Below are 72,089 nucleotides of genomic sequence, written 5' to 3'. Positions count from 1 at the left end.
ACCAAATAACGGATATTCTCAGAACTTAGATAACATTTAACGAAGTGTCCAAATCATTTGGACGATGAATGGAGGTGTCCTGTAGTTGAGGAATACTGATTCGGACTTTTCATTTTTAACACACAGTCACGGTAGCTCAGTCGTCAGAGCGCTTGTTCCGTGATTGGAAGGTCGAGGATTCATGCAAACCCCGACACCGACGGACCTAAGTCAATAAAAAAAACCGTTCCTTTGCCAAGCGTTCGGCACCTTGAAGTGAAAGTTCCGGGTCCTGCGGATAAGATCTTAAAAACCGAGCACCCGTGTCAAGACTGGCGTTGGCAGGATAATTGTAAAGATCCCTCACTGGTCTGTGGCCACGAAAGGTCAAAATGTGAAGCCCTTCACCGGTGTATGGTGACATTTCTATATGAATGAAAAATCCTCGAATGGGACGTTAAACAACATACAATCAATAAATAAATCAGTAATTTTCAAACAAAGGGGAAAACTTTGAAAATTAAAGAGAGAGAGAAAACCTGTGTTGTAAGTTCAAAAGATAACAAAAAGTGAATTATCTCATAAAAAAATTAAACAGTACAAATCTGTGAACAGGGCACAAACACGCTAAAGATTATTTCAATCTTTATTTAGAGCAGTTATGTCAATTTAAGAGTTACTGACTTTAAATTTTTTAAATAAAAATCAATTTCATTGAAAATATATTGGTAACGATCCTCTAATATCAATATAAGTGTATTTCACTTACACTCCCAATGACCGTGTTGTGTAGGACGCGTCCCGTGAATTCCGTCGGCATCGAAAGTTATTGACTAGCCTAGATGTCCGAGTGGTCTAACGCGCTGTTCCTGTACTGCTGGGAGACAGATTCCGTAGGTCGATAGTTTAAAATTGAAGAAGGAACAGTTATACTTGGAGGCAAAGTCACAGTCTAAGTCGAAGACAGAGACAAAGGCAAAGGAAAAGAGAAGTTATCTCAGTGGCAGAAAGAATTAACATGGCTTCAGAAAAGAACAAAAAAGTGATAATGACAAAAGTTTCTGGTTGTGTATTGTGTAAATAACAAGAGGACAAATGTTGTTGCATTAGGATCATAAAACATTCAGAAATCAACTTATGTAGGGTATGAAAATCATGTGGATCTCATTATGTTTTCAATCACAAAAGAAGCCAAGAGCAACAACAGCACTCAAAACATATTTAACAGACACAAGACAGATCAACTAGAGATCTCTGTAAAGAAACTCATCCGAGGATAATGTACTTTATAACCAAACACAATCTTCCGTTGACGAGCTTTTAACAGATGCTACACCTGGAGAAACTGAATTTCTGTCCAGATTTCAAAGATTCCAACAAGTTCTACACCAGCCACGATTTACAGTTGGAGATGATAAAGGCAATCAATGACAAAGAAACTGGTGTCCTTACAAATGACCAATCAGCTCATCACTGATGGATATTTTGATGCTTGCTTGACTAGATATTATTGCAGGAGTATCCTGATGGCCTCAAAGAAAAAAAAATCAATAACAAACATAATGTGTACATACATTGTTTGCTACAGCTGATTCTCTTGTTTAATCAATGATTTAGATTTCCAAACAATTTTAAAGTCTCCCATTAGATTTTTTCTGTTTTTCCAGATCACGACAAGGGACACACGGCACACTTCTTACTCCTTTAAAGTGGCCTACATTACAGAACTTACCTAAGGTCAGCAAGAGCAGTATGACAATATCTTTATCTTCAGAACAAAGCTGTTTACATCAACCAACCTAAAAAAGAAAGAAAAATCCCCTGAATCAGTAAAACGCAAGCAGAAACCTGGTGAACACTAGATTATCTGTTATTGCATGATTCACCTATGCATTAGACTTTTATGATTATCAAGTAAATATCGATCAAAAGTATACCCTGTGAATCTTATCTAGATTCAAAATGCGAAGATATAAAACGGTGTTTAATATCATAAATCCCGTAAAAAAAATGTGAAAAGGACAAAAACAGCAGAGGTTGGAAAAAGTTGTCTATATAAGAGTCAACTTTCCTTGTCAACCGGACATACCGTTGAGATTTTAGCATTTATCTTATAAATGGGATAATACAAATTTGCAAAAAAAGGCCTTGCAACTGATATGAAATATCAGTCTAAACGCGACCTAACATGCATTTTCCAAATAAACATAACAACCGTAGAACTTAAAAATGCTTGCTTTCAACCAAACATTTGAAAACTCTGAAACAGTAACTTATGTGTTTCTAGCCTGTCTCTGTCTATCAAGTAATTGTAAACATATAATGCCGTTGCATTCTGAATCAACTGGGAGACGTAAACATTATGTGCAGGTAAAAGCTAGTAGAATATTTCTTTAAAGATAAGAAAACTCATCGATGGAAAAGTTGACGTCATTCAGGCTTTGCATTATACATTTTTCTTATCGGCAGATTCTTTTATTTTGAATTCACTGGAATGTTTCTCGAACTTTACACATTACATAATTATACGAATTATGCCATTTTGGAAAGGTTAGATTATTTTTTTTTAAGATTATATACTATGTAACATTTCCTATGTATATTTAACATATGCCATTTTCTCTTGGAACGGTTTTTACATGTCCTTACAATTATGCATATAAGGCTTTCAGTATTTTTATTATTATTATTATTATTATTATTTTATATATATATATATATATATATATATATATATATATATATATATATATATATATATATATATATATATATAAACTAAATTTAAATAAATATAAAAACAATATAACAAAAATGTTTAAACTTAAGAATTAATGAATATATATTTCTACACTTACATTTTCAAGAAGCAGGTAATCATGTGCTCATTGCTCATTACATTATTACATATGCATTTTTTTCAAATAATATTTCCTTTAAGGGAACCGATTGGGGTTTTATTTTGTGAAAACTGCTATAGAGAAACTCTTTAATTTATACCATATGTAGCTTACAATGATTTCAGTATATCTGCCAAGTTTAGTGAAAATCTACCGTCTGGTTATTTTTAGAGACCATCTCAAAATACAGGTACATTTACTATTAGGATCATATAGGAAAATACTATTTTTTTCGCACTTCGGAGCAAATTATACAAATACTACTATAGACATATTATATTATTAACTCAAATTATATTATTTGATGAGTAATACTATATTGTAAATTTTTTGCAAGAAACACCAAATTCTACTGTCTGGTTTCCAGAGGGGGCATCTCAAAATGTCAAAATTCATGATATTTTCCTGTTTTTAGGGAGTACAACAAAACATGACTGATACCACAGATTTACATAAAAATAATAAAAATGACTGTAAGATTCTCAATTTCCTACGTGTAAAATTTCAAGAGCATCTATTTTATACTTTTTATTTTATGACATAATCAATGACCACTCTTAAAGAACTTCGGTTATTCATAACGTCAAAACGCACTATTATGACGTCTATCTGTCCATCATTTGAAAAATCGTTAAAAAAATTAGTTATTTAAAAACGCAATTAGATTTTTTTAACATGAGATCTTCTAATTATGTTATTTTTTTTTATAAATTATGTAAAACTTATGCTTTCAAAGATTAATTACGCTTTATTTTACTACACTGTGCGAAGTATTGCGCAATGAAAACCCCAGTCGGTCCCCTTAGATTTAAAATACACTGGTTTTGCATTCCACTGACCTCGAACTCAATAGAGCAGTTTGTGATGCATAAAGAGTATTGATCAATACACGTTTGAACAGACGATTTTTATCCTATGCATGGAGAAAATATTTCTGTTCATATACTTATCATATGTGTAGCTTCATTATCAAGTAAGGAATTAAGTGATTAGTTTTATTCCTTATGATATAAAGAGACATAATTTTTTTTTCAAATAGATTGAATTGATTTTTGATGAAATGCATATTCAAAAAAATATAGCTTCTTGCAAATATCGCTTCTTTTCTTTACTTAAAATAAATTGTCTAAGATGCAGAGCTCTGAGTATCTTATTACAAAGAAAAAAATAGAGTCGCGGAGTAAGGAGTTTAATCTTTACGTCGCGGGTTCAAATACCACTGCGGGACGCGTGGAGACCGGTCCTTCGGATGAGACCGCAAAAACCGAGGTCCCGTGTCGCAGTAGGTGTTGGCACGAAAAAGATCCCTCACCGCTCAATGGCCGAAAGTGCCGAGTATAGGACAAAATTTGCAGCTCTCCACCTGCAAATGGTGGCGTCTCCATGTGAGTGAAAAATTAGCTGTTTGACAAAAGCTGTCATACCATATACATTTCTTTGTTTACCGGTAGTTTAAATACGCTCCAATTCTATTCTTTTATTTACATATTTTTCTTTGGAATACAAAATAGTTCCAAATATATTTCTCATTGTAAACTAATTATATCCATGTTTAACACTCTTCATGGCTAGTTTTGTCATGCCTTTTTGCGTGGACCGATGGTTTAGACAATGCAACAAACTGAGGACTACTCTTGTCATCTTCTAGACTACTTGTCACATTCTCAAAGACACCTCGCTCTAGCCATTTGACGTGATCAACTTGAAAAGTTGACAACAATAATTCTGAATACCTTAGATACATGTATATATTTATTAGCGTATACTATCTCCTCTTATACACATGAATCTTATAAGTTAATCATATAAGTTAATAAAATTGCTGATATTTTATAGATCTTCTATAGTTATGTAGTAAAGTAGAAATTAATATTTATGTCAACAAACTAAAATGGGGAAAGTCTGTGATATACGCAAATTAGAGAGGTTGATGCAAGGAAAGAAAAGGGGTGTTCTTTTTTTTTTTTTTTTTTTTTTTTTTTTTTTTTTTTTTTTTTTTTTTGGTAAGAGGGGGGGAGAGGGGCTAGTTGTCCTCATTCAAGAGTTCAACATCAACATACATGTATTATGATACGTGAAATCATGCCCCAGTTCTGAGGTTAATGGCATAGGCTACATTTACAACATTAATATCAATGTCGCGCTATTATTTTTTTTTTTTTATCACAGCTTGATATGTTATCAGACATATTTCTTAATGATGAATTTTTTTAATTAGGGTTTTATTCAGCATTTCCCTTTTTAACCTTTGACAAAACAAGTTAATGCCATTTAATATTGAAATAATAATGACTATTTACATGTACTTTACTTGTATATCGTGCTTTATTATACAATTGAAAAATAAATTAAACTAAAAAAAACTTTTTAATCAACAATGCTTTAAGTTGTGCAGAATGCATTACATTGTATATTGCTAATAATTATTTGCGTGTAAACAAAAAATTAAAGGTAATTAAATTGAGATCAATATAAGACGGGAAAAATGGGATGAAATGGAAGTATATTCAATATTATAACTCCCCCCCCCCAATTTACTCTGTACTAGTCCGACCCAGGAAAGCAATACTTGTCTAAATATGTGTTATGCTTAATCATAATATAAGATAATCTGCTATTTCAAAAAAAAATTTTAAGAGAAGGTTGGCTTAAAACTTCAAAACGAAAGTAAATAGAATTTTTTATACTTACAATATGTTATTGCTTGATCTAACTCTCCATTTGCACTCAGAGAATTTGTTATGGTCATTTTCCATCACTAAAGTTTTTAAACCTTTTATCTATTATGTATGAAGTAAAGAAATAAAGATGCAAAAAATACCTGTTGTGCCCCCTTTCCATGTATTGGTATTGCATAAGTTGTAAATGCCCGTTTCGAACGTCTTGTTACGTAACTGTTTTGAAATCGATACTGAGGCAATAAACCGTGAAGTGCAGCTTTCATGAACGTCTGAGTCATAACAGAGCAATTTCAAATCAATACATAAGGACATAGGCAACGTATATTTGAACTTTATTTTCTTATTTTCCGTAACTTAAGAGTTCAGATAAATTATAAACTCTTATGTTGCTGTTTACCTCCTCTTAAATTGACTTTGAGGACATTTCAGCAAACAATACATATTTTGATTTTTTTTTTTCTTAAATTAGTGAAAACAGAAGGATTTTCATAATTTGCATTGATATCTTTTCAAAACCCCTGGTAATGTGCGCTGATTTTTTGGTCTAAGCACATTTCATGTTAAACTGATAACATCCTGAAAAATTAAATCTTTCGATTACAATTTCTTAAAGTATGTTCTGTTTGACCTTAAATGAGTTATCCCGCTTTTGCTATAGCTTTTTGTTTCTATATCAATTAAACAGACTACCTGTATTGCTGCTCATTTCGATTGTGTATTATGAAAAAATGAGACAAGAAAAAATGTAAGGCTTGGTGTTTGCCTCTTGTGTATTAGTTATTTAGAGAGTTAAATGTCTTTAGCATTCACTAAAATAAAGTTAGCTAAGAATTCCCGAAAGTTCCTCATAATTTTATATAGACGCTTATAAATTGATACATTTTAATTTGCATACCAAAAGAGGATAAGAACGTTAGGGATTTCAACACTTTTTGCAACCACTCCCCACGATAATCTTTAAGTCAAGACTTTTTGACATAGACAGCTGCTTTTTCAACAAAAAATTGTACTCGTAAATCATTGATCATATAAGCAAAACTATCTCGTTAAAGAACCTTCTAATTTACATACAACTGTTTCGAAGTTGATAATAAAAATATGCTTGTGTTTCTGATCAACAATGTTTGTGTACATATAGTTATTTAGCTGACCTAATTTTTGAATTCATATGAAGCAGAATTTATTCAAAACCTTCTGCAGGGAAAGAAGTTTCTTGTTGTGGCATTCAATTCAACATTAAATTATATCAACAATGCTTTAATTACCTATTATCAATTACGTTCATTCAGGAGTCACAATATCGACACGATATATCCCTTTGAACTCGAAATAAGACATCACACAGTCTGGCTCATTTGTTCCATGTTTTGATATTTTACTAGAAAGAGACAATAATGGCAATCTAACAACAAAACTTCATGATTAACGTGATGGACTTTAACTTTCCTATCGTTAACTTCCTTTATTTCTGTATGCAGGAACATGTACTTTACTCATCTGCATAGGGACTTTATGTCTCTCGGTTGATTCCACACACAGGAGCATGCTCTACATAACAACAATTTCTAAAACGAGACAAGCTACTAACAAATAAGTTGATGAAATACGGATATCAACATGTCACAATCAATATTTAATCTTGATTATTGTTTTATTTATATTTATGATTTTTACTTATTTTTCCTTTACGGGACCTCTTTATTTTGTTACCTGTAATGAACCACAAAGAATGAATCGTTTAAACGTCCAAATCTGGCCCCCGATAATTTACAAAAAATAAAAATTCTAGATTTTCTATATATTTTTGTCTCAATCTTTCCATCAAACATTGTAGTTTATTAATTTCAATTTCAATTTTTACTTTCTTGCACTTGAATTAGGTATTTATCTGATTAATATAGCAGGGGTATGTTGTTTACATCGATTTCTCGTAGAATTTAGGCCACACCCCAATTTTGCAAGCCCATTTTTTATATGAGCGCATGAATGTTTCAAGTTGTCGTAAATAAGGTCAATGTAAAGAGTTACATATATCAATTACATTCATGAAAGGAATTGAAACAGTCTTGCGCTCATTTGTTATTTTCCAAAAATGTGCAAAATCACGGGTACTTGTCTCTATAGTAAAGACACCTTGTTTACAAATTTCAACCCGTCTTTGACCTCATGAATAACAAAGCACTGAACACGTGACTCAAATATATTCACTTTTATGCTTTGAACACACCTATGCCAAACCGTGTCTAGTGTCTGCGAGCTATGATGGTCAAATCATTTTCAAATGGGTAATTAAAATTCTGGGAGAAAACTTTTTTTATGATTAAGATGTTCTCAGATTTTTGATTTACTTGTTATTAAACGCTATTTCAGTCGATTTTGTTTGATTTTTTTTCTATATCTATCAATTTATATTGAAGGCCTGTAGCATATAGCTTGCACCTACTGCCTGTGACTCAAAAATACAGAATTTTAAAATTCAAATTACTGTTGGTATATATTATACATTTGCCCTTGTTTCTAAATATACATCTTATTCAGTGCTACTTTTGTTGACTCCTGGAAGATATAAAAGATTTTTTTTCAGTTAAAACTGTCATTAATTTAATAGACCGTTATTTGAAAAACACCATTTCATCATATCTTTAGATTTACTTGGTTTTCTTTTCATTGAAAAAGCTAAAACCATGTTTAAAAAAAAAGAGTATTCCATGCTATGTTTTACCGCCCTCAAATAAAACCTAATAATTTATTAAATGACCATGAAATAAAATTATTCTACCATTCTTCCGTCATATAAACAATGTGAACAATTATTGGAGGATTTATTTATGAATTAGTTTTTAACTTATAAACAAGTTAATAAAAGGTAAATTTATTTAAAAAATAAACATTTGAAAATATCGGGAATTGTGTGGTGTCAACACCTGAGGTTTCAATCGCCTTTGGGCATGATTAACAGAAAGTCAATGAATGGTGTCAGTGTTACACATCACTGAACATGCTGGTCAACAATGACACTATTTTCAATCAATGTACTGCAAAAAATCTTTGTTTCAATAAATGTGTATAAATTTATTTCGGGATTAATTAATTTTAAACATAATCTGAGGGTTCCATTCGCGTGATTTACAGATGTACAACGTTTATATAATAAAACACTTAAAACTGAGTGTTATTGTTTTCTGTTACATTGAGAATCTAGCGATAATCAAATTGGCAAGTCATTGAAAATAATCATGACTGAAATATAATACTCGGCAAAAATTAACAAAGAATTTTTCAAAAGCCCCAGTACTTTCCAGTAAGAAAAATGCATTCAGAGTATAGTATGGGAATCGGCCTTGCTCTATAAATGTAATTATTAGATCTATTTTAAGCTAGTTCTGATAGAAAAAAAATAATTCAAGTTTAATTTCCTATATAAATAAGTAAATATGGAAACCAATATCAATCACAGAAAAATAAAGAAATTGATTTATATTGGTGAAAAATTAATATAACACATAACTGTGTTTAAATAATCATATTATTAGTAGGTGTGAACATTTAATATTTATTATTTATTTCTATACACATACTGTGATTTTCTTAACAGTTCAGAAATGACTCTCACATAAGAATTGTAAATATTTGTTGTTACTGCTCAGAAAGAAATGATTCAATAACTTCCACTGCCTTTTATAGTAACATTGTTTATTGGTAATCTCATTTCTGAGTAAGCTCCGCCCATTAAATTAATTAACCCCGCCCACTGGGACTGCTGGGATTGCTTTCTGGGACCGCTGGGACCGCAGTGGGACTGCTCTGGGACCGCTGTTGGACTGCTTTAGCAGTCCCAGAAAGCAGTCCCCGGGACTGCTCTGGGACTGCTTTGTGTCAGGTTGGGTCTGGTTGGTACTGTATGGGCATTTGTTGTAACACTCAAATTTTGCAAAATTATAATTATATCTATATGTGTATGAAATAAATTCTCATTATGTAATAAGCTTAATTATTTACATTTGCAAATATTTTTCTTCGATGAACCTATAGAAGAGAAAATATGTTCAATTCTGTATGAACTTATTAGGGGGTCAGAGGTCATGGCGTGACCGAATCACACAGCGAGACGATATCTTGTCTACATATTTCTGTCACAGTGACACTGGTTTCGGAACTTCTGAACCGTCAAAGCGATGAAAAAGATAAAATTATTGACACATATATTTTTTTTTTCGTTCAACAAATGATCGTTAGATCTTTCTTCGGTGTGAAGAATGTTTCTAATTAGCCTAAAATCACGCTTACCTCTTTAACCCGAAATTCCTTTGAAGGTATGTAAACTGAAGACGATAGCACCGCTTTTGACTTTATATATAAAGAACTCGTACAATAATAGTAAGATAATTCCCAGTAGCGATCATTGTTTTTTCATTATGAACAGATATTTCCTGAACTGGACTGCTAAACATCAATGTAAGTATTCAAATGTTGGAGCGAGGCGAACTCTCAAGACCAAACAACTTCTAGGTCATTGCGCGTCACAACATAGCAATACGGCGGGCCGTTCGTGTAATAAATGCAGTCCTATTCAGAATATTCGTCTCAAATGTAAATAAAAGTAATAAACAACAATGTTAAAAAGTTCACTGGGAAATGAACTTGGTTGGTACGTGATCAAATCTTCTGAGAAGCCCTTCGGGCTTCACAGGATTTGATCACGTGACCAACCAAGTTCATTTCCCAGAGAACTTTTTAACATTGTTGTTTATTTCTTAAATGAATTAATTATATATCTCTTAAAAAAATGTTACTTTAAAGTATGAAAAATATAGTCTCCTTCGTTATACGTTCTGTTTACAAATTCCATTGTGTATTTAATATAAAAATAATTTAACAAATTTTTAGTAAATCATTTCAAATACAACTCGTAAGTTAAGCAGAAAATAATCAAAGTTAAGCCTGCCAAATTAAAAATGTATGATTATATTTTGTCGGTCTATATCACGAAAAAAGAGAGTTTTTAGGTGTCAGTTTATCATAAAATTTAATACACCTCGAACACACGCTAATGTAATCATATTAATCGCACGCTTGATAGACGCTCCGCCTTCTCATTCAAATTTAAACAATGGCCTACATAGCTGTAATGGCGAAACCGGGGTTTTACAGTGAAGCATACGATTTTATTTAATCGATATAATGTATATATTGAAAGTCTCCTTCCCAAATTTTTTTAATAAGTATCTATACAGACTATGCTTGAAGACTTAAAGCTACAATATAACCATGTTCAGATTTGAAAAGGTAAAATTCTGCATTTAAAAAGGGGCGAGAAAGCAGTGTTATGAAGATTAAACCTTTAGAAATTGCAGGCATTGGTCAGTTACGGTCTGTTGTATTAGGAGTATTTAAATCGCTGCATTGCTGACCACGCACCCGTGGTCCACGTTTTCATACTATTTACATGCTTGACGTACAATCCAAGATGTGTAGGTAGGTAATTTTTACAACGGTAACCAATTCTCCATGAATGGTAAGTTAAATTTTCTTATGATTTAGTATTTCGATATTGCATTAAGATTTGTTAACTTTGTAAAAAAAAAAAAAAAAAAAAAAAAAAAAAAGGTTATGTAATGATTTTTACTGGTTATGTATACAAGTTTTGCTGAGTAGAGTTACTCATACGTGTAATGTTCTGGTTTTTGGCATGTACTAAGTTATGTACGCACTTGTGTTAAGAAATTGTGTATTCTTAACGCCGTCTACCTATATAACAGTGCTTGGTTATATTTACTGTTTGTATGGTGTGCCATTAGTGCAATGATAGTCAATGGTGACTAGCTTTATTTAAGGTTTACGAAACCTGTGACTTAAAAGTGTTATTTAATTTAAAGGTTCCTGATATAATAATGATAATATCTAGTCATGTGTGTGTTAGCATTGACGTTCAACAGACCGGAGACCAATGGGAGCTACCGTCGGGAGTCCGTCGTGAAACGGGGCGTGTCTGGACGTGGTTGTGAGAGAACATCAGAATGACGAGGATTGATAGAGACTTTTAGATATACTTAGTGTAAATTATAACTGCATAAATATGTTGTAAATATTGTTCATACTGATTTTATTCATAGATAAAAAACTTTTAAATGGAAAAAAAATCTTGTTGTGTCTGACTGAACAGAACACGAAGGCTGTCGTGACACAACAATACCGTTTAAATTCGACATTTTGCAAATACAATGACCTTGTTACATGTAGCAAGTACAAGCTCAATCTACCGTTAAGTCGAATGTTGACTGAATTTTTCATATCAATTGTTAGATCATTATTTTCATACTGAATTGCCTATAAAGAAAGGGGGCGTACAAGGCGAGGACAATACCCCGCTCTGGGACAATATATTTCTCAATTTTCAAAGTTCATGGAAAAGTTATATTTTCTAAAATAATATTTTCCTTAATGTCCGCTTCAACACATCTGATTCAGTTATTTCATTGAATGACTTTTTTTTTATTGATACTTTGTTTATAAAGTTGACAGTAAATCATATTCAGTGGAAAATGGGTTTATTAGAGCCATAAAAAAAGATTTTGAATATGAATGGGCCAAGTCTCCATTCTTCATTTACGTTTTTATGACGGAAAAGTAAATGTAAAATATATTTCATGTTTAAAAAAAATGGAGTCTGAACCCATTCTATATGAAAATTGAACATTTCTGGAAAAAAAAAATTACGCTTCAACAAACTCGTTTATTTAAATCACACTGATATCAAACAAGACAAACAGACTTCGTAGCGTAGTGGTTAACGCGTTCAGTCTTAAGCCTAACCGTGAGATTTGGAGAGAGTTCGAATCATGCGTGAAACTTTTTTTTTTCTTTTTCACATACCTTAAAAACATTATTGAAAAATAAATTATTTGTCAATAATTTATTAAACAAAACATAGGAAACAAATGTTTAAAAAAGTTTATACTGACAATATAATTTTTGAAAAATAAAACTTTTCCTGAACTTTTAGAATTGAAAAATGTCTTCTCTCAGAGCGGGGGATCATCCGCACTTTGCATGCCTTCATTCTTTTTCCGTTTGCCCGATTATGACGGAGAACACACGGTGGATGTGACCCGTCAACAGTGGACAGGTTAATGTTTCTGTGGACAAACAGAAAAAAACACAGACAGCTATACAGACGGACAAACGGGACAAAACTATATTCCCCTGAATATTCGATCACGAGGGCATAAACACATCTACAAAAGAAGAAGCAATTATCAAGTGTTTTTTTTTTTTTTTTTTTTTTTTTTTTTGAGGAATATTTTTCGTATCATGTAGTTTTATGGTAACCTGAGTCATTTTTGCTATCTCTATTCGTCTGTCAGCTTTTGTCGTTCGTCGTTAACATTTGATCATTTTCAGCTTCTCCCGAACCGCTGAACAAATATTACCCGATTTTGGTACAAAGCATGAATGGGTGAGGGAAACATAAATTGTGAAATCCATGGTTCCTACTCCCTTAGGGCCTGAGGAGTGGGGCTAAACGATCAAAATTAATGCAAGTTTTAAAAATCTTCTAGTTTACTCCTAAATATCAAGTAGTCAAACATGATTGTAATGATCATTAAGCCCTCTACATGTACCTTAATTGTGAAATTTATGGTCCCCAGCTCCACATGGGCTATATGAATCATATAGTGAAAAGGTTTAAAATATTCAAAAATCTTCTTCTCTCCTCCTGTATATCTAACAAACAAACTAAGTGCAAAGATAGAATGAGGAATATTGAGAAAGGGTGTCTGTTCCAAAATTGTGAATTTCATGGCCCCTTGGAAAAGGTTATGGTATTAGGAATCTGCCGTTTTTTGTTACAGTGAAAACGCATTTTTTAAAGTCTCCTCTGGGTATTTAGCAGACAAACTAAGTGCATAATTACACTTATGATAAGCAAGAGTCCTTCTTCCAAAGTTATGAACCTTATGGCCCCTGTTAGAAATTACATTTTATGTAATAGATTATAGATAGCACTGGCATATACAAAACTTTCCAAGTTGTGGCTTTTTACCAGTCAAACTATTTTGCTAATTCCTGATCATCCCATGAATTTCAGTTTATTTTGTGTTTATTTCAACAATAAGTATTTTCTTTGTATATTAGTATAGGAATTAATGTCGCATCTGTTGCAGAAAAAAAAAAACACGCTTATGCCTACGCGTTTTATGTAATTTTTTTCAGCAAAGCTGGAACCGATAATTCCAAAATTTTATTGATTATAGTTATGTCTTTATAAAGAATTATTAATTTAAAAGTAGGCTTAAGTACGTTAAATATTTTATTGATATGTACATTGTAAGTCATTGTATGTTTCATTGATTGAAAAGCACAAAATATAAAATTGAGTCGCTTATTGGATTAACAGAGTGGATTGTTCCCTCTGTAGTATATATACGAGGGGTGATCAAAAAGTTCGCGAACTATCTCTATATTTAGAAAACCACAATTCAGATCAGAACGAAATTTGGCACAATCAAAGTTTTACATAGAAATATATAGGAAAAATCTTTAAAAATCTTCTCAAGAAAAGCAAAGCCATGTTTTGTCATATTAATGTGGAAGCACCCTCAGGTAGTGTAAATTCAAATTTGTTCAAATGATGACCCCCGGGGGTAGGGTGGGGCCACAATGGGGCATCAAATCTTCTTCTCAAGAACTGCAAAGCCATGATTAGTCATTTTGATATGGAAGCATCCTCAGGTAGTGTAGATTCCAGTTTGTTAAAATGATGATCCCCGGGGATAGGGTCGGGCCACAATGGTGGATCAAATATTTTACATAGGAATATATAGGAATTCAGAATATCTTCTTCTAAAGAACAGAAAATCATGTTTAGTTATTTTGATATCGGAGCATCCCCAGGTAGTGTAGATTCAATTTTGTTCAAATGATGACCCCGGGGTTAGGGTGGGGCCACAATGGTGGATCGAAAGTTTTACATAGGAACATATAGGAAAAAATTTCCTTCTCAAGAACAGAAAAGCTATGTTTAGTCATATTGATATGGAGGCATCCTCAGGTAGTGAAGATTCAAGTTTGTTCAAATGATGACCCCTAGGATAGGGAGGAGCCACAGTTGGGGATCAAATTTTTACTAAGGAATATATAGGGGGAAAAATTTTTTAAAATCTTTTCAAGTACAACAAAGCCATTTGTTATATTGAAATGGAAGCATGATCAAATAGTTTAAAATTCACCCCCCCCCCCCCAGTGTAATCTTTTCAATACTAAACTGATTTGTGCTTTTGCCTAGCAAATGTGCTAAGGTGAGCGATGTGGCCCATGGGCCTCTTGTTTTTTACTGCTAACAGAACTATTCCAAAAAGTATCTTTCAGTTTCTACTGACAGTTAATTATACAGACTTATAGTATGACGAAATACTTCAAAATCCCGTAGTTAGTTTAGGAACAGAAATAGATAATTATAAGATATACATCCCCTTATTTTTTTAACTTAAAAAATGGTGTTTGCTCCTATCATGCTATAAGATAGAGACATCTTTCTTTGATATCTCTTGTACTATGTTATACGGGTGTTCATTGACATTTTCTCACATATTAGAAACTTTATCTTAATATCTGTTGTACTATATTATTGTCTTTTATGCTTCGGATACTCTGTTTCCATTTACATCAAGGATAAAAAAAGCAAATGTGCACATTTCACTAAATTTGCAACATTTTTAAAAATAAAATTTAGCTTAGTTTTCACCCAGTATGTATTGAGGCCTAACATGTATATATAAGTATTTAATACAAAAGATTGTACATGTATGTAGAAAAACCACTGAAATGTATTGATAAAAGCACACAATTTTAAAAGCTGTAGTAAAATATGAAAAAATAACGTGCATACTTTAACTTTATTTATTTAAACAAATAACCACAGGGACCTGAATTTATTAAAAAAAATCATATACGTAATACTAATAATTATTACACGCAGGGAGCGGGCCCCTGTGCAAATAACCATAGCCATTAATCGACATTTATTTGTAAAATTTGATTATCACAACTTTTCTTTTTAACATCGGGTTCGATGTCATTTGACGTTATAGAACTTTCAATAAAGAATGAGATCGGACATAAACGGAAAGGATTTGAACATTTTGTTTTTTAATCAGTAATCACAGCTTATTTCTTTTATAACACTCAAATCACGTTTTGATTGAATAATTCATTAATGACGTTTAATGAAATAATTAAACGCTTGCTTGTCGTCAGTTTCATTAATAAATGCCAGTATCTTAGATCCGCCAACCTGAACCACCACCGTACTCTCTTTTTTGCTAATTCGAGGCTGTTTACCGAAAATGAAAGTAGACTTTTAATTTAATTACGATAATTATGCGAGTGAAATCTGGCTAAAGTTTACGGACATTACCTTATACCTAGTGTATTCCTAACGGAGTAAGTAAGAACTCTGGTACAGCCGTTTCGGAGTTTAGTTGCAAAATTTATTAATTTATAAGTATAGATTTTTCTTTGGAATGCAAAATAGTTCCAAATACATTTCTCGTTATAACCTACCTATATCCAATTTTAACACTCTTCCTGGTTAGTAATGTCTCCCTTTCTTCATTATTCGTACTGTAGGTCAGCTCGCTTCTTAAGTCAACATCATGACTTAATCCTTTCTTTCGTCAATAAAACGTTTCTGCCACTTTTAATTCGGGGGCTGTGAAACATTAGGTCCTTTTTACATGAATAGAGGAAATTCATTTTTCAGGTAATTTTGTTCAAAACTTCCACGCACGAAAATGACAATATAATTCCTAACCCCGCAGAGGCCCAGCGTTTTTGTATGGACCAATGGTTTAGATAATGCAACCAATTCAGGACTTACCCGAGACTATCTGCTCATCGTCGAGACGACTTGTCACATTCACAAAGACAACTCGCTCTAGCCATTTGACGTGAAAAATTTACATGTAAAACGTTGATAACAATAATTCTGAATACCTTAGATACATGTATATATATTATTTTTCTCTATTATTCCAAGCTCTCTGATTGGCTAAAACGTGATCACATGATCAAGTATATAACAGCATATAGACTTGTGTTACTATTTAAAGATCCTTTAATGCATATCGACCTGATGTTTCTAAAAATAGAGATAATATTCCATAAAACACTGGTATTGACTTAACATAGCTAATATGATTTTTGTAAAAAAAAAAAAAAAAAAAAAAAAAAAAAAAAAAAAAAAAAAAAAAACTTTAATTCTAAATATTGTAATATATTGATGATCTGTAAAATTGTTAAATTTTGTCTTATAAATCTCTCTAAAAAATAATATAACAAATGTAACCCTTTCATTCGGTCGATCCAAAGATATATCCACTTGACAGAAAAGCATATCGACCTCGCACTTCGTGCTCGATCGATATGCTTTTCTGTCAAATCGATATATCTATAGATCGACCTCATGAAAGGGCTATATTTGTATAGTATTTATTAGTGTATACGAGCTTTAAATCTCTTCTTATACAGATGTATCATAAGTTGATAAAATAAGTGATATTTTATAGTTCTTGAATGGGGGAAAGCACGTGGTACAAGCAAATTATAGAGGGTAATGAGAGAAAAGAAGAGGGGGTTCATTTTTTTTCGGGGGCGGGGGGATAATTCAAGATTCTTGATTCAAGAGTTTAATATCTGATACGTAAAACCATGTTTTAATTCTGAGGTTCATGGCATAGGCTACATTACAACACCAAGATCAATATTTGATATGAAGGTCGCGCTATTATTTCTTTCCTTATTATTACAGCTTGATAAGTAATAAGATTTATTACTTTTGATGAAAAATTTAAATTCTTAAATAAGCATTAGTTTAACTAGGAACAAGCATTTTAGTTACTCCAGGACTGAATTACCTTCTTTTAAGTTTTTATATAGCATTTACCTTTTTAACCGTTGACAAAATACATGTAAGTTAATGCCATTTAATATTGAAATAATAATGGTTATTTACATGTACTATAATTGTATATTATGGTTTATTTTACAATTAAAAAGTAAATTAAACTAGGAAAAACTTTTTTCATAATATTAGGAAGTCTGCTATTTTGAAAAATTGTATAAGAGGAATTCGTTACATAGGAGATTGGCTTAAAATGTTTTCTTTTAGTGAAAATTACGTTCTTCTTTCAAAAACGAAAGTACTACATGTAAGTAGTATTTTATTTTTCAAATACTAGCAATATGCTATTACTTGTCAAAATCGAACTCTGCATTTGCAAAGAATTTGTTAAGGTCATATTCTATCATTGAAGTTTTTAAACCTTCATCCATAGTGTATAAAATAAAGTAACAAAGATGAAAAAATACCTGCCCCTTTACCTTTCAATGTATAGATTTGCATAAGTTGTAAATGCCCGTTTCATCTTGTTAAGGTTGCTGTTTTGAAATCAATACTGAAGCAATAAACCGTGAAGTGCAGCTATCATGAACGTCAGAGTCATAACAGAGCAATTTCAAATCAATACATAGGCAACGTAGTTTTGAACTCTTTCTTATTTTCCGTAACTTTAGAGTTCAATAAATTATCAACTCTTATGTTGATGTTTACCTCCTCTTAAATTAACTTTGAGGACATTTCAGCAAACAATATGTATTTTGTAATTTTTGTACAGTTTGCATATATTTTTTTCTTTTAAATCAGTGAAAAACAGAAGGATTTTCAAAATTTGATATCTTTTTAAAAACCCCTGGTAATACGCTGAATTTTTGGTCTAAGAACATTTGATGTTACTAAGATTTTAAACTGATATTATCCTGAAATCAATAAATTACAATTTCATAAAGTATGTTCCGTTTGTCCTTAAATGAGTTATCCCGCTTTTGGTATATTGGCAAACTCTAATTACAATGTTAACAACCTATAAAACCTCAGTTTATAATTCCCTTGAAACGGAGTTGGAGAGGATATAGAAACGCAATTTCGTGTGTGTGTGTGTGTGTGGGGGGGGGGGTATGTCTTGTGCAAAAGGGAATTCAAATGACCTGATTTGCATCGGGCGTTACGGTGTCGCTTTAAAGTTTTTATGAACAAAGAGACAAACAGACAGACAGACAGACAGCTACACAGACGGACGGACAGGGCAGAAATTATATACCCTTGAAACTTTGATTACGGGGGCATAAATACATTTACAAAAGAAGAAGCAATTATCAAATTTTCTTTAAAAAAAGAATACTGTACGTATCATTTAGTTTTATGGTAACCTGAGTCACTCTTTCTATTTCTATTCGTCTGTCGGCTTTTGCCGTTCGTCGTTAACTTCTGATCATTTTCAGCTTCTCCCGAACAAATATTAACTGATTTTGGTACATTGCATGTTTGGGTGACGTAAACAAAAATTGTAAAATCCATGGTCCCTTCTCCCTTGGGGCCTGAGGAGTGGGGCTAAACGATCAAAATTAATGCAAGTTTTAAAAATCTTCTAGTTTACTCCTAAATATCAAGTAGTTAAACATGATTGTAATGATCATTAAGCCCTCTATGTGTACCTTAATTGTGAAATTTATGGCCCCCAGCTCCATATGGGTTATATGGATCATATAGTGAAAAGGTTTAAAATATTCAAAAATCATCTTCTCTCCTCCCATATATTTAACAAACAAACTAAGTGCAAAGATATAATGAGGTATAATGAGCAAGGGTGTCTGTTCCAAAATTGTGAATTTCATGGCCCCTTGGACAAGGGTTATGGTATTAGGAATCTTTTTTTTTTTTTTTTTTTTTGTTAGAGTGAAAATGCATTTCTGAAAGTCTCCTTGTCTGCTTCTGGATATTCAGCAAACAAACTAAGTGCATAATTACATGTATGATAAGCAAGAGTCCTTCTTCCAAAGTTATGAACCTTATGAACCCTGTTAGAAATTACATTTTGTGTAATAGATTATAGCACTGACATATACAAAACTTTCCGAGTTGTGGCTGATTACCAGTCAAACTATTTTGCTAATTCCTGATCATCCCATGAATTTCAGTTCATTGTGTGTTTATTTAAACAATAAGTATTTTCTATGTTTGTTAGTAAAGGAATTAATGTGGCATCTTTTGCAGATAAAATACACGCTTATGCTTACGCGTTTTATGTAATTTTTTCCTGCACAGCTGCAACCGATCATTCCAGAATAACAAAGAGAAAATTTTATTGATTATAGTTATGTCTTTATAAAGAATCATTAATTTAAAAGTAGGCTTAAGTACGTTAAATATTTTATTGATATGTACATTGTAAGTCATTGTATGTTTCATTAATTTAAAAGCACAAAATATAAAATTGAGTCGCTTATTGGATAAACAGAGTTGAATGTCCCCTCTGTATAGTATATATATTATAAAACAAGGTTACGAATATCAGCTCACAGGCTTAAATTTGAAATTGGACGATATCAAAAAATACCTAATGATGAACGAATTTGTTCCCTTTATGATCACAATAAGATTCAGTATGAAATTCATTTTCTCCTTGTATGTCCTCATTTTAGTGTACAAAGATTTGAACTCATAAATATTTGTAATAATAAATGTAAAAATTTTCAGTCTCTATCTTATGATAATCAATTTCATTGGCTCATGACTAATGAAGACCCTGACATCCTAAGATCAGTTGCAAGATTCCTTGATAACCTACCTTAACTGAAGAATTCGAATATATTTGGGGATGAATATGTATGAATGGCAATATATCTCATTTTGTTCCTTGATATGCATATATGTATTTTTACAGTTACTTGACTATGTATACTGAAACGCAAAAGAAACGCAACAAGCAGTAATCTACAAATAATATAATTTTTTATCTGATGATTTTTAAAAATGAATATAGTAAGGTAAAACTCGATTTAAAAACATCAGAGATTTGATAAAAATGTTAAACGATTATCTTTTAACTTTATAAAGAAACACATGAATGTTAAAACACCCCGCAACCCCACCCCCACCCCGGCCATTCAATTACAGCGTGCAAAACTGCCATGCGCAACAGATGCAGCTTGATTTCTATGATGCAATAGGGTCATCAATCTCGAGATCTGAGCGAAAGAAATATTCTTTGCCATTTTTAAATGCCTGTTTTTCAGATGACGAGGTCGAATTTTCTCTAGCCAAGCGCATTGTAGTAATTGGACTTCCGGTCCAAGGACTGTCATTCATGCTAGTGATACGTAAGAGCCTGCAGTGGTGCATATTTGCATCTGCAACTCTCTATCACCTTTATTTTGAGATTTTCCAGCTAGAGCAATGGAAATGCGTACTTAAGTCATCTTTAGGAAGCCTTGACATCGCTTACGGAAAAGAAAGGAGAATTTATTTTTCGGAACATTGTTGCATCACTTATGATGAACATATACAAATCCTTAAAACCCCATAGTATTGCCAAAATTTTTGTTAAACATGCAATTTTTGTTTTCAGGTTAGCGGACTTAAACTTAACTTCCGGTAATGGTATGAAAATCATTCAACCGTTATATTACCGATATTAACAAAGTTGAAGATATCCTTACTTTTTAGATACAAAATTATATCCTACATATATGAATAATATAGAGTGTTGCGTTTCTTTTGCGTTTCAGTATTTTTTATATCATGTACAAAATATATATTCAGTATATCTCTTGTAGATGCATTTATATCATAAATGATTATACAATTAAGCATTGCTCTCATTATATGTACGATCAGGTGTGTTCCATCATTTGGATCCTCCTCCTTCTTTTGTTTGTAAACCTTGTTTGCTCCTCCGGGGGCCCAAATTGGACTAATAAAATCTTGTATATTAAGTAAGTGTTAGAGTAGTCTCGCTTTGTGCATGAGATAAGTTCACCCATTTAAACAGCTGATCCGATGCAAATGCGCGTTAAATAAGTTGTATTTGTGAAACACGGATGTCCCCGTATGGTAGCTTTTTAGAATGTTAAAATTTCTCAAATGCAAATCAAATTCAAAGGTCGAGAAATGAAAAATGTTGTTACTCAAAGAAAGGAAAGGACTTATCTTAAAGAATATACCTGTGAAATATGAAAGCCCTAGCACCAACTGTTCAAAAGTTATGGCCAATGTCGAAGTTTTTCAAATGTAGGTCAAATTCCATGGTCAAGGTCAATTTTTTATGTCAGCTAGCATAACATTCACTACTTAGCTGTATAGTTTGCAGTTATCCTGCTATTTTCAGAGAAATATCTCCTCAAAATATACAAAATTTGTCTTTTAATGACACGAATTTGCAATCAATATCATTAAATAAATTGATGTTGATAATAATAAAGTATTTTAAATTAAAAAGCTTACTTTATTATTATACTAAAATGATTTTTTTCGATTACAATTACATGTATACAAACCATGGAATTGTGATAATGGGTAGGTATTTATAATTCGCTGCTGACCTTTTTTCTAGAGTATGCCTTTTTTGACGTACAACAGAAAACATGTGCTTTAATAGTAATGAAATTAAATTTTCTACTGCTGTACTAAATAAAAACTGCAATTGACCAAAATATCAAACAAAAGAAAGAAAGATATAAGAAAAGCATAAAAAAGATAGTAAAAGACGAACAACAGTTCCTTATAATAATCCATGCTTATGTACATGTACGCTTCAAGTGCAGCTTAATTCGTTTCAGGTTGAACCCTAATTCCCATCTTCATTCAATAACGATGAAGTTTATGAATGAGAAAAGAAATAAAAGAAATGAATCTTCTTGACACTGATTTTGTGTGAAATGCATCTAGTCAAAAGTTTTATTTATAAATAAAAAAATCTTTATCAAAATATTCATGAGTTTCATATCCATTGATTCCAATTTTTAGAATGAAATAACCTTGGTCGTTTCCAAAACAATGAGAGTTAACAAATATAGTTTTTAAGCTGTTTCAAACGATTTGTACACGGAAATAAACACCTAATATTAGTAAATGTACAATGCATTTGCTCTCACTGGTATAATGAAGGAGATTCTCTGTGCATTGATTAATGAATTGGACGTACATTTCCTAATACATTCATGGAAGCAAAATGTACAGCTTGTCTCCCATTGACTCATTGAAAAGAGAAAATCCAAACTATCAATTGAACTGGATTTGATTGAACCTTATTGCCCATCAAGTCATTCTTATAACCTCAGAACCAATGATGTACAATTCAAATTCCTAATATTATAGCAACATCTTATATGGAAAGTTTTCTTCCCTCTACAGTCAAACAATGGAATATCTTGCCAGGTTATATTAAAAATGCTCCTGGAATATGTTCATTCAAGAGCCTTTTAAAATTCTATTTTTGTAGAAAAAGCAGGACGTTTTTCATGAATAAGAAAATATAATATGATACATTGTCAGATAAGAAATAATGCTAGTAATTTGATGGCAGATTTAGATAATGTTCAGCAGAAACTCCAATGTGTGAACATTGTGCTGGCAGTATTGAAGATGCCTACCATTACTTTTTTGTATGTCCAAAATATACAATTCCAAGAGATGTACTTTTTCAATCAATACATAATATTATAAATTGTGACCATATATCTGAATGTGATTTACTGTTAAATGGTAGTTCTAATCATGGACTTGATATTAATATACAAATATTTGAAGCTGTACATACATTTATAGCAGCAACAAAACGATTTATATAAACACAGTCATATAGATATGTGATATATTGTAATATTTTCAATATTTCCAAACCGGTACTACTTTGTACTCTTGCTTATTTTTTTTCTTTCTTTTGCAATTTTGCTCCTTTTGTTTTCTTTAACTTTGTTCATTTTTGTTTTTGCTTTCTTCATTTTTTACATTCTTACTTTTGCTTTAGTAATGTATTTGCCTTGACCTTGATGTAGGGAGAGGGCTAAAATAGGCTAAGCCTGCTGCCCAATCCTATTCACTTCTGTGAATAAAATATTGTTTAAAATTAAAAATTGTACTAATGAATAAAATATTGTTTAAAATTAAAAATTGTACTAATTTGTCCTACATAAGTAGGCATGTATACGCAAGAATGAAAATTTGATCATATTTTTTATCTGACTTTAATCAGATTGCCTCGTACCGTTATCTTTTTGCACAAGGTATCTCTAGTCTGTATGCCTGTGTTTTAGTATCTCCACATACATGTGTATATACGAAAATTAAAACTTGCTTTTTTTAGTTTTTTTTTTTTTTTTTTTTTTTTTTTTTTTAAATTTTGGATTTTATATACTTATTTTCTTTCATTTAAGGACTTGATTTTTTTAAATGCCCTCTTTTGCAAATGATGAGAATCGTCTTTTGGATACAGCATCAGTAGGCGCATGTGCAAATCTGACATATCTGACTCTGTTCTTGCACAGGCGTACCAGTAAGTTTAATTGTTGACATATAATGATAACCAACAAATCACCATCACATCAAAGTCAGACAGAGGCTTTAATATTTTCCACAAATATTGAACTCGACTGTATACAGAAGACTAGAGTTACAACTTCACACCGATTTTTGTTGACCTTATTTGTTTTGAATGGTGTAAATCCGCTCAGTGATCTATTATTCAGGTGTTTGTTTTCAAAATAAAGACCTTCTGGTGGTCAACTGGCGTCTGTAGATCTGTATAAAATCCTGGCTAATCACCGATGTAGTACCATTGAATTTATTTACCTTTTTAAATTGCTTAAGTAACACAATACATACTTTCTGAGATTCTAACGTGATATTTGCAGCTCGTGTTTTGCTCCCGATTAAATATTCACATTATCACAAAAGATGCAAAATTGATTACTTTATAAATTTATGGATCAAATCATGTTGCAAAAAATAATAAATGTATCTAAGACATTTGTTAGATATCATTATTATTCTTAATATTCAATTATAATCAAGTTCACTTTTCTTTTAACTACATGTATACTAATTTTGTTTTGTTGTAAACTTAAGGCATACAAAGTGTATAGCACAAAAAAGTTATACCGGATACTTTATACATGATTGAAGAGGGCTGAGAGTGGGAGAATACTCTGTTATGCTGATGTTATTAATAAAGTTGTAACGTGGTTATGTATTTTGTTTATTTTTTTTTTTTCAATTAGAATAAGTAGGAAAAAAAGATATGTATAGAATAACAGTACATGTATGAAGTTTGTTTACAAGCCATCTCTCCTATTGAAGTAAATTTTTCATTCACACAGAATAAAACAATAATATATTCTATAAATTTTTCCTGGATACAACTGAACGATTTTCTGCTTTAATGATGACTGGATAATAATTCTTATATAAAGTGTGATATGATATATGAGAAATTCTTCATTCTCCCGAAACTGGTCTTAAAGTATCGTCGATATGTGTTATAGATTTTATCCCCTCGTTTCTCTCTCTCTCTCTCTGTCTCTCTCTCTCTCTCTCTCTCTCTCTCTCTCTCTCTCTGAAACAGTATCACATATTAGTCCACGAGAGTTACATGACGTATCAATTTGAACAAATATCCAAAATAATAAATGAATCAAGCAAACCTAACAAAACTGAAATTAGTCGTACGTTTTGATTTGATATTAAACCATTCCATTTCCTCTTATCAAGGTAGTACAAGACATATTTTTCCTAAAATTCAAATTGTTTAAAAGTTTGATAATTTTTCTAAGACATAAAATCTTTCTTTATGTGTAACATGAAAGAAACTCAACCACACATTTCCCCCACATAATTTTATATATAGCCTGTCAGACTCCTGTAAGAAGAGGATTAAAACATATATTCAACATTATAATGTGTATTGTTTAAAAATTACCATTGATACCTGTATATTACAAATATGTGTGATGCTGTATGAAAGAAACCATTTTGTAACTATAATTCAGAAAAAAAAATATATTGATACCAGTACATCTTAATGCGCTATGGTGTAAAAATAGAACGTAGCATGGGAATTGCAAAGCTACACTTTTAGATATAAGAGAAGAAAATGAAATTTGACAAAAATAACAGAATGATATAATGGAACAAAGATTAAAATTTGTCAAAATGAGGAAAATTAAAACCTGAGTTCAGGTATTGTGAAGATTAACAAAAATCTATGCAATAAATAATTAAATAAATTAATTAATTAAATGAGTAAAGAATAAAATCAAAAGAATAGGTATATGACGTCATAATGTTTGACCTTAGACCTCTAAATATGATCTTGACTAGAGCATGGAGATTCCTTGATGGATTGGAAATGCATATACATATGTCCAAATACCAGGTCTCTACTATAAAGAAATCAAAATTAAGATTTGTTCTTGTTGTTGTTGTTTCAATAACACACTCTAGCATGTAGATGACATAAACCTATTCTAAATATAGTCTCGAAAACGTCCAAAATATGGGATCGATGTCTCAATATCTTTTACAGAATAGGATAAATACATGTCATATTTAATATTTTTCGTTCCAAAGATAATTGACTATTGACATTAGAGTGATTTTATTCTTTTTTTCTGGCGTGTTTTAGGAGAAATGAGTTAATGAGCTGCATGATTTTACAGAGAATTTGTACTACCCTAAAAGGGTCTTTCAAAACTGAACAGGAATAATTATAATGAATGGAAAGAGGAATATTTTTTCTGCATGGTAAGATATAAAATAGCTGGATGAACAATTGAAAGTGTAAATTGTTTTATACAATTATGGACTTTTTGAAAGGTGAATATGTTTGATATTCATAAAAAAAAAATTTCAATATTGACCGAGGCGAAGCCAAGGTCAATATTGCTATTTTTCTGATGAATATCAAACCATATTCACCACCGAAATAGCCCATAATTGTTTTATCATATAGTCCGGATTCGCATAAAATAAACATTGAAGTAAGGCTACATGACGACACCATTTTCATTTACGAACTTCTATCGCAGAAAGATTAAATAATGTCCAGATATTTATTACAAGTTATAATTTCCGTGTTTCACTTTCATAGTGTGTTAGACATAATTTACCGAAGAAATTTTTCGATGAAAATAAGGCAATAGGCTTGCCTAATGTTTTCCCTGCTCAGATATACGGCTGGCTCCGGCCGTTGAAACTACTGTTTAAGGGGGCCGCCTGGGGTTTGCATTGCGCAATACCTCGCGCAGCATGGTTAAATCAAGCGTATTTACCAGTTTAAAGCAACTATTTTTACATTATTTATAAAAATTAACTAAATTAGGAAATATCAGGTTAAAAAATCTAATTACGTTTTTAAATAACTGATATTTTAAACGATTTTTCAAATGATGGGTAGATAGACGTCGTACAGTGAGTTTTTGACGTTATGAAAAACCGAAGTTCTTTAAGACGGGTCATTAATTATGTCATAAAATAAAAAAGTATCAAATAGATGCTCTTGAAATTTTAAACATAGGAAATTGAGGATATTACGATCATTTCTATCATTTTTTTATGTAAATCTGTGGTATCTGTCATGTTTTGTAATACTCCATAAAAACAGGAAAATATCATGCATTTTGAGATGCTACCTCTGGAAACCAGACGGTAGAATTTTGTGCTTCTTGGATAAAATGTAAAATATAGTTTTATTCATCAATTACATGTAATATAATTTGAGCAAAAAGTCTATAGTAGCATTTGTATAATTTGCTCCGAAGGGCAAAAAATAGCATTTTCCTATATAATCCTATAGAAAATGTACCTGTATTTTGAGATGGTTCCTAAAAAAATAATCAGGCGGTAGATTTTCACTAAACTTGGCATATATACTGAAGTCAATGTAAGGTACATATGGTATAAGATTAAAGAATTTCTCTATAGTAGTCTTCACACAATAAAATCCCAGTCGGCTCCCTTAATTGAGGTGTCGTTTGTGACATCACAGTCGCCTCTACACTCTACAGTGAATTTTGCTTCAAATCTGGCACAGGCCTTTAGATCGTTTTAATCCGACTTAAAAAATCGGCTGTTACAAAAAAGGACCAGGGGCTCAAGCTTATTTCGAGTAGTAAAAAAAAAGGGGGATGGGATGTTGGAATTGATTTCAGCATACCTCGGGAAGTATACGGAATTTCGGAATGAACTTTGGTAGTAATGTAGAATGTTTATATGTGAATATATATGATTAGAAAGTAAAACTTAAGATCATTTGATTTAAAAGTATTTCATTGACGAACGTGGGTAACATGTGTTAAGAGTTCCCTGCCTTCATCTTTTTTTTTTATACCCCGAATTTTTTGTAAGTCGGATTAAAGCGATTTAATGGGCTATGAAATCTGGTAAAAATGTAGTGTTATGAACCGTTTGCGTTTGCATACATTATGTAGGGACTATAAATACATGTAGACTATGTAATAATAGAATTTATTTGTTGATATTTTCAGGATCTTCCATTCAAAGAAATATATGAACATTACCTAATCATTTATTACGTGGATCATATTAAGAAACGCGACTTTTTAATGAGCAAAATAAAATTTGATTTTAAAGGGATGACTTTTTATTGAAATACCATGGTTTATACATGTTCATAAGGAATGCCTCAGATGCCAGTATTCAGCAAAAGGATAACGAAATCTCACAAGAAATTCCGGACCTCTTATTCATATGTACATAAAGGTCAAAGGTTTACTGTTTTACAGTCCGGCAAGGGAGTAAATTAACTAGTAATATCATTGATAACTGCCGAGGGCACTCGAATGGTGTTTGCGGAGGATTATTTTTCTTTTATCTTTTGGTGGAATAAGCGCCGACCTGATGGCGGACGGTGTTTTTTTGAGAAGAACCCAGACTCCATTTAATTTATACCGTCTAGCACGAGTATGAAAATCAGCAAAAAATCTCAATGCAAATATTTGAAATAAATTGCTACTAGAAAGAATATATTTAATACATCAGTAGCGAATAATCATCAAAAACAGTTCGCTCTTTTTAGTTTGTTTTCGCACTCTACTGTGCGAGATTTCGTACATTTCTTGATAACTTAAAAAAGGCCCAAATGAATGTTATATGACATCGCAAGGATTAGCACCGCCATTAATTATAAAACTATTAGATTGTCTATCAAAGAGCGCGGAGCACTGGCAATATAAGCACTTTCCAGTAAAGTACAGTAGGCAAACAGTTTATTTCAGCTATAAAGAGGAAAACGATTTATAGAGGTATCCGGTACTTGTTTTTAATTATTGTATGACACTGAATAAATTATGAATAAATGTCATATTCTTTATTCTTGTTGTTGTTTTTAAAGGGTAATTATAATAAAATGGGGGAACATTTAGAATTTAAAATCAAATTCAGTTAATTTTTTTTTTCACTTTTAAAGAGATGGTAATTTATGATAATACTGCATGATAATAACTTTAAGAACCTTGTATTTGATACTTTGCAGAAAATATAATTTTCTCCTCAACATATTTATCTATACCCTCTTAATATCCCTGTTGATGATCTATCCATTATAATTATTCTTCGTTAGCATATTGGATATAAATGTGTTTGAATATTTTTACTTATGTTCATGCAATTGACAACTTGGAAAATTTTGACTTTTTTTTTTATGTCATGCTAAACCGACTCAAGTGAAGCTTTAACCCAAATCCACAGTTTTGCTCAAGATATAAACAGATTCGAACCGGACTAGGGAAAACAAGTCAAAATAATGTCACATTAATGTATTTCTCGACAAGAAGGTAGATTTTTTCTGTAATGCGTAGCAATATTAGCATGATTTGAATATTTTATGTCATTTTTTTTTCTCCGAAGCGTCCGGTCACCTGTTTCAAAACATAGAGAGGACCATGACATTAATGGCGACTCGTTTAAGAGGGGATGAAGAAAAAGAGATCATTGTGACGAGATGTTTGAATGACTAAATGCTGATCAATGTGTAATTGACTACCGAGGAAGCAGATTTAGCCGCCATTTGCTCTTGTCGTCAAGCGCTTAACTGAAGAAGATTAAACACCCAGATGAATTCTGCTTGACTAATGAGGCAAAAGTTTGAAGCACATTGAAGAGTGGACAATGAGTGGCCATGAATACAGAGGGTGCTGAGATTTCAATGTTTTTCTAATCAGCCATATAATTGCTCAATTTTGGGGAACATTTCGATAATTCATTGAACCATAAATCTAGTTTCGGAATAATTATGCTTGCAGTATTCAATTTGTTATACAATCATGCTGTTTATTTTTCTCTTAATTTAAAAAGAGAACATTCTGTTTCATTATGATCGGAAGGGGGTCAACATTGTCACCTGCTCTGGATGTCAAAATTATTGTAATTCATCACAAAACAATGAGTCATTTCAAAGTCATAAATATGCATGTCTGATTCCCTGATACATGTAATCACAATACACGAGCAAATTCCGTGCGACATTTTACAAGTATGAATATTAAGGCAACCTTATCACTTTTATACTCTGATGATGTTTATATAAGATTACTGTTATGGGAATGATACATGTATATATTTTTTCTACAGTTTAAAGAAATTGTAGACTAATTTTCGTTTCCATGCAGAGCATTCTTCTTCTTCTTCACAAAATTCAAAGCAAAATTTAAAACTATAGTGGACTCTGTAGGAAGTGTGAGCACATCTGAATTACAAATGAAGTTATAGGAAAGAAAATGGATTATAAGGCAGTGTCAATTAAAGAACAAAGAAACTAGTGCTCACATATAAAATCATTAACTTACCGTGCCCTACAAAATTTTTTTTTTTCAAATTTTGGGAGAAATCTATTTTAGTAGAGGACGCAAGAACTGATAAGAGATGTCTGAGACGTGGCCACTAATATAAAAATTATGACCAATAGTTCACAAAATATCATTTTTTAAAAGACAAAAAAAAAAAAAAAAATTGCAAAAAAAAAAAGAAGAAAGAAAAATATTAGTACTGACAGTTTAAACTTGATACTGAGTTTCTGTTTTATTAGAATTTTTAGTTTTCATGTCAAATTAAACTAAGTGTAAAATTTCAAATTAGATAAAAAAAAGTAATTTAGATCAACAAATCGTTTTCTATGTTGCATTTCTTCCGGATTTATTATTTTTTTCTGAAATCAGATAATTTTTGCCTTAACCTTTTTTTTTTTTTTTGTATATGAAAGGAACATTTATCGACTTCGCCTGCAATCGTTTTCTAAATAAATATTGTTCAAAAGAAAACATCTGTTCTATGAGTATGAATGCAGTAATTTTTTCCCCATTTTGCAGTATCAGTCACATTTTACAACATTTCATAGAAGTTTATTTTGATTTTGTAAATTATAAAATTATAAGAATTTATAAAGAATCATTGTTACTGATTTTTCGTGCTTGAGAGACCTATAGGAAATGATTCATTGCCATTATCGTTTTAAAGTTGTGCTTTATATTGAAATTTTATTTTATTTTTCTAAAAATTTGGACAGTATAAATTGGATGACGATAACATTTGTATAAAAAATAGTGTGATTCAAATATCGAACTAGTGAAGCGTTAAAACGGTGCCCAGCAGGTCAAATTCATAAAATGAAGATATATTCTCTAATAATTCTCTACAAGAATTGACGCAATATTATTTACTGGCATAAACAATTCTATACTTTTTTTAATGCCATTACATTTGTAGATAAATGTAGCCTCGATATTTATGTCGAATCAAATATGTCATTGACTTATAAATCTATCAGTTATAGACACCACTACATGTATATGAGCTTTTTTAAAAATGTACTTTCTTGTTGATGCATTTGCACGCTTTATAGAACACTTCAAACTTGTGATATGAGAAAAAATCATAAATTTTCGGAAAATAAACTACGACATGCTCTCCTCTTATTTGCTGGCAAAATACGTAAAGATTATAGACCATTGTTACCTTCTTATCAAATTAGATAAAGTATGTAAGTCACAGTCGAGAATCAATTGATATTGTGTTCCAAAGAACAGAGTCAAACGCACGTTAAAAAATATCAACATTTTTTCTAACTTCCCGGCGCACGTTTGGTGTAATATTTACACGCAGTTTCTATTTATTGTTTTAAATATTGATTTCTTAAATTATGACTAAATAATGATTTCTTTTAATCACAAATTTAGACAATTCTGTGTGCTGCTATTTTCTAAGCATCTTCATCCGTAAATATATTTTTCTTAAAGTTTTCTTTAAAAATATTAGAAAATACGATTTTAAATGCTCCTGTAATTTTTGTATTCTACAAACGCTATCTTTTATTTTGATAATAATGGAATTACACTTCAGGTTGTAATAAATCCAGTGTTAAAAATCAATCCTGGGTCACCAATCAAACAAAAGATCCAAAGTGACTGACATCAGAAGGTGTTATCACACGCCGCGTCGGGCGGAGCTTAATATGCAAATCACAACGTAGATATCCAGTTTCCTCCTTATATTTGCATACGTTATAAAGTAAATTTTATCTCTCTTTCACAAGACTTTTAAAAAACACTCGTCAAAGATTCACATCGAAAGAGAAAGGAAAAAATAAGAAACACTTCGAATATTCCAAATTCATTCGAAAATTGGACACAGAAATAATATATTTGTCCATATGTTAGATGGTGACTGTTAGAAGCTTCTGAGCCAACTACGAGAGATCGGAGGGTCCCTGAGACGAAATATAAACTCTTATGCGTGCTTAATCGCGAGTCTGTGACACGATTTGCGGGAGTTTCATTTACACTTCTTCGGGAGCTGAAAGCACGTTCCTGTGTGTATATTCCTGGGTTTGAACAATAACTTCACGGTTTGAGCATTACCAATAGACTCTTAACTGTGCGTGATTTTTCCGTTTAATCCGTAAGCCGGTAATTTTAGTTTCAACTTTTGACTTTTTCTTTGGGAACCAATACCAAAATCATGACGTAAAATTAATTTCGAGGATTTCCTGTGTCACGTGGTTTTCTGCAGAGATGCAACCCTTTTTCGGTAAGATTTGGAAATTAGTACCAGATTAAAGTTAGAAAATTTATTTAAAATCTTTCTTTACTCTGCAATGTATTGATATTATCTGAAAATGATTTTTCTTTACATGGTAAATATTTAATCAAACCCTGTATTTAAACATGAACTAAAACCCGCACTCCCGGACGTTGCTGAGACTAAGCAGGGTGGCCCAATTAATGACATTTTCGAGGAAGTGTCATTGAAATTTCTCATCTCACAGGAAGCTTTGAAAAAATTAAATGTTTCAAAATATTAATTTCATTTCTGTTTTCTTTGGTTTTCCTGTTGCATTAGGTACTACAAGTAAAATTGTAAATTATATTTTAGTTTTAATCATCATCAAAAGTGTTGAAATAGTTAACTGTATGTGTAAGTATAAAGACCAAATTCAATAATTCTTATTCCTTTAAAACTATTTTCATAACTATGAAATTGAAAAAAAAAACCAAAACCAAAAAAAAAAAAAAAAAAGTAAGAGAATCAAAGCTCTCTCTCTCTCTCTCTCTCTCTCTCTCTCTCTCCAATTTTCTATTTTAAAAAGAATCCATCTACATCTTTCAGAAAATATTCCACTTGAAGAGACACATTTCTTCTTTTACATACATCTTAAACCACACACACCTGGTCTCGGATAGACCGATACACGTGATTTGGTCCATTTTGTTAAAGTGAGAAAAAATTTGACATACAATGCTTTTAATTATTCTATCACGGGGTAAACCAAGATTCAATCTTCTCCTGTCTTTTCTGTTAAAGAAATTTCAAACAGTTTTTCCTCTGTAGAAGATTGTATTTTCAATTGGTCATCCCCCCTTTAAAAAAAAAAAAAAAAAAAAAGTGATTCGTTTTATTAAACAATTTTAGTGATGTTTCCTTAATTTGAATTTCAAGTACATGCACTTCAAGGTATTCCCTAGACCAAAGAAAATTAGTCATTTTAAAGTTGTACACATTTTGGGATGCATGTAACTATAGGGTAAATTATTGCATATGTAATCGTCTTTTGTACAATATGAATAAATTCAAGCTTTAAAAAATCTAAAATGAAAAATAAACTTCGGACAAAGAAAATAATGGATTTTGCGTTCTTTAGGTGAGTGTAAAATTTGAGGGTGAAAAGCTAAATTTTTAATTTATGAAATCACATTCGCTCTTTAATAATCCATAATGGAATACTCTTGCAGAATAAAAAAAAAATCCATGTACAGTAAACAAAAAAAATTGACGCGTTTACCAATTATTCATTTATGTACCGGAAAGGGGACACTATCAAAATTGCTTCTTAATAGGGAAATATAAATCACAAGAAATTTCCTTCCAATTAAATTCTTCATAAATAAATTCCTCTTATTTATATGAGCAGTATAAAGAATCTCTTAACCCGTTAATCTTCACAAGAACTCTTATCAGACGGTACTTGTGTTCGAAACCTTCTACACAATGTTTATCGTGTTATAATTTTGGACTCTTAGATAAAGAGGGGTGAAACTTATTGTAGAATTATTAACCCTAGTGTATAGGTCACCTCAATAAATGATAACCCAACATAAACACTGCTCGGAGACCAATCTTATTAAAACCGGCTTTCTCTGATCCGCAAAAACCCGTCAGGATTCCGGAATTCGGTTTCCTCTTTCAAGAAACGATGAAAAATTAATTACTAATAAAATGATGGACCTTAACTCTTTCTCTCATTTATCAGACGATCTTTACTTCAATCCCAATATTTCACGCGCATTATTGAAGAGAATTAGTGTTTATTTATGCATGTAGCGACGCACGTGCATCGGGGAATTTACTGATAACGTTGTGTGTATTAAGTGTCTGTACCTAAAACAAAGCGTGTCAATTGTTCATTATCGTACCTTGATATTTAATTCATGATTGTTTATTCACAAGCTAATAGACAGTTCTTAAATTATACAATATTTGTACATTTAAAGAATTCTTCTTCTTTTTTCTTTTTAAATTAATCATAATTGAAACCGATAATAGAGTGGTATATTTCAAAGACAAAAGTTTAATTCAAATTTTTGAAAGTACTACATTTTTTTCTCCCGTTAACAGGACAGTGATGTATTTATGCATTCCTCCTCTGGAATTTATTTATTAGATAAATACAATGTTTATAAGGATCACAGAAATATAAGAAAATATTTTCTATAATGTCTGTCTATCTTCTATTTTTACATTTTGCATTCATTTGTTATCCAACACGAATTTTATGTGATTGTAAAATATGCCGAAAATAATCAACCATAATTTGATAAACTTTCCCAGTAGAAATACAGACAGAAGCAAAGAGATTTCGAATATAAAAGGGCAATAAATGATAGATATCAAAAAATCTGTGACAAGTCGTACAGAGGTTATCTGCGGTCACGAATGACTTGAAGAATGACTGATACAAGATATTTGAAGAGCCACTCTAAAGATCACTTGAAATGAAGGGGACCTCGCGATCGAGGAAACTGTTGTCCAATGTTTGTAATAATAATTGAAATGTATCAGAAATATGCTGTAAATAACAAAGAAAACTGGAAACACTGATCACAAATCCCCCACCCCCCTACCCTGCTCCCCACTCCTTAACCTAAAACATATATATACACACACAATTCTTTTTTTTAATCAAAATTTTATACATGTAGTTAGGTAAATCCAATCATAGACTTATGCATGAGGATAGATGCATGTATTTTAACAAAATTATTGAGGATTTCTTAATTCGCCAATTTTTAATTGATCTATTCCAAAATTGCATTTTCAGTGTAAAAATTTTGATGGCTGGAAAATTTCAGTGAAAATAATAAGTATGCTTCAGTGTTTAAATATCGATATCTTTGAAGTAGTGAATACATAATCCAGCTAGAAATTAAGAGGATGTTCCACGCATTTGGAGGAGAGTGTAGCAAAAACCACCCCCTCCCCTTTCCAAAAAATTCTCATAATGAGGTAGAGGGTTTTAAATTGACGACAAGTTCATGTATGTGAAACTTATTAAAACTCTCCGAAAATGTGTAAACTACCCAGCACTGAGGTAGATAATCTGGTGATTTAATAACAATACCCAAGATCTTAGGAGGGAAAATAATCAACGATTGTGGACACACTGATAATAGCTTTGTCAATGACTTCAAACAGTCCGGCCACTTGAAAGCGAAAATTGATGCACCCGATAGGTCTATTGTTTAGATAAATTTTTACCAGTAAACTGATAGAAATTGAGCTCTCCGGAGATGTTCGGCAACTCATTTGACACTCGGAGCAATAGAGGGATTATTTCTTAAATCAATTTTTTGTCTGGGGCGAGATAAAGAGAGAGAGGAGTTATTTATTGATATGTAAATAGAGCGGTGATTGAAGGTGAGAGGTGAACGTGTACAGAGTTCTCGGTTTTTATGTATATTGGAAAACATCAGTGAATTAAAAAGTGTGATTACTTCAACATATATCATGTTTGTTTGTTTAATTATCCATTTAAATGAATTCGTTTATTTTCTTATATTGAATTATCCGTCTGTCTATACCTCAGATATAAGATGAACGCGAAAGCGGGCTATGAATGAATTAGGTTCACGTACTATAGATGATTGTTGTACAGCTAAAAATAGATCTGAAACATTTTTGATTTTTATAAAATAAGTGTGACTTTCACAAATAGTTTTTTTAATAACAGTGAATATGAAAACACACTACATTTAAGTTTGGACAATAATTCTTGCATTAAACATTTTCCGTGTTTTCTGCCTTTTTTAATGTATCTTCTCTTACACACTGTTCTCTTTACGAGCATGGACTCCCTTTATCATTGATATCCTTAGACTCGTATAAGACACGATTCACCAATGCGAATAATTATTTTGACGGGAAACCCTCTCCCCCCCCCCTACCCCTTTTTGGTTGCATTATGACGTCATGTTTTGTCAGTTTTCTACGAAATGATACAGATTTTCGATGTGCATTGAGTTCTTCAAAATTTTGACACATAAAAAGGGGTATGTTACTGTTATCAAACAGGCAAACAAACAAAGGTATAAAACTGTACATTCCGCACAGCATTGATTTAAAATAAATAGTTAATTTTATATTTCATTATTTGAACTTATCAACTCTAACATAGATTTATTCTTTTGGAAGAGAAAAAATTGAATTTTTTTTTTTCAAGTCTCACTATATGTATTACATGAAATTTAAACACTGGCATACTATAATCTATTTTACTTAAAAAAAAAATAGATTGACCATAAAAATGCACATTCCGTGAAATTTATTTAGCTCACTTGCACTAAATAATTAACTACATGTATTGTCTTAAATTTGATTATAATATATACCTAAATCCACTCTCTTCTACTCAACAAGATTTTTTTTTCTTTTTATTTGTAATACATGTAACGATTAGAAATAATCAGTAGTATAAAAATCTAAAGGTTACATTACACACTGTACAAACGTTTAATGAGAGTAAATATGATTTAGAAGCTCTATGCCTATAATTTACTACACATGTTTCGACATTTGTGAATTCAAAAATTACGCAATTTGAGACTTTTTATTTTTTCCTCTGTTGTTTTAGTTGTTTTGAAATCACATTTTTGAATTGACTTGAACATTTGACTCTATGGTCATAAAAAAATGTATATATATTTACGTTTAAATTTAGACGGATAGAATTTGTACATATGTACATTTCTCTATGTAACTGAACTGCTTATGAAATGTGTGCACATGTATATATAGGATTCCTGAATTAAATTTGATTAAGTTGATAAATTGTTTACATTAACAGTAAAGAAGTCAATTTTTGATTTTTCATTTACAGTTGCCATGATATGAAGTGCAAATCCAAGACGGCCGCCCGAACAAGACGCGAGAAAGAAAACGCCGAGTTCTATGAACTGGCGAAGTTACTTCCCCTTCCGTCCGCCATTACTAGTCAGCTGGACAAGGCGTCCATCATACGGCTATGTACCAGCTATCTCAAAATGAGGACGGTCTTCCCCGACGGTAAGCACTTAATATTTGTTGCCATTTCTGGTGTATAAGAAAACTAAGACTATATTTTATATTTACACCCCTCCCCTCCCCCCCCCCCAATACAAACAAACAAATAAAATTAAGTTAAAAAAAAAAAAAAAAAAATTCAAAGAATTATCTAATCACCATTGAAAGTTTCATAGTTTGAATTAGAGTCGTTTTGTAAAAGATGTGGAGATAATATGTGGATTCAAAAACGAAAGTAGGTCAAATGTTCCAACCGGAAGTGTTGACATCAAAAATTTGAAAAAAAAAAAAAAATCTATTCAGCAACGGTTTTGTTGCTGAAGCGTTTTCTTCCCTTCATATAATGGGTTAATGTTTGATTTTCGAAATGATCTATTTTACGTCCCTTCGAGAACATTTCATTGCTATTGGGACGCCGCCACTGTTTATTCCTTACTTTCTAACCGTAATGTTTAAATGTGAATGAACTCATTTTATGATATCTCTCCAAATATTTTTTTTTTTTCATTTTTTAGTTCATTTTTTTTTTCATTCATTTATTCTTTATTTTTTTTAATTATTGTTTCTATTATATTTTTCATGCAACAAGGGCAAATGTTCTATATTTATGGTTGAAAGTTAATATAAGGAATCGGAATATATAAGTTTTAACAACTTGTTTCCGAATCATGCATGTATTATCTATTGTGTACATATGATGATTTATTTAAATGAAATAAAGTTTAAACTAATTGCCAATGGAGGAATAAAATTTTGGAACTATTCTCAGTATTTAAAGCTATTGAACCGTACGACCCTTTTCCTACAGCCAGAGGGGACCTCGGTTTATATGGACTGGTCTCCAGGTTCCGCAGTTTGATTCGAACTCACAACGTTAAGATCAGCTTCCCCAATCTGCGTTAAATTCATTGAGAATAGCATGTATCAAATTTATCAATAAAACCTTTAATTGTAAAACAAATTTACTTTTAAGAAAATCCTGTGGAAATTGAACTGTTCGTTTGTGGTCTTGGTATAATAACAATTACAGATGCATTCAACCAATGGAGTACAAGTATTAAATTCTAGTCTGTTATATTTATTTGTCTTTGACGTTACATTTTTTTTTTTAAATATAAATGGATGTTATCTTATTACATATATATGAAGAATCAATTCGCTTTCCGAGTACTTTTATTGCAATCAATAATATATGAAATATTCTGTTATAAATATTGATTTAAAAAATCATGACGTGTTTGGATATTGACGGTAGGTACTAAGATAGTCTCTTAAGTAAGTTAAAAAGAAAAATAATGTAGAAATAGCCGCCATAAAACGGGTAATCATTTCAATTCTTCCTGTACGTTCTAGATATCTTGAAACCAAATAAAATTCAAAACAGTACAGTAACATAACACCAACACCATATGGTTTATGCTCTCTTTCAAGTCTTGCTGAAAGTTGAGGCTCCATTCTGAAATTTGGGGAGAATTGAACGAACACATGAAGTAAAAAATGTTTTATCGCGAATTTATCACTAATCAAGCTGAAATATATGAAATACATTGACAATTAAAAGAAAGATTTGATCTTTTACCCTCCACCAATGTAGCTGAAATTTTGTTTAACTGAACAAAATATTTTATCATACTTAATATATAATTACCCCTCATTATAAAATCCTCTCTACAGTATTGAAATTCTGCATTCATTTTAATGATCATACTAACACATATATACATGTATCTGTGCGAAACATTCTTAAAGGACGGGCATAAATGCACAAATGACTATAACTTCTGTTAGGTCTATTCCGAAAATCATCGCCATTGCCAGCACAGATACATCTGCTAACATGCAAAAAGGCGATAAAGCATGCTCGGCAGATTTATCAGATTTCAATAAGAGATTTCTATTTCAGAACTATTTGGACCTCATACATGCCTATAGTTTTGTATATTTATATTTACACTATATAGGTAATAATTGACCAACAGTACAAAATTTATTCACTCAACCTGATAGAAATAGCAGAAGAAATGTAGGTCATTCGGTTTGGTCATCAGGGTCGACTTATATGAACCGACGTTGTTTCTATTAAGGGAAACGTGAACTTGTGAGAGATCAAAAACTTTGTCCGAATAAGGTGTTTTGCAGTCTTACGGATCTTCGTTTGAAAGTTACCCTCTCGATCTATTGTTTTGATGCTGGATACTTTGTCAGAGGGTTTTGTGTGTTTAGTGTGCCCCGGCATCTGTTTATCTACTGAAGCTGTGAACGGCCACGTCGCCCTACAGGTGTGACTTTACGGACATTAGCGTGATCCCAAGATAAGGTTTTAACATACGGACAGTGTCACACAGAGTCAAATGGACACGGGACTTTTTAACCAAAGTCCTGGATCTGACCTAATATATTAAATTATCAGTCTAGATATTGTAAATATTTCGAATTACATTTCATACTTTTTAATGTATCACTCAAATCAAAATCCATTAAAGCTAGAAGATGTCCCCTAAGTCTCCCTAAAATCAGGTCAATTTAAGGCTGTACTTCCAGATAACACAGTACTCTTGTCGATCTACTAATGAAAACACTTTACATTACTCTCTACATTGTAAAACTTATAATGAAACAAGAACAAATTTATTATAACATCATGAAATTATATTTGTAATAAAGAAATGATAGACGTTGAAATGGTCTTATTTTGGGTTGTAGACCCAAATTCAGGCCACCAAAGTAATAAAATATATATTGTTAAATCTGTATACAAATAGGCCTATATGAAAAAAAAAATCAAATCGATTCTGATGACCAGCGTAATTATTCTAATCTGCAATAAGGCCCTACTCCCTCGTTTCTTTACACTCTTTTCCCTTTGCCACTTTTATCATTGTATACATTTATCGGTTGGAACATCTCATATATATTATAGTTAATTTTCTTTGTGTTCAGTAGCACAATCGTATTTGGTAAAACTTTTGTCCAATCCGATTGGTTATCATTAAATAAGTATTCAAGAATTGCAAAGGCAACACTTAATACCTACATGTACATGTATACCTTTTTTTTTTTTTTTTTACCGTGATCGACTATATTTTCTTCTGGGTTTTCTAAAACGACTTTGCAATACATTTATTTTGGGGGTAGGATAATCACAAGCAGTTGAAATCTATTGATACTTATACATGTAGCAAACGAAGCGTTCAACAGAAGATTTTTACAATGAACTTAATTCTAATTCTAGTTTACGATGGCAGGAACGTTCCGGTCATACTGTGCTTATAAAAGGATTGACCAAATGGTAGCCCCGCCTCGAAGTTTTTCTTGTAATTTAAGATCTGAAGATAATTCATCGAGGACTATCTGTCGGCGAGTAAAAATGTGGACTCTTGCTTGCTACTATTGACGTGCCAATTCAATAACGAGCAATAAGTGTTAAGGATTATAGCGGCCCTGTTGTCTTTTTTATTGACATAAGCGGTGTCGACATTTTCCAATAAAGATAGCCTCGCGAACACCTGTGCAGAGATTCCGTACCAAACGTTCTTAAAATGTAAATTAACTTATCTTTCAAACGTTTGTCACAGAAAATAACTGACATTTCATGAATTCTTTATTTATGACAATATGCGAATTCGTTTTTGCTCAAGGTTTCTTAAGAATGACTTTTAGTCACACATGTATACAGTATATACTCAACATTCATCGTTTTCACGGAAAGTAAAATTTTAAAGATAATTACGTATTAATGATAATTATATAGATTTAAAGTTAAATTATTAAAAATGCTTGATTCGACGTTCATTCAACAGAACGTTAGTATCCAAAATATTTTCGTCAGATTCTTAGGGAGGGAAGATGGCAGCACTAATTATTGTTAGTGATATAAATGTAGTCGTCTAAAAGTTTAAGTATAACAAACAACACTCGTCCATCCTCAAGGTAATTTTTAAAACAAAAGAAAACATACATTTGCATACTTATCAACCTTTGGCGACAAAATTAGAATTTTTATCGCCAAACTCATTATATGCGTAGTTTTCGTTCATTTTTATACTCGGATGAAATTTGTTCCAAGCCATTGTAAATAAATTGGTATGGTCCCGGGGTACTAAGTTTAACCCCTCCCATAAATCTCTCACAATTTGTTAAGGTTGGGAACCCCTATTCCTTTGAAGATCTGGAAATTCACAAGGTCTAAAAGTGCAACATAGAAGAAATGTGCCCCCTTGAATTGACCCCAAATAATAATTTTTCAGAAATCAAAAGTTGGGCACTAAATTAAATGATAGCGTGTGTACATTTCTTATCAGGGGCTTGAATATCAAGAGACAAGCGACTTTGTTCTGCCTAATTCAGATGCACGTGTGCATAGTCTTGATATATAATGTACATGTATATAAGGACTTTCATTCATTTTTTTTCAAAGTACATGTAAACTATGGTTTTATAAGCCATAAGCAAACATTGTGTATGATACATGAAAGAAAATGTTGTGGAGAAGAAAAACAAAACAAAACAAAATTAAGTTGCACAAACATACATCTACTAGTTTCTGTGCGCAGCATAGAAAAATTACCCAAAATACATCAACTAGATTTTTTGCCTGTTTCATAGATTTTAGTCACTTTGTTTATGCTATTGATAATAAATTTACTTTTTAAAAAAATATTTTATAATTAAAAAATAGATAGGGCGCTGACAGCGTACGAACTAATAAAAGATGTATCTAAGTATGGTGTACATTTATTTATCTTCATAAAAAATGAATTTTTATGAGCAATTTCAATTGCTTTCTGTCGGATATACATGCACATGCATTACGTCGTACTTTTATTGTGAAAACAGTAAATGTAGCCAAATTCAAAAGTAGATATTCAAAACACAAAAGCATTAAGAGGGCAATAAAAATATTCGTCTTGTTTGTAAATCCAATGTCAGCAATATTATTAATAACCCAAATCCAATGGGATTTGTCGAAATAGGTCTATTAAATGAAATCAATGAAGCTATTTTCTTGTAGTTGACAAACTTTCTTCTTTTCCCCTTATCGTTTAATTCTATGTCGCCTTTGCCTCCTAATCATTCTTTTGTGTTAGTTATCGGAGATTCTCCCTCATTTTATCATCGCTAATCTATCCAAGCATTGCCGAATACTGCTGGCCCTCGACGAAAATTTTTATTAAAATGGACCCCCAACCCGTTAACAAATTGAGAAGGAATAGTGGGCCTCGATTAGATAAATCTGCTTTTCCTTATTCACGCTATTTATTCCAAGGTGTCAGAAGTTTACACAAGGATTCCAATCCAAGTTTGCTTTCGACACCTGGAGAATATGTTCACGTGTGTCAAGGTGCGAGGAAAAAAAAACGTCTACCCCGGCGATTCGGAACATTGATCGCGACTCTAGGACACGGGGTATTCCGAAAGGATTGTCAAATTGTGCGATAACTATTTCCTTTAATTTCCGTTCTTCTCCGGATAGAACGGACAGGTGCGCTTGAAAAATAGCTATTGATGTTAAGAGATACAAAAACTCGATGTTTCTGCTCCGTCCCCATCTTGTTTATGATTGGAGTCAAACACACAAGTTTGGAATTTAAGGTGGTCATCGCCACTTTTGATTATGAAATGCACTTCTAGTCAAAAGAATTTATCGAAGTATCATGGATTAATACCCGCTGTCACAGAAGTGATTGAGGAATTTAATAATAAATTATTTATTAGATACGGAAAAAACTAAAAGATATCGAGCAATAGTTTGACATATTGTCATTTAACCTTATTTTATAGAAAACAATTATGCCTGTAAAAGGGAACAAGGAAAATATTAACTCTGAGAGTTTTAGTATTTCATGAACACGAACTTGCATAAATGAGTCGAAAGCGTATTGGATAACATAAACAATAAATTTACAGGTTATGTTTGTCGACAGCCATATGGAAAACTTATTATCTTTTAATTTTTTTTCAGAAGAAAATATTATGGCTTTTAGAAAATATATCCTTCTTTTCATAAAATATCCCATAATATTTAGGAGAAAAATCAACTGATTTCTAATGTCAAGATTATTAAAAACCAAAATTTTGAATATACAATGTACATGTACATCTAATGATTATACATATATTAACAGTAAAATTCTATCATTCTAAATCAAGTTAATACGCTTTATTTCTTGTTTGACCCAACGAAAAAAAAAAGATTGTTAAACTATTTGAATTTAATTAAAAAATTAAAAATATACCAAGGCCTCCTGAGACCCCATTTCTGACAGACTGTCGTGAAACCCGATCTCCATTTAAAGTAAAAAATGTTGATAGTTCGTTGACATAATGTTTACTTTTACCTTTAAAACCCGACACAAAAGTTTGATCGTTAATGCAGGGTATAGTTGTCAGTCTGTCGAGATTTTCATCGAATAACAGTATTGATATTTTCTTCGTTTATTCGTTATCTTTTGTTACGAGTATATCATGCAAAACATTGCCATGGATTAATTAAAAAAAAGATGTAAATCTACACGTACGAAAAATACAATACAGATGAAAATTATTTGTATTTGTTGATTAATTGTTGATTAAAAAAAATAAATATCATCCTAGGCCTCTCTTTTCACTAGCATAAAGTATTTTAGGTTTTGGGTAATACTACATGTATACTTACCTCTATATTTTATATTCTCAAAAAACTACCCCTGGTTAGTTTCATTTTTATGAAAAAAGAACCAACTTTTGAGACAATGCGCTTTCTTTTAGAGAGTGATTTCACATTTATTATAAAGAAAATGATTGTGCGATCGTATTCGTAGATACTTATATCAGTTGAGAAAATAGATTAAAATCGAGAATATATTCAGTGAAAGCCAGAATCGTCGCTATGAAAGCTGCTATAAATTAAATCATATCTTCATTTTCCTTTCACTTCATGGTGTAGAAAAAAAAAAAAGAAATTCAAATATTTGATTATTGAAGAATTCTCAGCAAACACAGAAGTTTATAAGGTGTAGTTATTGCAGGGTGCCTAGACCTACAGCGATGAACCCAAAGTCGCTGGTCTATTTTGACGGAGTTCGCTATAAAACGTCTAAACACTCGCTATTGACATTGAATAATAATATAAATATTGAACTTGCGAATCCTTTTATAGATGGTATTTAATCTCCGGAATCTGCCCGTTCAACGTTTCCGGTTTCTGTGTTTGCATTGCCTCTTCTGTCTGTACAGTGAAAATTGAAAGCATTATACAAAAAGTGACAGTTTGAATTTAATAAGCTTTAAAAAATATCAGGTTTAATTCTTTTTTGAGTCTGTTTAATTTACAATTTTAGAATTATTTTTGAATTGTTCAATTTTCTGGTTAATTTCTATAAAATATTTCGTAATACATGTAACTGATTTATGACAAAAGTCAGTGTACAATTACTGATCTAAATGAGAAAATAAAAAATTAAACTTTTTCATTCAAAAACTTCTTTAAAAGAAGTTAGGAGTATGGTTAAAAATACAAGTAGGAATAATACATGTATTGCAATCTTTGTACAAAGATATGTGTAGAATGTTATTTTTTCCGTAGGTTAGAAAAATGGGAAAAAAGAGAAAAATTGCTCTTGCTCTGTATTTCTGCAGCATTGTATTAGTAAATTCCTGATAAATCAAATCCAGTTTACAAGAAAAGATCCACTATCATCTAAAACCACCGTTTGTTCTACAAATCGACAACCTTCAATTACCATCCAGGACCTAATAACGATTTAACCATTTGTCGTATTTACCCTGCTGTGATATCGGGACCCCAAGGGAGTTTTGGTAAAGAACCAATATGTTCCGATGAGTACATTTCGTTCACATCGCGCGGTGAAATCGTGTGTCGTCTGCTGAACGATGAAGCTCAATTGGACATTCACAATTAATTGAAAACTTTAACCGAGGCATAGGTTGTCTGGAGATTGATTAAATTCCTCATTAAAACACCAATGCCATGACTTGAGCTTAATTTAAATACTTCTACATTTGTCCACAAAAGAATGTTTTATCATTTAATTGGCGAGTGGAAGTTAAAATGAATGTGATGAATAAACCTGAATACTAGCATCGAATATCTTCTAAACATTTTTTTTTTGGGGGGGGGGGGGACTGGAAAACTCCTTATCGTAACGTAAAATACTTGGGTTTGATAAACTTCTCAACATAATAATTACATTGCTCACATATAAAGTCTCAAACCGATTTCTCAAAGCAACTTAAAAAAAAAAATTCATTCATACATGCATGCATGCAACAGAGAATTTGTCTATTTAAAAAAAAAATGTGTATAGTTTTTTTTTTCCTTTTTCAGGACTAGGGGATGGTTGGGGTCAAAGGTCACCGCCAAGAACCTTGCTGGAAAAGGAACTTGGATCACACCTTCTCCAGGTAATCTCTCTCTCTCTCTCTCTCTCTCTCTCTCTCTCTCAGATATCGTGTTACGTGAAATCAGACTGATTACCATAAATGTCAATGTATCATTTATCTATGGTACAGCAGATCGAACTTCAGCCCTTGATTACCATGCAAATTTTCTGTTTTCTATTCCGGATCATGCTTTGCTTCTAGTTTAGGGAGTTTTGTTTTTATATATTCACTATTCGGGTACCCTTACCCTAGATTCATATTATGTTATGCAACTGAAAGTTGAATTAACGGCACTTCGTTGAAATCTATTGTAATATGTTGGAAATTAATGCGCATATGATTAGCATATGATGAACTGTAGGAGAAATTTATATAATTGTTGATTTTGTACGTAAGGTCTTGGTTAGTTAGATGTTGTTAACCCAGTTCTTTTCTGATAAGAAATTTCATGTTATTTCAAAGAAGAACCACAAGATTTGATAATAGTATAGGACTGTTAAGCATAGAGAGCGCAAAGTAAACGCAATGGCACAAATATGAACTTAGATAAATAATGTCCAGTTGTATAAAATCCTTTCTTGGGTCGACAAACCACTTGTAAAAAATAGGTAGTATCAGTCTCGTGCAAATCTCGGGAGTTCGTGAGTATGAATATATTTACTTCCTGTGTGACAATCCTGCGTCAGTGACAGTGGCCTGCAACTGGAAGATAAGATACAGTTGTCAATTTTGTTTTTTCTAGTTAAAATCTGGCTGCATCAGACTAAATATTTCCAGAAAACTTTAAAAAAAAATCGTTTTGTTATTTGACATGGATATATCATAGAGATTTCTAAAGAAAAAAAATCACAATAATATTAATTTATTCATTTATCAACTTATTTATTTTATTTATTTAATTCAATTATTATTATATATTATTTTTTATTAGTATAAAATTATTTGCTTAAAATATGTTCCCACCTAGAGCGTTATATCAATTATACTTTGAGCTCGTCACCTGTTGTAAATTTTGAATTTAACAGGTGGAGATAAATAATACATTTAAAAAATAATAAATTATCATGCTAAAAATGTGAACTTACCTCCAATTAGTAATTTCAAAAGTAACAACATTTAGAAAGTCCTTAAATTATAAAATGGTTTTGAATTCCTCTTAAATTTACTGTGATTTTTCTAAATATGTATTGGATTTTTTAAACATAATTTATCATTTAGAAAGAAACAGTTTTTAAATGCAAACTATTATTACAAATTTTAAAATATAAGAGAAGTGTTCTTATTTATTTTGAAGAAAGCTATGGCGTAAACTGATTTTATCCCCAGCAGTAGCCGCTGTGTGCGGATACAGTGGTGACAAGCGGCTCACATCGCTAATTATAATCCTGTCTGGCAGCTCGAGCTTCTCGCTATCGCTAAGAACCGAGAAAAAGCTACTTTTAATTACATCTTATCCTCGCCTTTTTGCAGAAAAACAGATAAAAGAACAAGAAAGTGAATTTACGTGTTAGCCAATTACTTCACTGATTGTTATTCACTGCGAGGCTGTTTTCCTGTCAAATGGAGACTTCCTATTTAATGCGAAATTGATTTTGTTAAGGATCCACATTCGATATAAAAAGACGTTAATGCGTTATCTTTTATGATAAAACGCTTATAATATGGCCTCGTTGGAACCAGACCAGAAGAAAGCAATTAAAACAGAAACGTGCGAGTCCGCTTATGCACTCGGGGTTATTTGAACAATTCTTGAGTGGTTATTGTAGCGCCAAGTGTCCACCGAAGACAAAAAAATCTGATTGTGAATCAATGTCAAATAAAGAACCAAGTCGATGCTTGAAGACTTAATTTGTGACAAAAAACCTGAGAAAATATAGGCCTTTGACTCCTTGTTATTGAGTTTAATGATGCAAAATATAAAGTCAATAGTTATTAGGCCGTGTATATTGCAATTTTATAAGGAGTTCAGTGTTTTCAGTTTGTGCTTATCGATGTTATTTTTATTTAGTAATTTTAACTAGAAGTATTTAAGTTTACATGTACACACCATGGACAGAAAACTTTTCTTAAGAACCAAAGTTTAGGTTCCGAACATGAAAGTTATTTTTAATATTATCTATGTACATGTACAATGTACCATATATGTAACCAGTGAGCTTATAAGATATATTGCACATTAATTTATTAAAATTGTTCCGTAAAAAATATAATGAAAATTAATTATTTTAATGACGTGTTTCTGGAATTAAGATGCTTTAACTGTATATTAATTATTATAAGCATTTAGGAAAATTGTTGAATAGAAAAACCTTATTTTCTTCCTACACGGATTTACTTGTGTGATTCAATACTCCTATAATTCGTTTGATGACGTAAACCTGAAATATACATTAAAAAAATTATATAGAATTAACCTATCTTTTCATTAATAAATTTCAGATCTCTTGGTAAATACGTGGCTTGATAAAAGTTGAAATCATACACATAACTTATATTTTACTACATCAAATTGATTGACATACAAAGATTACCAAGCATTATTTTAGTACATGCAATACTTTTAATAGTAAATAATTAAGATTTCTTTTTTTTTTCAGACACTAGATGGCTTCATATTCGTTGTTGCTCCAGACGGGAAAATTATGTACATATCCGAAACTGCATCCGTCCACTTGGGATTGTCACAGGTAAAGATCAAGTTTTATATACAATTGGTTTTTAATAAATAAAATAAATTTATTGTTTTTAAATTTATCGTTTGCACCTACTAGAGTCCATAAGGTTATTATTTACAGATATTGTAAATATATGTCGCTAACTAGAGAATTTCTAATCACCAATTCACTGAGAATTCTTCTCGGACATTTCTCATCGAGTAACAATGAAATTAACTATAAAGTAATTTCGGCATCTTGTTATTATCAGGACAAAAATGAAATATACATCAATACAGTCTTTTTTTTGCGATGTCTATTACTATTCCCCAAAGTAAATGCACTCCCTTATAGGAAACATGGTCCCCTCTCCCAATAATCTTGCCGATATATATATACAAGTAGTGTACTATAGAAAATAAACTACAATAAGTTTGTGCGCTTAAGAATTACGTCAGATGGCACTACAAATCTGTTAAAGTTAATCAAAATTATTAAATAAGGTATGTTATCCGTATAAAGAGGAATGTTTCTGTAAAATATATTTTTATTACTCTCCCTTATGAACTTTTCCCCTTTTTCTCGTCTGTAGTTCCCATGGTTCCATCGCTTAGCTTTACATTTGATAGTGATTTGATCAGCGAAGCATGGGTATCACTCATTTGCCTATAGTTCAAGCGCAAAGGTTATTGAAATACAATCTGAAAACCATACACTCAAGGAAGACGTACCCACATCTATCACATTGAGTGACTTAAACATATATTTTATTATCACCTAATTTTACATATGAGTCTGGGCAAAACTTCAAAAAACTTGATACGTCCTTTCCCTAGAAGTGAATTATAACATTTTTACACATATGGGTTAATTTAAAAAAAAAAATAGTACCAAAAAAAATCACAAAAGAGGATAAAATATTTTATAGGATACATATATCATAAAACACACAAATTAAATGGAATTCACTAAAATTAATTATTGCATTAATCAAAATGACCTGACTTTTTGATAAATATTTGTATAATTTATATCTCAATATCAGTTACAGATTTATCTCCCCGGAGTAAAGTATGACTATCAACAGCATGTAATTTCTCCATTGGCAAAAAATTGTTGAAAAAGTATAAATTTCTGGCTTATATTTACGTATATTTTTGGCATGAGAAGAAATTATGCATGATAAAGAATTTTTCAACAAATTTTTGCGAAGGAGTAAATTATACATACCATTGACATAGAGCAGTGTCTAGAAGAGATCTATACCATACCTGATTAATAAATTTAAAGAGTAGAAAGTGAAATATGACTTTGAACTTGTAAAATCAATGCGACTTGGAAGGATAAATACATGTTATCTAATACGTTCATGTACACTCTGTGAAATCAGCATGCCAAGCCTTGACCCTATATTTGTATGTTGCTTGCATTTGATGGTATTACAATTACAGATCGAGTTAACCGGAAGTAGTATATTTGAATACATACACCCCTCAGACCACGAAGAAATGACCGCTGTCCTAACTTATAATCCGACCTATTCAACTTCCGGTGTAGCAGGTAAACACAACACCATACACGCATTAACCAGAAGTCCTCTTGTTTTCAGCCGACCAAAGTTTCAGCATCGAATAAAGTGTGCTCATCGTGTAAGGAAACAAAATGGCGCCATCCAGATGCAAAGCATATCATAATTAAAAGATATATACTTCCCTTCAAAAAATATAATTTTGGCAAATATATTTAATGTTGCAAAAATAAAAATCGCTTATTTTGTATTCCGACACGATGTTGCGCACGATAGAAGTAGTAACGGAAGAGGAAGTCGAAAGGGTCTATGCAATATACAGTTGTTCCGGAAATGTACAGAGTTTTATGTTCTTCTAGGTAGAACTGACAGGAAACAGTATTTATGAGTATGTACATCCGGCAGATCATGATGAAATGACTGCGGTGCTCAATTATCACTCCTCCCCTTATCCATGCTGTTATAAAGGTAAATCTCTGAGACCAGCGACCGACAGAAATCAGAAACTCACACAGAAAAATTGAAACAAAGATAGGGCATTTCTTACGATAGTTTGGACTTTCTTGGGCTGCTGAAAAAAAATGACGTAAGACTATTAATAACGTTTTCGAAGATAGAAAATTCTGTAATGCATGCACTGACTTGACTCTGTGTGAAATTTCGACTTTCCAGTTTTATGTCATGTTCTAAATTTTGTATTTACTCCCACCCGGTAAATTCAAAATTTAGAACGTGACAGTTAACATAAATGTACTGCGCACTACGTTACAGTCACATGTTTGGCCGATAAAAGTCCAAAGTATTGTGAAAAAATGTAATATTAATTCCTTTGATCACAAATTGCACAATACATAGCAGAGAAATCTTTTTAAAGAATTGAATGATGTACCTTAGAAAATCGTATTGAAAACTAATTATTGTTAATTTGTTATTCCACACACCCCTTAGAGCATGATATGCAATCATGGTTGAATATTTTGTTAATGATTTATTCTACTAACTCAGTTTATAAATATCAATAAGTAAGACCAGAAAAAAGGTATTAACTGAATTTTATTCTCTACTTTTTGTGACACAGAATGAATGGAATATCTATATTAATATTAACTATGCTTAGAATTCTATGGCAAGAATTCTACTTTTGGAAAAGGATATTTAAGAACTTCTCTTTTTGATTTTTTTTTTAATTATTTATTATTTTCAAAACATATCTGAAAATAATTATCAATTTATAACTTTTATGGAACATTCACTTTGCAAGTATTTAAACATCGTTCCGGTATTAAGTAAAGTAGTGATACGGAAAATAAAATTACATAATTGTGCCTATAATAAGAATTGTTTCCTTCCAGAATTTGAAATAGAACGGTCCTTTTTCATTCGCATGAAGTGTGTACTTGCCAAAAGGAATGCGGGTCTTACTTCCGGTGGATACAAGGTAAATCCAGTTCAATAAATCCTCATCTCTTCAACCCCCTCCCTTCACTTCGTCACCATGAACATAATCAGGACACATCGTTTCTGTACATGTATAAGCTAAAAACCATACCAAATTTTTTCATGCATTCTTCTAATGACCTACATAGGTTAAATATCATACATGTACAGATGATTTTTTTTTTTTTGGAAAATCTCTTTGTCCAATAATAATATTTATAAATCTAATGAATGCAATTTTTTTTCTTATGTATCATAGGTTATTCACTGCGGGGGGTATTTAAAAATCAAACAATACAACATGGAGATGTCTCCTTACGAGGGATGTCAACAAAATGTCGGACTAGTCGCCATTGGCCATTCACTTCCGCCAAGTGCCATAACGGAAATGAAGATGTTCAATAACATGTTCATGTTCCGTGCAAGCCTCGATTTGAAACTCATTTTTCTGGATGCAAGGTAAATATACATTATTTAAATCATAACATATGATTTTAGATTCATCAAAAGTCATACATAAAGGTAGACTAGTGCTATTAAATTATAGTTTAAATGTTAAAAATATGGAAATATGGCAACAAAACAAGCTTGGTAAAAACAAATAAATCTTGCTTATTTCAGTAAATATCTTTTGTTATTTTCTAATAAAAATGATTTTTCCCTTAAGTATTCAAAAATATTGAATAGAATACATAACATTCTTTGATTGGTTGTTGTTTGACAGGGTCGCTCAGCTGACTGGATATGAGCCCCAGGATCTGATAGAGAGGACCCTGTATCAGTACATCCATGCCTGTGATATTCTACACATGAGATTTGCTCATCACACACGTAAGTCAGCAGAGACATATAGTATCCTAATGCTATTAACTTACCAGTAATATTTAATGATCTTCAATGTGCTCGGGACAAACAATAAAACGTTCATGAGTAAGGTTGACATTTTAAAATATGGGAATCCAAAAAAAAAAGGAAAATTGAGGGGTGTTTATTTTTCAGTAGAAATAATTAGATTTTCCTCCTCTATATCAATCCATTAGATAGTTATATTTTTTAAAATTAATCTGCCTCGGGTTAACAGTGGATAAGGATCTCCCCCCCCCCCCCCCCCCCGCAAAAAAGATGTTCGAATGACTTCGTGTATGAAGTTGTTGTTCATTTTACTTTTTTAGGCTTGTCAATACCTTTTTAATCTGTAGTTAATTAAATGTTCTGAATTACTGATAGATTCAATTTCATTTTTGATCATAACATTGTCTTTGCAAAATTTTCAAATGGTTTTCAAAATGCGATGTAATTTGTGTAAGAGTACCAGAGATCATAGGTTATTCATCATAAACAACACTAAATTCTGATTGACAGTCTTTATATTGCTTGGTAATCGGAAAAGTCAACAACTAGAGAGCGAGAACTATTTTGACTAAGAATATAAGCAAATACGACCTGCCATTTTGATTTTGTTTAATTTCCATAAATTCAATGTCTTGAGTTATTATTATAAGAGTGGTAGCATGTCCTTTCAAGGAGCACGCACAAGCTCAATGGCCATATGGTGGTGTGCGATGACACCTGTCGGGCTCGGTATTCTGAGAAATAAGCGCTCTTGGAATATCGACTCCGATATTGTATACTTGGACCTTGGATATTTCTGCGTTGAAAAGAATTTTGTAATTTATTGATATTCGCCAAAAATAAAAAAAAATAAAAATAGATGTTACTTCATCGCGCCAATTTATTTTACACCAACAAGATTGATTTACATGTATTGTTTCAAGTTCTTTGTATCATCAATCTATACTGCAAATGAAACCCTTTGTGACGACGCCTTTTCTTTTAGTTTTGTTAAAAGGTCAAGTCACCACTAAGTATTATCGTTTCCTGGCCAAGGATGGCGGATGGGTCTGGATACAAAGCTACGCTACAATAGTTCACAACAGCAGATCATCTCGCCCACACTGTATAGTGAGCGTGAACTACGTTTTAAGGTAAGTATTACAAAAAAAAAAGAAAAATACGGTCCATTATTATTAATATGTTTTATTTGTAAGTGTTATTGACAAAGGCATTCGATCGTTTGATTTTCTTCACCTTACTGGCATATTGCATTCATTTCTTGCAGTGAAGTTCAAGCAAGAGGTCTTCAGATCCAGTTAGAACAAACTGTCCAGAAAGAGCTTTCGCCATTCTCTACCCTTCCAGGTAGATCTCCGGGAAAGTCAAGATCGGCTAAGTCAAAACATCGACGATCACCATACTCACAGAATACAAGCAACCAGGAATTTCCTTCTGAATTTGAGTTGGTTCCTGAAATGGCCAACACTGACTATTGTCATATAATACAGCCAAATCCACATTACGAGGACCCTATGGGGAAGTTTGAGCCTCTCTATGGGCATGCGTTTCCAGGCGTCTTCCACCCTGATTACTTTCCTCATCCATCATATCATCCGCAAACTCAGTCTTTTGCAGACGATCGACTTCATTGTAAACTTGAAGCAGAAAAGTATTTTCCATATAAGAACATGGATCATCTTTCATCATGTATGAATTCATCTAGTCCCAAGTTAACTCATTTAGATACGTCAACTGAAAGCAGGACTAACATTTCACCTCGATTCGAATACAGGTCCGCTGGACCCTGTTCCCGTAGCAGCAGTCGTGATGCTGTATCCGGGTATCCTTATAGCAACCAATCGGAATCTTCCACGTCAGAAATTGACGTAGGTAACGATGACATTGAAAAACGATCCTTATCGTCATCTTTTCAGCAAAATCTTGATACCGGTCAAAACACAATCAAAGAAGAACAATCACCAAAAACTTTCACAGCAACAGACAATCATCCGCACCCACAATCACGTGGAATCCAACAATCTGTTATCATGCGTCACAGAGCGAACATCGTGCCCGACACAGTAGCTGATTCCCAAAAATCAATTCCCCAAAATCAAACCAAATACCCAGATCACGAGGACAGATCTGACCAACATTTTCGTAATCTACAGCAAAATGGACATACTGTTGGGGTGGATCTACATGCGATTCAAGATAGAAATTTCAATGCTCAAGATATTTATTCGCATTGTTTACGTGCTTCCTGTGCTTATGACTCCTACACAAATCAGACGGATTACAGCCAAACCCCGATCCCGACTCCTAAACATTACTCATCCGTTCCTCAGCCTGGATATGCCAGTGTTATTGTGGATACTCAGCAGTACCATTTAGCGAACGGTTATGTGCATTAGATATGTTATGCTAAAACATGAGTTTTTATAGGTTTTGTACATTTTTCTCTCTCAGTAGCTTCCATCTCTGGTGTGAGTATATCAGAGAATTGTGCAACTCTAGGAACGGATTGAAGGGAGGTGATTTAGTCAACTAAATGTCAAAATGTCAAGAACCAAGAAAATACATATGTATTGAAAAATGTTTTAGCGCCTCCTACTCAACCATGGAAATTTATTGTACTTTGCTTGAATTGAATTTTTTGATTGTCATCAAAGAGACTTGATTTTAATCCCCTCCCCCTCCCCACATCGGAAATAAAGGTTTTCTACATGTCTACAAGTATCTAAAAATAAGCTGGTGCAATTCCAATAACTTTACAACAATGAAATAAATTTTGAACTTAGAAATATCAGTTTCAACGTATTAACCAGATATTGATGAGAGGAAGCAGTTGAATATGCATTTATAAAACCAAGAGAACTCCGTACTCCGAAAACGAAAATATATGTATAATATTTTTAATCAGGATGTATTTGCCTTTTATGTTTCAATGTATCCTAGAAGTTGTATAGAAATAATGCAAAGACCAACCTTGACGAAATAAACTTCGAGAAAAAGGTCATTTTCAAGAAATATAGAATCATACCTGCTACAAAATTGTAGTATTCATTAATGTCAGAAAATATTCAAAAGAAAAGAATCCTCTAAAACTATGAACTCGTTCTTGTATCAGTACATGTAATTCATCTGATGCATCAATTGAAATGTGTTTTTATCTTCTTCTTTTTTTAAATTGTATCAATCATATCGTTTAATTTTCACTATCAAGTAACTCTTCAGTACAGGGAGATAAAAAATATTTTTCAGAATTTAGTTGAGATTTTTATTGATCAGCTTGAGGGGTAACCAAATTACTGACTGGTCAACTTATTTCTCAGTCATAGATTTTTTTTTATAAGTATTTAGTAAGAGTGATGTAGTTTCCTATAGTATTTGTAAACAGGGTTTAATTTTAATAAGTTATGTTTATGAGATGCCATAATAAAATGATTTAAAACCATGCCATATTCTTCTTGTATTTTTTGTATATTTATGGGCACTGACGTTATCAAATTTCGGACCCCCCCCCCCTCCCTAGCCCTTGGAATTTGCAGAGTTATTCAAAGTATATATCGAAGCAAATAAAAAATGACTTTGGACCCCACCATCACCATCACAAAAATAGTTTTTTTAACGTTTTGGAAAAGGTTTTACGGTTTTTTGTTGTGTGTGTGTGTGTTTTTTTTTTTTTTGTCGCTTTCTTTTTCTTTTTTTTTTCCTTTTTTTCTTTTTCTTTTTTTTTTGTCAAGAAATTTCTGGTTGGACATTTTTTTGACTGGGGTGGACCCCCCCCCCCCCCCCCGGAAAAAAAATCTTGGAACCGCGCCTGTACGAAAGTAACAAATTGGTAAGTGCATTGAATCTTTTTTTTGTTTTTTTGTTACAGAAATGGAAAAGGTACATCAAAAGAATCAAGAAATAATTTTTAGCGTTTGCTACCAATGTCAATTATTAATAAACAAAAGATTTCAGATTTATTTTCTAACAAATGTCAAAACATTAAAAGAAAGATTAAGTTATGCGAGCCATGAAACAGATGACCTTTGACACTACTTTAGTTTTACTGAATTTTATTCAGAAAATATAAATTGAAAAAAAAAATAATAAAAGTTATTCAAAGCAGAAATCTCGCTCATTGTTCTTGAAATGAAAAGTAAAAATTTTTAAGATTACACAATGGTCATGTCTGTGTCTCATAATACCTATTTACACATTAATTTACTGGCTGATCAAAACAACCAGCTACATGTATGTTTCCTTCACATTAAAAAATCTTCAAATCTAGAACAGGTCCTCAATCAACAGTAATATAACATAAGAAAGGTAAACATTCCCCTCAATTTTCCAAGTACTTTAATGGTCTTGAAATAACCATATTGTATCCTGAAAGCAAGTACTTGTACATGTATTACTTGTATAAATGGACGTATGGGGGAAGGTCCTCTCTCTCTCTCTCTCTATGTGTGTGTGTGTATTAATTCAATAAATCTGATTGGTTTGCATGCAAAATTATATTTTGTGATATTGACTTGAGTTACTAAAAATAACTTAGGGAAAATCCAAAGATGTGTTTATAATGGTGAAAAGTCTTTAAAACTAACACATTTCTACAAAATAAATTTGTTTGTCTCTTTCTTTACCAAAGAAAATAATATAACAAATACAGCCCTTTGATTCGGTCAATCCATAGGTATATCGACTTCACAGAAAAGCATATCGACTTCGCACTTCGTGCATGCTCAGTCAATATTCTTTTTCTGTGAAGTCGATATATCTATAGATTGACCTCATAAAAGGGCTATATTTGTATTGTACAGTTCTTAGCACTGCAAACTGCACTGAAGAATAGCGATATGTACTAACTTGTATTTAACAGATTTTTAAAATTAAATTGCGGAAACCTTTACCTCATCTTGTATATAACTATGTATAATTTCATCTGATTACATGTATTAGAACGGTTCATTTCTACGAGGATTTCACGTTACACGTCAACATATGCAGATTTTTTTTGAAAAAAATTGAGTACTTTCTTCGAGGCAGTTGCTTTTGTTTGAGGATTTGAGTTATAAAGAGGACAAGATCATACGAAGTGAACTTTTTATGACCTTGGATCGAAAGATCCCGGGGGTATATTGTGTTTGTCCTGTCTGTCTGTTTGTTTGTCAGTCTGTTGTCAACTTTAACCTAGCCCATAACTATTGCGCTGTCAAGGGTAAGGCTTTAATATTTGACATGAGTGTTCATTATGACAAGACCCTTCCATTGGTATTTTTGATCATGTGACCTCAACTGTGACCTTTGACCTACATTTGAAAATCTTCAACATTGGCCATATGTTACGTCCCACTCCAGAACTGTGTTACCATGGGGGGCATAGTGTTTCAGTGTATATGCTGACGGTGAAGATTAAAAAAATATATATAAACCTCAATCAAATGCACTATACATGTATATACGTTGGGAAATTTGAAATATTCAAGGTTATGAAGTTATTTACGATATCAATATTTAATTTCACTGAAAAAAAACAACATATCTTGAAGGATGAATTAATAAAGAAAAATGAGGTATGAAACTCAAAAATATATATGCTGAATCCTTCCATTTTATAAATTTATATACACAGCAGGAAGAAGAAAAAGAAGGTGAAACACATAGCGCAAGAAATTCATGCTAATAAAATGATATTAAACAACAGTGGAATTCATATTGGTAGTTCAAGAGTGTTGACATAGCATGTGGATATATATAGATGTCCTCCGAAGTATTCCTGACCCATAGAGGTCAAATGTAGATTACCTCAAAAATATTAGTTCTTGGTGGCACTAGCAAACGGAACTCTTCAGTGAATCGAGGCAACATTCCGCGGGGTCAAAAAGGTCAGGGTACGTCATCAGTTGAAGATTTCGTCGGAGCACTGAGATCAAGAAAGGTAAACAATACCCCGCTATTTCACACCTGCAAGAAGTCGCGAAAAAAAGGCGCATAAAATTGAATCTGTGTGGACTCTTAATTGATTTATCGGTTTATAGGCGAAACACCTGGCGAATTGTTTTGATATGTTTGCAAAAATGATATGAAATGAGTGATTTAGAAATGTGTAAAGTTTTCCTACATGTAGGGAAATCTGTCTTTTTAGGTTTTGGTGTGTACTTTATAATGACGTTTGGGTGGTAGAAATATTTGGAATGAAATAGAGAGATGAAAAAAGCAAATATATTAGTTAGGAACAGGTGCAGAACAGAATTGTCCATGCTTATAACTTTTAGATGTTTTTAACATTTTTTCCAACTAAACCTTTTCAGTTGAAGAGAAAGTTACTACAAGTAGTTTGTACGTATGTATGTGAAAATTGGTAAACTGAAACATACGTGGTATCAATAGTTTTTAGATAAGATTTCGCTTTCTTTTTCATTTCTTTTATGAAGATTAACCACATTTACCCTTTAACCCGAGTGTATTTCTAAAAATTCAGTTTTTCCCACTTTTTGAAATAGCTTTCCAGTCATAATCTCCTACGTTCCTATGAGTGAATAAGATGCACAAATGCTCGACACATTAGTAAATTCGAAAGACCATGTAAATATAAACATGTAAACTTGTGTGAAGACTGATTCTAGGAAATATACATGCATTTTGAAGCCGTCATGTAAGGTAGTCTAATTTGAGGGGTAAATTTCCAGATTCTTTGCATTTACTTCTGACTGAAAGAAATTGGAAGTGCCTCAAAATTTAGATGTATAGGAAACATTTTGAATTGATGACTCAAATACATACATTAACACGCTGAGAGAGAGAGAGAGAGAGAGAGAGAGAGAGAGAGAGAGAGTAGCTAGAATCTCGAATTGTTTCTTGTACACTGGATATATAAATCATGCGTTTATTTAAAAAGGGACAAAGATTTAAACATCTCTTTGCACATACTTAAGCCTATATTGGGCTATTGACTAAATCCTCAAAAACCCACTTAAACAAATTGAAAGATAAAATTTCCCGGTCGGTGTAATTTGTGACTCTTGAATGAAGTTGGTCGGTAGCGACTTTCAGGTACGTTAGGTTATCGCTGTCGAGTCATAAGCCAGCAACCATAATATATACGTTTGTCCGAGGCGATTCGAATTAACATGGCTTGTTTCAGGCCAGCAGAAAATAACATTTGAACAATTTAATGGTGGTAAATGAAAGGAAATTTAATTTAAACACGTAGTTACCATATGCATGGGGGATACTACCTCTTAAGTTGCTGAGTTACACAATTAAAGTTTAGTCAACCCTGGATATAAATAACTGGTTCCCGATCCCATATAAGTTACACAACAAAAGAATTAATATATACATAAAATGTAATGTAGAGTCATGTATACCTACACATACAAATTGGTCTCTCACACGTCGATTTGAATTCAGAATTAAATGAATAAAAATCTCTTAAGATGTATGAAATACAGGGTGTTTTACGTATTATTTCAAAACGTCTTATGTTTCTAGGTAACTCTAGAGCTTTTACAAAGTGGTTCGTTACCATGTAGATAAATGTTATTTACAATTAATTATTTTGTCTCTTTCTTGAAACATAAGTCCTAATCCACATTAAATGCACATTTTCTGACCCTTATCCTAAGAGTTGAGGACACATATGTATACAAAACTTTACTTTTTAAACGAAGGACTATACCATTTTGACATCAAGCCACGATAGATCTACCTTTTAGTTCGGGAACTTGATACGCATTAAAATTATTTATTATCACGTTTAATGCAAGATGTTTTAACAATTTTTTTCTACAAAGTAATGTACGTGTGAACAAGCCAGGACAATGTCAATCAATATAACATACACGAATAATGTAATGTTCTGTGGCTCAAGCATCGTTCCAAAGTATCAAAATACCATCATTTTTTTATTTTTAAATTTCAAGAAAACCTATTGTTCCACCGGAAAAGTCTAGCTATATAACATGCAGTACACTTGAACGAAGAGAGACACGAAGCTTAAGAATGATTAGCATTATGTCTTTATCAAAAGTTTTCTCAAGGCATGCACTTTGTTTGATTGAAATAAGTATAAACTACCCTTGAGCGCTTTTGATCACCTTTAAAAACTGTGATAATTTGCCTAATAGTCAGAAGTTTAGGCCATATACAAGGAAAAGGGAATATTGCACGTTTCCTTTTTGTTTAGGTTTGACATGAAATTATTGGAATAAAACACTGAAAATTAGGGGAAGACTAAAGGTTTATCACACCTTCTTGTTTTGTTTTCTTATTTTGTCAATCTTCCAACTTAAGAAAGATAACTCGAGATAGAGAATGCATCTTTCGGATAAAAGAAATGGGTGAACAAGGCGCGCAGAACGCCTATAGCTTCAGATATAAAAATCATTTTTCTCGACAAAAATTATTCTGCTATTTAAAAATGATATGGGATTCGTACCCTAACAATAAAAAATCCTGAATATCATTTTCCTGAGACTAACACTTTAACCACTAAGCAACACAGCTCCTGATGAATGTTTGCATTCAAATCATGTATGTGATATGACCCTTGACTAAATGGACTTCCAGTATTTCTCGGAAAGATGTGAATGTCGTGACACATAATTTAAGTGTATTTTTAAGGTATAGTGAGTCTTTGCTCCATGTTTTTATTAAATAAAAATGTATTCTGGTATTTGTTCGCAAACTTTGAGGATAAACTTTAAAAATATATGGAGCGAAGACCCACTTATATCGAAAAATTGTGTTATAAGAAGTATGAGATCATGATATTTTTTGCTCTCTTTAGTGTGTGTATGCTATTTCATAGGCAAATAATTTTAATCTTTGTGAGATTTTTGCAAATTGTGGAACATAAAGTATACTTTAATGCTAGATGAAATTTCAAATTTTCACCTTCATGTTTGTCGCACTATAGCCATTGCGCTCGCCTTATTCACCCATCTTCTTTTGCAATACAGTAAAACACGCTTATAACGAAGTGCCAGGGAAGGACAATCTTTCTTCTTTAAAAGCGTAATTCGTTATATCCGTTAAGTTTACAATATCTTTTAAAGTCATGGGGAATGAATCACTTCGCTGTAAGCATCAATTCATTATAAGCGTGTTGGCTATAAGCTTGTTTTACTGTAAATAAATTTTTACATTAAAAAAAATCCGTAATGTATGAAAGACAATGATGAAGAACTCTTTATATTTTGTATACGTCATGGATATATATGTGTTACCTATAGGGAGAGCTTCGCTCTCACGGGCACTTAGCTTAATTTCTGTAAGAATTTTTACATTTAGAAAGTCAGACTGCTTTTTGATCTCATCCCTGGTATAAAGATTTAAAAATATATATGATAATTATTATAAATTGAAAAACAGTCCCGGTGAATACGTAATTTAGTTGCAAGAAATTATTTAGAGTAATCCACCTTTGTTTTCGATTTTTCGTAAAGGAGCTAAAGATGTTTTGATGACGATAAAGCATTTGAACGTTTAAAAGATTTTAACAGGTATTTTTGAAACGTTTTACTGAGACTGTATTTCTGAATCAATAATTTAAAAAAAAATTCGCTTTGCATTTTTGCCTTCTTTTATTAAATTGACTTTGGTGTCTGAAAGTCTACTGAAAAGTGACTAAATGGCAGAGCTCTGTCATTCAGTGACCTTTACCGACATTTCAGTGACGATTCAGCTAACTTTGGTTTTAGATACTTGAATATGATGTTAACAAGATCACACTTCCGTTTTGATCTCGTCTCTCTGGTACATGTATCAGCCCTCGTATAGTATCGACTGGCGCCCTACGGGCTTGGTCCGATACCAACCACTCGATCGGGCTGACCACAGGGACGAGATCAAATTTAAAACAGCAGTGTGATATTCTATATGTAAAAAATTCTAAGAGGAATTAAACAGAGATATGTAGCATTAGATTATTTTTCTTATCTTGAGGAACAAACAGAGGATGTTTTCAAACTCTTAAAGAAGATTGAAATAACGAAACAAGAAAACAAGAAAACGGACCTTTATATTTCAAAACTCCACTAAGTGGGTACAGGGAACATTTATATATTGGATAATTGGAAGAAACACTATAAATAGAAGATGGGACTTCTAATACAGAAGACTTGAAGGATAAAGCAAGGGCAAAAATGTTCGATAAGTTTCTTCAATATGATGCTTTTATTCCTGTTGCAATTACTATTACTTAATATGTGTAACAGGGGTATCACTATGGAAGCAAACACAACACTCCTGTCAGGGTTCTTCAATGATTTATTGCACAGTGGAGTGATAGTTATAATATGTAGTATATTGTGTAAGCCCTGTAAATATCATAAAACAACAATAAATATAATGTAAATAATTATCACACACAATGTTCATTATTTTACATGAAGATAATTATTGAATTATCATCGTTTATATTTACATTGTCATCAAAGGGAGATAACTCTTGAATATATAAATCTTTACATATTACTCCCATAATAGTCATAAAAAATATATTCCAGATTAAAGACATATAAATCTAAATCTCACCTTTCTATGGGAATAGGCTTTCCCAATTTGTTATAATATACAAATGTCTATATGGATGGTGATCTGTAATTTAATACAATTTATTTAAAAATATTATCCCTTTAAAAATATATCAATTGCTCACTTTGAACAGTATCATCAAATATATCTTTGATCATCATAAAAACATATAATCTGATTAACATCAAATTACTTCTGTTAAATACTTAATATTGATCTTGTAATCAATAATAAATATACATCATAAAATAACTTTCTCTCAAATTCATTCATTCACTTTAGTAAGTGCAAATGGAAATGGCTTTTGCATACTATAGGATGAACATTTAAAATATGAAATAATATTAGTAACTTACCAGAAATGGAAATCTGTCCAAAGTCAAAAATGTCTTCTATGAATATATATAGTCTGGTCAAATCAACCACTGAACAAAGAATACTCATATTAAAGCGGGAAAACTCCAACCCAGTCAATAAAACCAATAGAATCAGACCTTTCAAATCAATAACCAATAAAAACCAAAATAACAATAACCACTTCCAAAACACCTGACCAATGCCCTTAGGTATATATATATAAGTATGTACAGGTAAGGGAGAACTAAGGGGTGGATCTAGGTTTTGAATAACAAATTTAAATAAAAGTTAAAATATATCTTCTGGCAAGTTCTGTTACTTTATTTTTGTACAAATCCAACACTATTACATATGTTTTTTGGTATATCGCCTATGTTTAAATAAACATTTATTGGTACAATAAATTGTTTTATATGCAAAATTTTTGTATTACCAATAACTTATGTAATTTATTAATTAATCATTATCCCTTTGGGTGCCCCTTGCACTTACTACTTGGTCTTTACGATATTGACCAATCAGATAAGGTTATGCATATCACGTGGTTAATTCACTCTAGCCATTTTCAATCGGAGAAGAAGCCACGGAATTTTCCAACAACCTCCTCTTCCACTCCACCGCCCTTTTGTGTAATACTTGCTATCTACCTCATTTAACTTGTATATTTTTGATTATGAAAAATGTATAGATTTGATGTTGGTTATTATTTGTATGTTTTAACATTTATGTCCTTTTGTGCACTGGCTTTTTTGTGCACCACCTTTTTGCTTCTTAAGTGTTTTTTACCAGTTATACTATTGGCTGGGCTATTTTTGTCATGTGTTTAGCAAGAATTATGTCATGTGACTAGTCAGCATTTTTAACTAGTCAATTTGTCATGTGACTAGTCAGCATGTTTATCTAGTCAATTTGTATGTACTATATATTTTGTTTTAAGCCCAGCCAATTAATTGTGATATAAGTTTATGTAATAGTTAAATGTAGTTTTTAGTCATTTGTTAGTTTCAATAAATGACATTTTCACTCGATGTTTCTTTCTTAATACTGTATATAAGAGGTTAAGCAAAAACAAGCTGCGAATAGCCAGAATTGTCCTCTCTCACTACAGGGAAAATTTGTGGATATAAATATCTTTTAGTTATATTAAAACATTTTTTTTTCTTGTTTTCAATCTATGAGAGTTAATATATTTATTAAATGAATTCAATAATGTGTATCAATTTACGAATCAATACAATATTATTCTTTTGTTTAAGAATTTAATACACCCAGGTCATTCCTTACAATTTTTTTGATGAAGAAATGATAATCTTTTAACTGATTTCAGACCTCTGTCAACATTCTTGTTAAAATTCAGTACACGAATTTCTATGCAACGAGGGTGCAGAACCAAATATTTCGATAAAATCATGGCTTGGTTGACGTCTGTAACGTTAATAAGGGGAAAATCAATGTTCGGTTCATACATAGTTTCTCTTGCAATTTTCTGTATTTATTTATTCAAGGGTTAAAGAGGAACATGTATATAATCCAGTATCTTTTATGATACACATACTTGTACGTACATATAGCTAGATATACTTAATTATGGCTAGGGCAAACAAGCACGATAAAAACTGTCTCGTTAAAGACATCCAAAAGCCTACAAATATTCTATACACATATGAATAATTTATCTAACAGCCTAATGTAAATTAAAGGCAAAATAAACTGATGAACATCACATTTACAGGATTGACGAATTTAAGCAGGGACGTAGCATGGTTTTTGAAAGTGCGGGGGGGGGGGGGGCAGCCAGAGGAAAAAAATTCATCGTACCTGAAAAAACTTGACAAACAAAAAATTATTTTATTTACATGTATACTACATTACTCTTATTTGACTATACTGCAACAAGAAGTTGAAGGGGGGGGGGGGGTCGGCCTTTCATGAACATTTTCAATCGTAACAATCTAATTCAGAAAATTTGAGTCCCACACTTAAGGAAAAAAGAAGAGAATGTGCAGATCGGGGGGGGGGGGGACGGACCAATCCCTGGATTTACAGAGTTATTGTATGTATATACTGAGGCAAATAAAAAATGCCAATTGATATGAATATATAGATTTGATTGCTTATGCTTTATAATGTGTACCAAAGATTCTTTTTATATAAAATATTAATTTTTATCACACTGTAATAATGATTTTATGAGAAGGTTTGTACACGCCAGTCATCATAACTTCTTTTCATATGTTGAATACTATCACTAAATAAATCGAACAAAATCATTTCAAACAAGCTAATTCCGTACATTTGTGTCCCCGTTTAAGGAAAAAAGAAGAACATGCATAGATTAAGGGAGGAGAGGGGAAAGTTGCCCCCCCCCCCCCCCCCCGATTAGCAGAGTTAGTAAATCTATATACTGAAGCAAATAAAAAAAATGCCAATATGGATATATAGATATGATTGTTTATTTTTTAATATGTGTATAGAAGATTCTTTTTACATAAAATATTTATCACACTGTAATAATGATTATAATGATTATATGAGAAGGTTTGTACACACCAGACGTCATAACTTCTTCATTCCATATGTTGAATTCCTTCATTTAGTAAATCGAAAAAAAAGAAAATACGGGATCGTCCCGGACTTTGCGGGCGATAGGGAGTTATGGTATAAAATTTCATTGCAATATGCTCAAAAGCTTCTTGAGAGAAAGTGTTACACACAGACAAAATGTATGAATTTACGATCTTGACCTTTGCCTTTTTGACCTCAAAATCAATAGGGATCTTCCCTATGCCATAGGGAGTTGTGGTATAAATACTCATTGCAAAAGGCTTCGATCGATCTCGAGATATCGCACGGAAACGAAAGTGTTAAAACAAAGAGGATTTATGAATTTATGACCTTGACCTTTGACCTTTTGACATCAAAATCAATAGGGGTCTTCTTTAGGTTATAGGGAGTTGTTTTGTAAAATTTCATTTCGAAAGCTCAAATGCCTTCCGAGATATCGTGCGGAAACGAAAGTGTTACAGACAGACAGAAATAAAGACGGACGGACGGAAGACAGACCCAAATTAATATCCCCTACTTTCAGTGAAAGCGGCGAACAAAAAAGTTATGTCTGAGAAAAATCCCCCCCCCCCCCATGCTACATGCCTATTAACATACCTGCGTATACCTTTGCTTCAAGTTATAAACAGTTGGTGCTAGAGCTTAGATATTTCATATTTGTTAATTCTGTGACAAGACATTTCCTTTACTTTGGAAATTGACCTACCTTTTAAACTTGGCCGTATTTTCTAGACGATTGGTGCAAGGAATTTCATATTTCACATGTGTATTTATAAGGACAATGCCTTAACTTTGATACTATTATTTTGACATCAAGATTTTGATTTTTAAGTGCTGCCTATGAATTGTCAGCCATTATCTTTCAAAGATTGCAAGGCCTTTCATATTTTAAGTACAGGTCTCTGTAAGAATCAGGCAAAAGGTGAATCACGAGGGTTCTCAGAATTCGATGATTTTCCACACATAGATTTCTCCTGTGCTATGAACCATGTATGCAAAGTGAAAAAGGTTTTGGGTCATGGTTACTATGGAAACATGACAAAAAGAAATTTCCCTAGCAACCAGTCAATTTTCCATGTGAATGGACAAAAAAATCACTAATCTTTAGGGCTTGAAATTGATTGTGAATATTTAAGAATTTCTTCTTATTCATTCTTATCGTAAAGATAAACATTTGAAGTGTTTTCACAATGCATTACATTGAAAAAAGATTTTGAGATATATCTGTACTAGACATGGGTAGATAGGCATGTTTTGTGTTTTTTGCTGATTCAGCATTTTTGTTGATTTTGGTACTTTTCAAGGCCTTATAACTCAAACTTCTGGCGTAATACAGGAGTTACAAATATTTCACATAAAAGCAGAGGAATGTCTCTTTTGGACTATTAATTCAAAAAGATGTGTTTTTTGAAAATTCCAATCCGTTGCCTAGCAACAAAAATGGATGTTTTGATAAATAAAACTGGGAAATCACACAATGTTAAAATTATTAATCTAATAAATTATTATCTGAGAGTACAAAAACATAGTTTAAAATCAGAAAATATATATCAGACATCTTTGCAAACCAAGAAATATTGTAAAGATACTTATCTCCATGGCAACAGCAAATTCCCCATAGCAACAAAGCAAATAAAGTCACTTTTGGCACATTTTTATGAACAACTTTAAAATATTAATCCACAGTTTGGTAGCATATTGCGATTAATCAAATTTGATTTTGTAGTAGATGTCTTAACAAAGTACACTTTTATAATTTTAACCCATTTTTATACTTTTAACCCATGGCAACAACATTTGAGCACATAAGAACCAAAATATATTATGGAGAGTTAAGAGCAATTTTCTGTAACCACTTGAACATTTTTTGGCACGCATGGTCACCGATTATCATGAAACTTTGCTCATTATAATAATAACGATTATAATAGTTTGACAACAGAATTTTAAATTAATCAAAGTTTGGTTGCTATGTGCCTTGGTTGTCATGGTAACAGACAGGATGATTTAAACAATATTTAGATTTTCGGCTACTTTGAATCTTTATTGACTCTTCATAAGTACTTAGAAAACCCAAATTGGCCATTTACATATATGAAAAAAAAAAAAACAATAAACCTTGTTGCCATTTATTATATAAAGAAACTTTTTGGAATATATCTCTATATAGGTGGTAACCATGGCTACACTCAGCATACACTTTACATGCAAAAACGCTCAGTATTTTCTTATTATAGGAGTTACATGACTTAACTTAGTCGCCAGTGATAAAAAAATAAAAATACTTGACCTTATTAAAAAGGTTTTAGCAATATTATTCTTGCAATGAAAATATCAGTTGCCAAGATGACACAGCATAGTACCACAATTTGTGCCTAAGTTATAACACAGCAAACAAAGATTGAGGTATAAAGGAATCACCTGTCTGTCTGTTTATGTGTCCTTTTGTCCTCGATCATGTCCGGGTCATAACTCTATAATGCTTTGTAATGTACAAACATTACAAGTTCATTCTTGATAGAAAAATTGTTAATAATCTGAGGGTGTATCTTGATTTTTTCCCAAGGTCATTTCAGCTAGTTCAAGGTCACTAGGAGTTAAAAGTATAAAATTCGTTTCTGGACTATTACTGTCTTTTTCTGTATTGCTGGTTGAAATTGGTTTAGCGGTTCTAGAGAAGAAGTTGAACATGTTCAGAACTTAACGCACGACGGACGACACACGACCACAGACAGAAATGGAGAACTGCGTGACTCAGGTGATCTAAAAAGTTGTTTAGCCATGTAATTATCCATAAATTTAGGGGGTATAAGAAAAAAATCCAACATTGTTTCCTTTGTTACCATGTCAATCAGTCTCCTTAACAAAAAATATTATGCTTCCTGTCAGTTTGTCTCTATATATAATCAACACCCATCTATTTTCACATAGTGTTCTAAGAATTTATAAAGCGTAAGCAATATACTATGCCGAAATAGTGCACGGCTTCTTTTTCTAAAGAAAATCTGAAATTTTCAGTCCGACGTGCTACCGACGTGACGCCATTATCAAATACTATTTTTATGTAAATAAACCTAGTTTCAAATATTTGACACTTAAAAGAAAACAAAACATTTTTTAAAAAAATAGTTTCTTATAGTTTTTTATTCTTTTATTCAATAAAAATTCTTTGAGACTTTCTGTACTACCTACACTCCCTGAAACGTTCTACTTTCCCACTTGAACGGTGAACGAACGCTGAACGAACGCAGAGCGAACGGTGAGTGAACGATGTGTGAACGCTGAACGCAACTTGGTGAACGATGTGTGAACGGTGAGCGAACGCAGAACGCGAACGGAGCGCAAACGCGAACGCAAAGTGAACGGTGAACGAACGGTGAACGCAAGATGAACGATATATGCGGAATGCCTCTGATCTTTTCCTTGCATTGAAACTATTTTATTGTTTTATAATGTCAGGTGCCAAAAAAAAAAAAAATCAATCAATAATAAATAAGTAAACCAATAAATGAATGAATGAATGAGTCAATAAAATAAATTCTCCAAAATTGTCCTGAGAAAGACGATGCAGGCACATTAAGTTTTTAATCACACGATTTTTATCGCATTAAAACATTGCAATTGTTGCCGAACGCTGAAGTATAAGAGATATTTTTTTTAGTTGGAAAATAAAAATGTTTATTCTTATTTGATAACAAATCAGAGAAAACTTCTCACTTATAGAATGAATTAAAGTGGTTGTAACATCCATTCATATATCTCCGTGTTAAGGCGATTTCGTGTAAAGTAATGAAAAAAAAAATAATTACAAAGGTCAGTGGACGTTTTGCATTTATACGCTCGTATTTTAAATTTTTAATACAATAATATATTATGTGTCATTTCTATTTTACATGATGATTTATAAGGCCCGTAGGAAGCAAATTCGGTTGGGGGGGGGGGGGCACAGCCATACATTTTCAGTTGATAGTTGAGGGGGGCACTACCAAACATTTCCTGACAAGCAAAAAAAAAAAAAAAAAAAGGTCATCAGACTTTTTATTGCGGGGGCACAACACAAGCATATAGTATCTATCTTTACTATAGTAATCTATATATCGGCAAAATTATTGGGGAGGGGGGCACGCCCCCCCCCCCCTGGTTCCTACGGCCATGTTTACTGAGCAGACTTCTACATTTATCTGTAGATGGCCGTGATTATACTCGGACAAGATGATACAAAGATACATATTCATATTATTTGTTATAAATTCAATTTTCAGAACTTGATATTCAAGTAATATGCTGTTATAGTTTTTATTAAACAGACAAATGAGAGAGAGAGAGAGATATATATATATTCCGTTTTAGCCCCCCCCCCTTCCCATTTCAGGCTTCACTACATGTTTGTACCTATATCAAACAAAAACTCTGAATTTTTTTTCTAAGTATATCAGACAGTGAAAGTAACTTTTTTTTTTTATCAACAAATCAAATCCATTTGTTTAACAGTCATACTCGTTTTTATTTTCCTGCTTCAAGTTCACACGAAGTCCACGTGCTTGTTCTGTCAATCAAAATCATTCGACACTGTGAAAGTTTTGTCGAAGTTCTGACGAAGTGCGAGTATTTCCAACAAGTTATAACATTTATTTTTATCATTTCTAGATTTGATTCCAACATTTGAATAATAATTGAATAAAATACATAGGGCATTAACACTTGAATTTGAAACATACTCTCTGCCAATTCCAAATACCACCGCCGACACATGTACATTTTGAACTACTATTGTTTTGTGACTTTTTTATGTGCCTGTTTGTTTTGGGACTGAAATTTTTATTCTAAAAGAGACCTTAACCTTTTTTTTAAAAATGTTAATTATAATATTCTGGAAATACAATACTGACTAAGTAACCGATTTAGGGGGAAAAAAAGGGGGGGGTTATTAATCATGTCGAATGGCAAACATATAAAGTTACGGTGAAGAAAGATTTTTTTTTCTCTATAACTATAGACTTTACATATTATAGTAGAGAAAATTCTGTAGTGCATTAAATTTTAAATAAATATTTCCTTTAACCACACCATCAATTTAATTCGCTCCAAAGATAATAAATTAATACGATATCCGCAGTACTATGTACATGTATAACTCTCAGAACTCGTTCTATTATATTTTCTGTAGTAATTGAAGAAAAAAGTGTTATTAATAAATATTTTCGTAATTTTGCTGCGTAATTATTTGACTTGGATAATTATATCTCCATTAACGATTTGTCGTCTTTAACAAAACAACAAATTGTTGCAGTGCTTGAAGTATTTGCACATTGCCCTTAGTTAAATTTAATATTTCAGCATTGTTCTACATAGGTACAGAATGTGCTTATAACAACATTTATTTTCCAGAATAATTTAATAAATAACCTAACAGCTAAGTTAGAATAATAAAAATATATATCGTAGATATTTTCCCCCATGAAATAATGATTCTTCAAACACGATATGTAAGTTATTAAATTAAAAAACCTGTAACTCCTAACCTACAAAAAGATAAGTTCTTTCACTTCGGAGTTCCGAATGACAATGAAAACTGAACGATAGGTGAACGCTGAACGCAAGGTGAACGCAAAGTGAACGGAACGAAGAGCGAACGCTTAACGCTTTGTGAACGGTGAACGCGAGCGCACGGTGAACGATGAACACAAAACTGTGAACGGAGAGCGAACGGTGAACGCACGGTGAACGAACGGTGAACGCACGCTGAACGAACGGTGAACGAACGGTGAGCGAACGGAAAAATGGGAAAGTAGAACGTTTCAGGGACTGTAACTGCATGAAACACTCAAAATTATGACGTAATTGTTTCACATCATGACGTCATATTAGGGGTGTACTAGCATGTTAGTAACAGATGATGAAACGTTGGAAATCGAAAAAAAATTGTTGCTTTTATACAACAGCATAATAATAACAATAATGTTGTGCAGCATATATCAAACCCTGACTACTATTTAGGCATAGTGCATGCAAACCACAATACTATCACTTGAATCCACACTTTTCAAAATTTATATCCCTTGGCCGCCATCTTTGGAGAAAAAAACCCATAGAACCTTCCCAGTAGGCTTTGTAGTTTTCTGGTTTGTAACTTTGTCATTTGACTAGAAAAAAATGCTTTAATATTGATTGCTACAGGATACGGCTACACATACATTGAAAGAAAAGAATTTAAACACAATGGATGCATCGGAGCACGCCCAAATGTTTGGTAGGAAAAAGTCGTTCTTTCCCTGTTGACCC

At 32.0% G+C, this 72,089-nt stretch overlaps 1 protein-coding gene across 2 annotated transcripts; it reads left to right on the top strand.

Annotated features, from left to right (window-relative positions):
* The first annotated feature begins 32,450 nt into the window (after positions 1-32,450).
* Positions 32,451-55,121, top strand: LOC133200347 (single-minded homolog 2-like). 2 transcript variants are annotated; one of them, XM_061336162.1, is made up of 10 exons: positions 32,451-32,492; positions 37,336-37,520; positions 45,844-45,920; positions 48,497-48,586; positions 50,441-50,549; positions 51,434-51,519; positions 51,778-51,977; positions 52,243-52,349; positions 53,356-53,503; positions 53,638-55,121. In XM_061336162.1, exons 2-10 carry the CDS (start codon positions 37,346-37,348, stop codon positions 54,764-54,766), a joined length of 2,121 nt encoding a protein of 706 aa, XP_061192146.1. In that variant the 5' UTR covers positions 32,451-32,492; positions 37,336-37,345; the 3' UTR covers positions 54,767-55,121. The 2 variants fall into 2 exon arrangements, with proteins under 2 accessions (XP_061192146.1, XP_061192145.1); XM_061336161.1 differs by lacking the exons at positions 32,451-32,492; positions 37,336-37,520; positions 45,844-45,920; positions 50,441-50,549 and adding an exon at positions 50,005-50,113 and having other exon boundaries at positions 48,495-48,586.
* The last annotated feature ends 16,968 nt before the right edge of the window (positions 55,122-72,089 follow it).

This window comes from Saccostrea echinata, unplaced genomic scaffold (genome assembly GCF_033153115.1).
Source record: "Saccostrea echinata isolate AGI-Se365-2 ecotype Australia unplaced genomic scaffold, CSIRO_AGI_Sech_v1 ptg000038l, whole genome shotgun sequence".
NCBI lineage: Eukaryota > Metazoa > Mollusca > Bivalvia > Ostreida > Ostreidae > Saccostrea > Saccostrea echinata.
The sequence above is the reverse complement of the archived record's forward strand: the minus strand, read 5'-3'. Positions and strand labels throughout refer to the sequence as shown.

Coding starts and splice junctions, on each gene's coding strand:
- LOC133200347 (XM_061336162.1), top strand. CDS start 37,346: ATGAAGTGCAAATCCAAGACGGCCGCCCGAACAAGACGCGAGAAAGAA. Junction 37,521..45,843: donor GAGGACGGTCTTCCCCGACG/GTAAGCACTTAA, acceptor TTCCTTTTTCAG/GACTAGGGGATGGTTGGGGT. Junction 51,520..51,777: donor TTACTTCCGGTGGATACAAG/GTAAATCCAGTT, acceptor TATGTATCATAG/GTTATTCACTGCGGGGGGTA.